Genomic DNA, 72,089 nt, shown 5'->3' with positions numbered 1-72,089 from the left:
TAAATAATTTAATTTTAATATATATCTAGTTATTAATATTAAATATATATTAACATATAAAAGAATATAGTATGTGAGTATATGATTTTGAGAGTCTTTTTATGAATTTTGGGATCTGCTGTTTTGAAGGAATTAATACTCCTAATAAGGAAGTTTTAGGTATGTACAATATATATACATATATATGAAAGAAAATATATGAAATTGTCATAATTTTATATTTATTAGGGGTATTGGTTGGTATCTTAAAAGACTGTAATTTATTTTTTGAGTTATATGGAATTGTATTACTTTTAAATTTTATTTTAACTTTAAAACATTTATATTTTAATTAATTTCTTGTTGATTATAGTATATATTTTCAAAATGGAAAATATTTGTACTTTTATAATGCAGAATCTTATTTAATAATTAAAATTTTAAAGTTATTCTATGTAAATACTTCAATGATGATGTTTTATAAAGTTTATATTTTAAATTTATGACTTTACCTGTAATTTATGTAATTTACCTGTAATAATGAAAGAAAAATCTTTACATATGTCATATCATGTAACTCTTGTTTTAAGTTATGAGATTTTAATTTATTTTTTCTTTTATAATGTCATTTCTAAAATATTTTATCCAAACTTTGTTCTATTGTAAATATTTTATAAAATTATATTTAATAACAATATCTTTTGAAATTTTTTGAAAAGAGAGCTATTTTTAAGACGAGAAAGAAAATACATATTAGTACATGATTCAGGATTTTAAATTTTGTCATATTAGACATTTTAATTGAATTATTTTATAAAAGTCATTTACAAGACAAGAATCAGGTTTTACACGCATGACTTAAACATATTTTGTCTAAAAAGAATTTTATTTTATTGAAGTGAAATTATAATTTCTTATCATCATGATAATTTATGTTAAATTTTATTAATACTGAATAAAAATAATAAAATAAGGTGATAAAATGATATTTTACTGTATTTTAAAATTACTATATTTTTTATTTTTAATTTATATAAATGAGATATTAAATAATTTTATATTAACATATTTTTAAATTTAATTTTATATTTTATATAAATGAAAATTTATTTTATATAAATTACATTTTAAAAGTTATGTTACATAGAAAAATATTATAATTTTAAATTTTAAACTATACATTATAAATTACAAATTACAAAGTGTAAACTGTAAAGTATAAATTATAAATTATAAATTATAAACTATTAATTATAAATTATGGCTATAAACTAAATTTTAAAATATATAAAAAGTAAGAATGGTCATTGAGGAATAAAGGGAAATAAAAATTACAAAAAATGATAACCTTACATGAGAAATGAAAATAGAAAAAAATTACATAAAATCATAATTTAGTTACACTTTCATAGTTATTGTGACATTACTTTTCACAATAAATATAAATTTGTTATGTTAATTATCTTAGTTTAATCAAATTGTGTACTTTAGTTATATGTGAGAGGTCAGTTTTTATAAATAATATTTCCTTTTAATTTTTCATTTTGTAAAGTGACAAGTTTTTCCTAATTTTTATTCAAAATTATTTAATATAATATTAAAAATTATAAAAAATAGTATTTAATTAATAATTTTTAAATCACAATGAATTATTTAATATTATTTTAACGTGAATTAGCTAATTATCTTTAAAAAATACAAAATTTGTTCAGTATATATTAAGAATAACAAAAATATGGTATGATAAAATATAATTGAAAATTTGATTGACACATGTATCATTACTCTTCATCGCGATATTCAGTATAATTGAAAATTTGTCTTCCTAGGGGTTTTGTTAGAGGATCTGTTAGATTCTGTTTTGACTTCACATAATCAATGGAAATAGTTCCACTCTTTAGGAGTTGGTTCACCAAATTGTGTCTTAATTGTATATGCAGATTCTTTCCATTGTAATTCTTATTTTTAGCTACAGCTATTGCCGATTGACAATCACAGTATATTGACAGCGATTGACACATGTATCATTACTCTTCATCGTGAAATTTGATTATTGGGCACTTATGAATATTGGGCACACGCATGGCCTAATTAGCGCAATACAAAGTTAACAATAAGGATTGTGAGGGTGTATTGTGATTGATAAACCTCTAACACACGTCAAGTGTCTTTGGTTCATATAGTTTGCTATATCAACTACATTGTGTTAAGTTTCTCAATCTAAGATCAGTTCATATAGCTTGCTATACCAACTCTGATGCATTACATCTTATGAGACCCAGGATAAAAAATGTCTTATCTTTCTTTAAATCTCTATTTAATCATTAGAACAAATATTTTCGTTATTGCTTTATAAACAATCATTTTTCAAGTTTTATATTTTCTTTCTTTTGTAATATGTGAGAGATTGTTGTAAAATAATATTTTATTGCAAAAGAAACATTTGTTTTTTAAATGTTAGCTAAAAGTTTTGTTCTCATTAACGTTCAACTTTTTTATTTATTATTCATTATTGGCAAAACATTTTTTGGTGCAACATTCAGTTTTTTATTTATTATTCAGTATTGTTGACAACGGTCTTTCACCAAGTTTCTTACCTAGGGGAGTTGTCACACACTCTATAAATAGAGCATTTCCTACATTCTTAAACACAACAAAAAAAAAGGTTTATCTTCCCTTCTCAAAAGGAAAAGTTTATTCCATAAGTTATCTTAGTTTTTCTTCCTTTCTTTTCTTATCCTCCTATTATATTGGACTTATTCTTTTACTCTCTTTAGATTTTATTGTTAATTCTGAAATCCTCAAAAAAATTTAGGAAGTTCCTGTTGTATCCTAAGGACTTGTGCAATACATCAGGAATAAATTCTTAAGGACAGTGAATCTACACGCCTCAAGAAATACAGTTTGTGATTTTGTCAGCAATTTTACAACATCATTTAGCTTAAAAACAACTATTTCAATCAAAGGCACTAAAAGCTTTTAAGTTGAAGAATGTTATTATAGTTAAAAAAGATGCCATAATTATTAGAACCTTTTAGTTACCTTAGGATACAAAAAGTGATGATCAGTAGTACAAGCAAAAACAAATTGGTTCAAATGGTTGATAGAGTAAGTTATATTAGGTCAAGTTTTGGTGAGATAAATGAGACGTTTGATGAGTCTTTTGTAAGAGGAGGAATCATTGATATTATTAAGTTTGGAACCATTGTCAGCAAAAAGATGAGAGGAATGGATCATAGGTGTAGGAACAATAGTGTAGGCAAGCACGTTAGTTTTTAAAAGAATATCTAGCATACACTTTCTTTGGCATAGGTGTATTATTGTGTGCAACTTTAAGGCCAAGGAAACAAATGAGATTATTGAGGTTCTTGATATAGAAACTCTAATTAAGAAGATTCATTATGTGTGATTTCCTCAATTACATGTGTGATTTCATCAGTGTCATTTCTAATGAGAATGATTTCATCCACATAAACTAGAAAAGAAATGGTTGAAGCTCCATAATGTTTTAAAAATAAAGACGGATCAATTGAACAATAATTATAACCATATGAAATAAGTAATTGAGATAGCTTGGTATATCATTTCTTACTTGTGTGTTTTAATATACAATGAAGTTTGCAAACTTGATTCCTATGTCACTTGTGATTGTTATATTATTCGCCATCTTGCTTATTTGTTTTCACATGTTAAGAAATGTAAGATTTTATGATTAGTATAAAATGATTTTTGTGGTGAATGTAAAATGGAAATTGACTTTTATTATTTTAATTGAAAACATGTTGAATAATAAAATCATCATGTTCCTTTATGACTTCCAAGTCACCACTTAGAACGACTAAGAAACTTATTTGCTCACCACTTACAACAACCAAGGGATTGTCACCATCATCATTGTGGATGTGGATGACAACGACAATCCATTGTTATCCAACATGTTTCTGATATAAGTAATAAAAATCATTTGTTGTTTTAAATTGTAATATCATTTTATATTAACCACAAAATCTTACTGTTTTTAACATGTGGAGACATTTAAATAAAATGACCAGCCAAAATAATAGTCATGTAACATGTTTAAAGAAAAATTAAACGATAATAATGAAAAGGGTGGCGAGTAAGAGGTTTAGTGTTTCAAGGAAGAGAGAAAGAGAGAAAGATAGAGGGATGACTTGATTGACACGTTGAAGATTTTGGCAGATAGGAGAGAGAGGAGTTTGGGTTAGTACTTAAACACAACCTAATGCATGAATGCAATTTTCTGATAGACGATTTGTCTTAAATGATGCAAGATATGACGTTGTATGACTATGTGTCCTAGACGATTGACTCTCTAACTGTATAAATACACTAATCATGTTGAATCAAGTTCATTTATCCTTTCTCATACCAATAAGGGTGTCGCAACCGGAATCGCGACGGGACGACGATCCAATAAAAAGAAGAAATTTTGAAAAGAGATTTTGGAGTCGCCACCATAGTTTATTCTGGAAAACTACGGAAAAACCATAAAATGATAAGGCATGGTCAAATTGAACCAGATCCTTGGTTCGGGAGTCGGTTACGTGTAGGGAAGGTATTAGCACCCTACAACGCCTGCCCTAAGGCAGTACCTTTAACTAAATGCGCGAATATGTATGTGGTTTTTCAAAGTATTTAACTTTCCCTTAAAATAAAACTCTAAAGAAACAAACAATATATTTTTTTAGCTTTTTGGGCCCGACAAGGATTGACCTTGCTCCTACGTATTCTCATGTGAGAAATCAGGGTTACGTAGTTCTTTTAGAAACTGCTTGGAAATTTGTTTGAGAATTGTTTGAGAATTTGTTTGGAAAATGATTTGGATTTTTGGGAGAGTGAGCCTGACAAGGACTGGCCTTGCTCCTACGTATCTCCACTTTTGATGGAGAATCAAGGATCACGTAGTTCTGCAAGGCGATATTGATTGTTGTTTTGAAAAGTAGATGTTTTTTAGTTTTTGAAGATTTTATATTTTTTTGGTATTTTATTGTAATATTTATATTTTTTTGCGTAATGAGTACTAGGCTGATGCATACGATCGCACGAGCACCCACACGGCTTTTTCCTTTATTGTTTTGCGTAATGAGTACTAGGCTGATGCGTACGATCGCACGAGCACTCACACGGCTTTTTACTCTTATTGTTTTGCGTAATGAGTACTAGGCTGATGCGTACGATCGCACGAGCACTCACACGGCTTTTATTTATTTTATATTTGGGCAATAAGTACTAGGCTGATGCGTACGATCGCACGAGTACTCATACCGATATTTATTACATTAAATGTTTTTTTTTTTTTTTAAAGTTTTATATATTTTTTATTATTTACAATTTTTTATAATTTTTTATGTAAAAACAACATAAACAAGTTACTATACATAAATAAAATAAAGGGGTGACGGTTACTGTACAAAGGGTTACATTTACAAACTAAACAATAAAAATAAAGAAACAAACACAAGAAAATAGAGGTCCAAGAGCAAAAGGATATATATGAAACGGGGTATCAAAAAGAACTTTCGTTTTTATCATTTTTATTATGGGTCCGAGCCCAAAGGAAAGGACAGGGGTGCGCGGGTGAAATATGGGGTGTGAATGGGGCTGTGCATGTGATAGGAAGAAAAAAGAAAAAGGGCCAGATAGCTGAAAGTTTCTGTCAGGGTTCCCTTACTTCTCTCATTTCTTCATATCATTCAACTAAGACAAGGATCTCTTTCTCTCTGAGTAAGGAAGAAAACACAAAGACGTCCACTTCCGACCCCGTCCCAACCGCCGTCCTAACAGCCACCGCGGGAGGACCCTTTACCCTGTCCGAAGCCTCGCCAGCGACGTGAAGTGCCACCAGGACCGCCGCTGATCAGATCTCCCTTCTTCGCGCGGGAGGCTGACGCACTCTTCTTCTGTTCGCGCCGCGCCGCCGCTACCACCGGTGACTGCGCCACCGCTCCTGCGAGCAAGCTTCCGCGCCACCACTTCTTCCTCCCTTCTTCTCTTCTCTGTTTCGAAAATGGCAACTCAGGGAGGGATAAATACTGGATTTTTTCTGTTCTTCCTTATCCTTACAACCGATTCTGGGGACACGGTGCCACGCCTTGTTGCCACGGAGCCGAAGGTTTGGCGGGATAGTATAGGTTCGAATGTATAAATGGTGCTTCGGTGGTAGGTTTGTCGAAGTGGTTCTTGATGGTTTCCAGTGAATACAGGTGAGTAGTGTGAGGGATGGAGAGTTGAATTCTAAGAACCGTATGAGAGTGGATGATAATGGTGTTGGAAGTGAGGGGAGTGTGGTTGAAAATGATGAGCCGAGGGGTGGAGGAGAATGGAATGGAGACCGTGAAGTGTTAACAATGGCCGTGGATGTCAAGGTGGTTGGATGCGAGGATGGTTCGGTAGTAATATACACGTAAAGATATTTACAACAACATCTATTCAAAAGCAAAACATGCTAACATAAAACATGCAAACATAGTAACCACACAACAGAGACATACCTAACACATGCAGACTTAATAACCACATAACATAGACATACGCAACAGAGACATCTCGAGGGCAAAAATAACCAATTCACTAAAACCTGGTGTAAGGCATCACTTACCTCTAGAGGATCCGTGCCTTGTGTGTCTGATCTCCTCTTTTCTTTGGCTTTCCTTTTCAACAAAGCATTCCTTCCCCAGTTTTTGAAATGATGCTCCTGGATTCAATTTCTTTCTTTTTTTTGTTGTTGTTGCAGGTGCATATTGGAGGTGAGGAAATGGAAGTGAAAAGAGAAGTGGTTTACTGCGGTTACGGGTATTGGGGGCTGATGAAGTGAGTATAGTTATGGCGACTGGTGCATACGTATGGAGGTGATCTGGGTGAGGATAGGTTGAAGATGAATCCTGGAGGTGGTATCAGGATGAGGATATTGATCTGATCGTGAGCTGTGGGGAAGAGATAGATGTTGGCCGTTTGTTTTAGGTGAAGATGGTGATATTCCAAATGGTATATGGATGAAGATTATCCAAAAAAAATTCCCCGTTGGAGGTGGTATCAGATGGTTTTTATTGTCAGAAAGAGACTAGTGTCGGTAAGTTTGATTGGTGAAATTGTTGGTGGGCAGTTTCAGTGGGATGGTGGAAGTGGATCGTAGGAAAAGGTTGTGGGAATCATTAAGGGTAGGTGGGTGGAGCACTTAAGAGTTTGGTGATGAGTGGAGCACTGAAGTTTATGGTCGGAGCACTCATGGTAATGGCTGAAGCACTGAAAGTTAAATGCAAATGACCCCACCACTCTTCATCCAAAGTCAAGATGCTTGACCGTGGACCGTGGGCTGCCCCAAAAAGGCCGTGACTTCTTTACTCAATGTGCTACTTCCTTCCATCTGAGACACCTTCCAAGCTGTTGGACCAAATTTCACCAAGCTTCTCTCGGACTAGGTTGCTTGTTTGATGTATAAGCATTTATTTTTCTTTGTGGGACATGAGCTTCCTTTAGCTGGACATGCAGCTGCTTCTCAGGTGTTACAATTTTAAAAAAACAAAACCTTGTTTACTGCATCCAAAAACCGTGGCCTTCCATGAATTAAAGTTTTCTTCCATCAAAGCTTAGTACCCTTTCACGTGTTACTTCTTATTCATGTCGGGCTCCGTACTACTGGACTAGCTGGATGCTTCATCTTACACACTTCAATCAAGGTGGCAGCTGCATCAACTTAGGCCGAGACACTTCCCGTGGATGTGCTGGACCATGGAGCACCTTCCTCTTTGCTGGTAGATGCATGAAGTGCAACCCTTTTGCTGGATACAAACCGTGAGATCTCTCCAACGTGCTTCTCCTCTTCCACTTCCACTTCTTCAAACTGAACCAGTTGTTGTGTTGGAAGATGGGAGTTGTTGCTTCTCATCTTAAGGTGTGGCTTCTGCTGGAGTTGGACATTGAAGACAGCTGCTGGTTGGAGTTGCTGTTCTGGACGTGAAAGAGTTGGAGCGTGAAGTGCTTCTTGAGGAGTGGTGGACGGTGGCAGCTGCTGTGTAGGCCGGACGTTTCACAGCTACTGAACGGAATGAGTGAGCTGCTGCTGTCCCGAGCTGGTGCAGGCCGTGACAGTCTTGCTTCACTTTGTGAAGAATAGAACTCTCCATTTCCTCATCACCGTGTGCACTCTTTGCTGGATTTTCCTGAATGTACATGCCTTGTGCATGCAGCTTTGGACGAGTGGTAGAAAAGGGGATAGTGGACGAGCGTCAGAAAAGCAGGACGAGCGTAGATGAGAGGGGGAACGAAATTCGGCGAGCGGTCGCGCAAAGGACGAGCGCTCAAAACCGAATGCAGGGAATACGAACGCTGGAGGAGACCGAACGTTCAAAAGAGAAACCGAGCGTCCGCTCATTAATCAATATAAACCGAACGCTCACTAACACAAGACACAACAAAACCGAACGCTCACTAACACAAAACACATCAAAACCGAACGTTCACTAAGAAAAACATGACCGAACGCTATTTGCTGAACGCCACAAATGACCGAACGTCCAAAGCCGAACGCTGAATAACGCACCGAAAAGCCGAACGGTTAAATAGAGCAAAGGACGAACGCTTTAAACAACAGTGGGGAAGGACGAACGGTTGAACAGTTTGGACGAGCGGTCACTGTTTGGCCGAACGGTCACTGTTTGGACGAACGTTCGTACAACAGTGGGGAAGGACGAACGGTTACTGTTTGGACGAACGGTCCATGTTTGGACGAACGTTTGAACAACAGTGGGGAAGGACGAACGCTCGCAAGCTTGAATACTGGCCGAACGGTCGAATAGTGAAAAAGGACGAACGGTCGCATAATAGAGAGGACGAACGTTCGCACGAACGCTCAAAACCGAACGCTCGCTGAACAGTGCATAGGACGAGCGTTCATCAAAACATTATGACCCAACGGCTGAACAGAGCATAGGACGAGCGTTCAAAACCGAACGCTTACATACAAAAACCGAACGGTAAAATGAGAGGCCGAACGGTTGAAGACGAGGACGAACGTCCAAAATGAACAAATGGCCGAACGGTCAAATAGTGAAAAAGGACGAACGGCCTCTGCAACGACGAACGTCTGATACCTCTCCTTTTTTTTTATTTTTTTTTTATTTTTTATTTATTTATTATTATTTTTTTTTTTTTTATACTTTTTTTATTATGAAAATAAAATTATTAATCAACCCGGACGAAATTGAGTGTTGACAGCTGCCCCTCTTTACTTAGATTTTACTAGATTATATGACAAACAAAGTTTTCATATTATCACAGTAGAAGATAAGTAAAGATAGAAATATTAATTTCGTTCGGATTTCAAAATACACAAGGAAAAACAGAGAGTTTTCAATGAAAAAGAAACAGGAACAAACAGGGAAATTTTTTATTCATTTTTTTTTATTAAAAATTTTTCTTTTTTTTTTTTTTTTTTTTTTTTTGAAAGAGATTAAGTGAATGAGAAATTCGAATTTGATTGGGTTCGACCATTGCCATGCAGAGGATCGTTTTGAAAATGTAAAATATGTACTGACCATTGCGGTCGTTTGAAAAAGTAAAAAAAAAACTGTACCTGACCATTGCCATGCAGAGGGTCGTTTGAAAAAAGTAAAAACTAGGCTCGACCATTGTCTTACAGAGGGCCGAGACACCAAAATTCAAAAGTTCTTTCGACCATTATCTAGCAGATGGCCGAGATAAAACAAAACTGAAAAAAGCTTTCGACCATTATCTTGCAGATGGCCGAGATAAAACAAATCAAAAGAGTGCTTTCGACCATTATCTTGCAGATGGCCGAGATAAAAAAAAAAAAAAAAAAAAAAAAAAAAAAAAAAAAAGAGAAAAGTGCTTTCGACCATTATCTTGCAGATGGCCGAGATAAAACAAATCAAAAGAGTGCTTTCGACCATTATCTTGCAGATGGCCGAGATAAAAAACAGAACCAAAAGGTGCTTTCGACCATTATCTAGCAGATGGCCTAGATAAAACAAAATTGAAAAGGTGCTTTCGACCATTATCTTGCAGATGGCCGAGATAAAACAAAATTGAAAAGTGCGCTCGACCATTATCTTGCAGATGGCCGAGATAAAACAAAATTAAAAAGTGCGCTCGACCATTATCTAGCAGATGGCCGAGATAAAATAAAAGAAAAGTGCTTTCGACCATTATCTAGCAGATGGCCGAGATAAAATGGAATTGAAAAAAGTGCGATCGACCATTATCTAGCAGATGGCCGAGGTAAAACAAAACTGAAGAGTGCGCTCGACCATTATCTTGCAGATGGCCGAGATAAAATAAAAGAAAAGTGCGTTCGACCATTATCTTGCAGATGGCCGAGATAAAATAAAAGAAAAGGTGCTCGACCATTATCTTGCAGATGGCCGACATAAAATGGCAGAGAGAAAAATGTTTGATTGCTTTGAATTTGAAAATTGGAATTGGTTGAAATTTTGAGAAGTTTTTTTTTATTTTGATTTTGATTTTGAAATTAAGAAACAAGGTGTTGCATTTTTGTACAAGTATATGGATTTTGAAACCTCAATGTGCAAGAGAAACATGGTTGATGTAAATTTTGAAATTTGGAGAAGAAAACTTTGATGAATGTTGATTTTTTTTGCTTTGAAGAAGAAAATTTGATGTAATGTACATGGAGGGGAAAATTTTGATGCATTTTTTTTGTCTTTTTGAAGGAAGAAAAATTTGATGAAATTTTTGAAATTAGAGAGGAAAACATTGATGCATGTTGATTTTTTTGTCTTTTTGAAAGAAGAAAAAATGATGAATATACATGGAGGCAAATTCAAGGTTGACGAAAATATGTACATGATGTATTGGAAGATTATGAACCTATGACATTTTTTTTTTGAGTCAATCTGTTTCCTTTGAAAACGTCCAATTTATGACGATCTAGACTTCCAATTTCTTTTCAATGGACGTCCAAATTCTAAAGTCAACTGTGCAAAATGAAGTTTGTATGTTACACATTTCTTGACGAGATACTAGTGTGTACATGCTTGATATCAAGGGTTGGGACAAAAACGTGGAGGATGATTGGAAGGATTTGGAGAGTACCAAGTTGGCTGCTTGAGCCTCTTACTCCTTAAAACGGCTACAAAGGCCAATGTGAGGTAGTAGATACCCAGAAGCTGCTCTGGAACATGGTAAAAGTATTGGTATGGACAAATGTATCTGTGAATTGTGAGGGAATAGGTCAGGAATCAAGGAGTGAGAATATCATGTGGGATTTGCAAAATGCCCCAATTTTGATGGTGATGGATTTCTTTGAAGTTCGGGGCGAACCAAGATCATGCAAGGCCCAACAAGGGATGCCCCAGTCTTTGTATGAACTTTGAATGTTCAGATGAAAAATAATTTGAGATTTAACAAAATTGCTCAACACTCTGAATGGGCTGAGGCATGCGAAAGTCACGCCTTGGTTTTGGGTATGAGTCAATTAAGCGAGGTTTAACAAAAGGTTGCCCCCCATTTTGGGTTTACGAATGATAAGATGGACTCAAAATCATACAAAGCCCCAAAGTGCCTGCCCCTGTTTTGAGGGTGGATTTATGAATTTCGTGCGGACAAAAATCTGAGAGGCCCAACAAGGGATGCCCCGGTCTTGGTACGAACTTTGAATATACAGATGAAACAAATGTGAGATTGACAAAGTCGACCAGTATTCTGAATGGGCCGGGCCGAAACATATGAAACTCACATGGTTGCCCCAGTTTGGAAGAACAGGCGTAAAGGTTATGAAGAGCTTACAAAGTTGCCCCAAGTTACGGACTCGGGGGAAGAGTTTGAATGGGATTTGAATGTGTTCAGGAATTTGTGATGGATATGGAAAGGATTGGCTTGAAAAGATTGCCCCAAACGGTTTGATTTTCCTTTGTATAATTTTGATCAATAGGGAGTTCCCTTCATCCGAGGACATTTATTTTTCATCATCTTTTTTATTTTCATTTTTTTTTACAACTGCATTGTTGGTCATTTTTGTCTTGTCTCAAAATTAAGCTTTACGAAAATTTAAGCAACCATTATTCAATCTGTGTGGACTTTTATTGGGCTTGTAATGTGGCTTGGGCTAAGGGGTATTGAAAGAAAGGATATAAAGGCCCAAATAAATTTTTGTGGGTATTTTTTTTTGAAAAAAAAACAATGGTTACCATCTATACTTTGTATCAGTTATTCGTCAAAACTGTTTTGACTACTTTGCCCTTTTCTCAAATTTCATTCTTTGCTTGCCATCACTTTGTGATTTTTTGTATCTTTACTTCAATTTTGAGGAATTCACTTCATTTGATCACTAAGTGTGTTCTTCCTGCAATTTGAGTTGATTTCTACCATGATGGTAACCTCTGTTTGGGTAAAATTTTGAAAAGAAATTTCTTATTGGCTCAAATTTGGGTATCAAAGGATATATTTTGTTTTGGATGAAGAAAGATGGCCACACGTCATTTCAAATTTTGGTTGTTTTATTTTCAAAAGATTAATTAGGAGACAAGACTAAATGATCTCAACAAGAGTCATTCATTTTTTATTTATTCATTTTTTCCTTGTTTTTGTTTTGTCCTAACGGATTCAGGAATCTCCCAAATGAACGCAATGGAGGTAACGGAAAATCTGCCCCAGTGTAAAACTTGGTGTTTATTATGGGCTCAAGAATATGATTGGGCCAATCTCTTGGTATAGTGAGGGCTAAAGAATGATGTTTTCAAGCGATGCACACACAAATATTTCTTAAGAATATGCGATTTGATCATTTGACTCCAGGAGATTATGACATCCATTATATTTTTTTTTTGAAATCTCATAAAATGGATGATTTGTATCGAAAACAAATGACTCAAACTTTTGCGTATTTTTTTGTTTTATGCACGAAGAAAAGTATATGAAATAAAAATGATGATGCTAGTTGAAAAACAGATTCTTTTTTTTTGGTTTGAAAATTGGGCTTTGCAGATCAGCCTGGAAACTGGACCTTGCGGGCCGATATGGCAAATAGGCTTTGTGAGCCATTGGGGAAATTGGGATTTCTTGGCCAATGGAAACTGGGCCTTGTGGGTCAGTATGGAAACTGAGCTTTGGAAGCCAGTATGGGAAATGGGCATTCTAGGCCAATGTGGAAATTGAAATTTTTCGGCCATTGTGGAATCTGGGCCTTGCGGGTCAGTATGGAACCTGAGCTTTGCAAGCCATTATGAAAAATGAACTTTTTGGGCCAATGTGGAAAATAGGCTTTCTGAGCCATTGGGGAAATGGGATTTTTTTTTTTGGCCAATGTGGAATCTGGGCCTTGCGGGTCAGCATGGAAACTGAGCTTTGCAGACCAGTATGGGAAATAGGATTTGAGAGCTAAAATGGAAACAAGGGCTTGGGAACCAGTGCAGAAACTAGGCTTGGCGAGCAATGCAAAGATTGATATGAGAAAATTTTGTTTAGGAAAATGTTTGAAAAAGTTTTTTTTTTTTTTGACACGGGAAAATCCAGATCGGATCGGACCCGAGGAGAAGTATCATAGAGGGAAGTTGGACTTACCAGGCACATTGATCCAATGGATCAGATGACCTGAGCCGTGTGAACTTGTCACAAGAAGATGACGAAGAAAACACATTTTTTTTTTTGCACAAATAATTGTTCACACAAATGAAAAGGGAAATTATGAATTGAAAACACAAAATCTACACAAACAAGGATTTTTATTTTTTCAGAAATTCAGATGCACTGGTTCAGGAGAAACCACATATGCCGAAAGGGCCTAATGGGCTCAAAAAACTGTTCATCTTTCATTCTCAGATTTTTTGTTACAAATGCAAAGAAAATTACACAAGCCAATTTGAATAAATGTACAAAACATCATTCAACAGCAAAAATGTGAAAACAAAGTATTTTTGACACATTTTCAAAAGAAGTAGACTCGAGAGAAAACCACGAAGGCCATTGGGCCAAATGGGCTCGAGCACTGTTTTTTTTTTTTAATATTTTTGATTAACTACAAATTCAAAGAAAATCACACAGGACAATTTGAACAAATGTACAAAAATCATTCAACAGCAAAAATGTGAAAACAAAATTTTTTGACATATTTTCAAAAGAAGTGGACTCGAGAGAAAACCACGAAGGCCATTGGGCCAAATGGGCTCGAGCACTGTTCCCTTCTTTTTTTCTCTTTTTTTTCTTTTTTAGATTTATTCAAAATGCAGAAGAAGAAGGAATAAAAATCAAACAAAATGGTGTGATGTGAAATTACAAACATGCCAAAATAATTCTTCACTCAAATTTATATTTCAGAAAGAATTGGGTTCAAAGAAGGCTAACATGGTAATGAGGCCCAATGAACCTGAAAAATGTCCTTTATCAAGCAAATGAAAAACAATTTTGAACACTTCAAATTTTACAACACTCCAATTATTATTTTTTTGGAAAAATTTCTATTTATCATATTTTTGATTTTTGTTTTATTATTCTTTGTGAAATCGGGTCATCCAAGAAGTATTGAATTGGGCCGGATCGACCCAACAAAACCCTACCCGTTTCAGATTTTCAAAAATTTTATTATTTTTTTTTAAAACTCAGAAAGATCAGACCGACACCAGACGGTTGCAGCGACCGGAACTGTAGCCACAATGGATTTGCTCAGCTATAAAACGGGTATCCCTTCGGGGTCGAGCGACATTTTCTGATTTCGCTCTCTCTCTATCCTTCTCTTTCTCCCTCTTCTCTCTTCCTTGAGCGTCTGAGTTCTGCGAGGCTCTTCTGCCCCCGCGTGCCGTCGAAGGCGTCTGAGTCCTCCGAGGAGCTTCTGTGTGCCAACACTTCCAGGTAAGTCCTCTAAACTCTTAATCCTCTTTCCTTTTCTTTTGTTCTTCCTTTCTTTCTTTTTTTTTTCTCTAACTTTCATTCCCTCTTCCCTTTCTCTGTTGTCTTTTTTTTCTTTTTACACTTTCTGTTCTTGCTTTTCTTTCTTGTTCCCTTTAGCTTTCTGTTTTTTTTTCTTTTCTTTTATGCTTTCCTTTATGCTTTTCTTTCCTGATTTCCTTTCCTGCAAGCTCTTTCCTCTTCCTTATACTTTGTCTGCTTTTATTTCCGTCTCACCCTTCTCTGGATTTCTTTCTGGGTCCCTTTTCTCTTTTCTCTTTTTTTAATTTTAAAAACTTAAAACACTTAAAAACACAACTGTCTTAACTTAAGGGGTATATAGGCTGGAAACCAGACGTTAATCTCCCTTCGATTGAAGGTATGGCAGAGACAATCGGGTAGAACAACGCCACGTACCCCATAAAATCAGAAAATTTAAAAAGATAAATGATTTGTATAAACCGGACATGGACCAAATGGACAAGGACAAAAGGACGAGGACAAAAGGACATAGATCCGTTTAGGACCCTCTTGCAAGGACCGTGAAACAAATCCGAGACCAGAACCTGAAATAACAAAGACTGACCGGACAAAATAAACTAAAAGGAAATAAAAACGAAAAAGAAAACATTTGAAAATACTTTTTTTTTTGTTGTTTTATGCTTTCGTTATGTTTTTGTTCTTTTTATTTTTATATTTTTTTTTTTGAAAACTTAGAGAGGAAAGATGAACGAGATGGAGATGGAGAGGTACACCAGTCAGCGGTGGAGACCTACTGAAGATCAGGTCAAAATGATGACCCATATCTACAATTACGGGGTCACACATCCCAGCAGAGCCCAAGTCGTCGAGATTGCATCTCGACTAAGGGTTTTCGCAGATGCCACTGAATACAATGTGCACTGCTGGTTTAACAACCACGGCAATCGGGTCAGGCGCTGGCAAGCGGAGGTAGACCCTACTGGCACTCAGTTCTCGCAACTGCCGCTATACATGTATGGTAAGCATCCTGATCACCTCCATCTTTTTTTTTATTTTTTAAAAATTTTTTTATTTATTTTTTTTGAAAATTTTCTCCTCATCTTATTATTGACAAAAAATTTTTGTTTTCGTTTTTTTTTTTTTTTGGAAAGAATACGACTGGGTGATCATGAGGGCGCCGAGGCTGCTGGACTTGTTCCCCGTTCCGATCATCATCGACGATGACAGGGACACACGACAAATCGCTCCACCCATGCTCTTCACATTCCGGACCAGAGCTCCCTCGACGGAGCTCTCCCTTAGACCACCGCAACCAGCCCGGGAGTATTTTCGCTGAATGTTTTCTTTTTTTTTTTAGTTTCATGGTCTGTAATATTAATGATCACCAGTGATCGAACCCTGAACAATCTTTTATTTGCTTTTGTTATCTGCTTTATTTGCCTTTTTTTTTGTTTTTATTGTTTTTATTTGAAATTGTGACTTTGCACTTTTTTTTTTGTTATTTTCTGCTTTTTTTTTTTATGCATTTTTATTTCATTTATCAAATGTTAAGATCGTATGAGTGTATTTAAAATGGTATCTTTGTTCAAAAACATCTCTCCGACCTTACTGTAAATCTTGCTTTTGATGATGAAATAAAATTAGATTTTTATGGTTTTTCTTATGTTTTTTTATTTATTTTTTCAACACAAATTTCTAATCTAAACGAAATAATAAAAAACGGGTTCAACAGAAAACAAATTATTTACAAAGAAAATATGAAAAAAAGACTCCGAAAGAAAAGAAAACCAAAGTGAACGCCATGAGTTTGAAAAACAAAATTTTGAAAACAATATGCATATGAGACAATGCAGAAATGGGAAGAGAGGAACAATGAACTCGTAAACAAATTTGCACAATTTGAATTTTCGACAAACCTTTGTTTTTTTTTATTTATTTATCATTATTTATTTTTTATTTGTTTTCTTCCACGACATCCTTGAGGTTCGAGTTTGTGCTCAATGAAATATACCCGTGATGCTTTAACTATTATTACCTTCCTTATTTTACTTAAAAAAAACTCAGTGTGATATGAATCGTGTCGAAAAGCAAAAGATGAAAGAGTCGGATAATGAATGAAATCGCAGGCATTTATTTAAAGAAGTAACACAGAATACAACAAAACTTTCACAAAACAATGTTAACATCCCTTAGTAGCATCCCCTATCTCGGAATCATCATGCGTAAAACTTTTTTACCGCATCCGAATTAACTGGCAAAGGTAACTCCTCTCCGTCCATCCTTGTGAGGATTAGTGCCCCCCCAGAGAATGCCTTCTTTACCACGAATGGCCCTTCATAATTTGGGGTCCATTTGCCTCTGAAATCCCTTTGTATGGGCAATATCTTCTTTAACACCAGTTCGCCTTCATGGAATTCCCTTGGATGTACTTTTTTGTCGAAAGCCTTTTTCATTCTTCTTTGATACAATTGCCCGTGGCACACCGCTGTCAGTCTCTTCTCTTCGATGAGATTGAGCTGGTCAAACCGAGCTTGAACCCACTCAGCTTCCTCCAATTGGGTTTCCAATAAAATTCGTAGAGATGGGATCTCCACCTCAAATGGAAGCACTGCTTCCATCCCATATACCAGCGAGAAAGGTGTTGCACCAGTGGACGTTCGTACTGAAGTACGATATCCATGTAAAGCAAAGGGAAGCATTTCATGCCAATCCTTGTAGGTGACCACCATCTTTTGCACGATCTTCTTGATATTCTTATTAGCAGCTTCTACTGCCCCATTCATTTTTGGACGGTAAGGAGAAGAATTAAGATGATGAATTTTGAACTCCTCGCATAATTCTGCCATCATCCGGTTGTTCAAGTTGGTAGCATTATCAGTGATGATCTTGTTAGGCAGCCCATATCTGCAGATCAATTCCCTTTTTATGAATCGGGTTACCACCTTTCTAGTCACGTTGGCATAAGAAACAGCTTCGACCCACTTGGTAAAGTAATCGATTGCGACCAGTATGAAGCGGTGTCCATTTGACGCTTTTGGCTCTATAGCTCCAATAACATCTATCCCCCACATTGAAAACGGCCATGGTGCAGACAACACATTCAAAGTTGTGGGCGATACATTGATATTGTCTGCATGCATCTGACATTTCTCGCACCTCCTTACATGTGTACAACAATCATTTTCCATGGTTAACCAGAAGTAACCAGCTCTCAGGATCTTTCTAGCCATTGAGTGCCCATTCATGTGGGTGCCGAATGTACCTTCGTGTACTTCTTTCAATATCAATTCGGCCTCTTTCGTATCTACACATCTGAGGAGAATCATGTCATGATTTCTCTTGTATAAAATGTCCCCACTTAAAATAAAACTACCAGCCAACCTTCGTAATGACCTTTTATCGTTTTCAGATGCTTTTTCAGGATATTCTTGGGTCTTAAGATAGTGCTTGATATCGAAGTACCAAGGTTTACCATCCACCTCCTCCTTGATGAACTGGCAATATGCTGGCTCCGCATGGCTCTTCATTTCAATAACTGGTAATTCTGTATTCGGGTCAACCTCAAACATGGATGACAAAGTAGCCAACGCGTCTGCTAACTGGTTATCTTCCCGTGGTATGTGGTTAAATGTGATGAAGTCGAAACACTCCATTAATCCTTTGATGTATGCCTGGTAGGGGATTAATTTTGCGTCTCTTGTTTCCCACTCTCCCTTCAACTGGTTGATGACTAAAGCTGAATCTCCATATACTTCCAGAATTTTCACTTTGAACTCTATTGCCGCCCGAATACCCATAGCGCAGGCCTCATATTCTGCAATGTTATTTGTGCAATCAAAACACAGCCTTGATGTCATGGGCATATACTGCTGCTCTGGAGAGATTAGTACTGCCCCTATGCCATGCCCCATCATATTCGACGCTCCATCAAATAGTAATATCCATGATGTTTCTTCGTCTCGGTATTTACTGCCTTCTTTGAATAGAGTCATGATATCTTCATCAGGAAACTCGGGTTGCATTGGCTGATAATCACTGATGGGATGATGCGCCAGGTATTCCGCTAATGCACTACCTTTGACGGATTTCTGAGTGACGTATACGATGTCATACTCTGACAATAGCACCTGCCACCGAGCTATCCTTCCAGTGAGAGCGGGCTTTTCAAAAATGAACTTGATAGGATCCATCTTGGATATCAACAATGTAGAGTGACTCAACATGTATTGCCTTAGGCGATGTGCGGCCCATGCCAATGCACAACAAGTTCGCTCTAACGATGAATATCGTTGTTCGCAGTCGGTGAATTTCTTGCTCAAGTAATATATCGCATGCTCCCTTTTTCCAGCTTCATCATATTGACCCAATACACAACCCATTGACCTTTCCAATACAGTTAAGTACAAAATGAGTGGTCTTCCCGGCTCGGGTGGACGCAATACAGGTGGGTCTTGCAGGTATTGTTTGATTTTTTTAAAAGCGGCTTGACAATCCTCGTTCCAAACCATAACCTGATTCTTTCGTAGCAACTTGAATATTGGTTCGCAGGTAGCGGTTAATTGGGAGATGAATCTAGCAATGTAGTTCAATCTACCCAGAAAACCGCGAACCTCCTTCTCTGTGCTAGGCGCAGGCATTTCTGATATCGCTCGCACTTTGTCAGGATCCACTTCTATCCCCTTTTGGCTAACCATGAAGCCCAACAACTTCCCGGATTTCACTCCAAATGTGCATTTGGCAGGGTTTAACCTGAGTTTATACTTTCTCAATCTCTCAAATAATTTCTTCAAGTTGAGGACATGTTCTTCTTCTGATTCAGACTTTGCAATCATATCATCCACATAAACCTCGATCTCCTTGTGCATCATATCATGAAAAAGTGTCACCATCGCCCTTTGATATGTTGCCCCGGCATTCTTGAGCCCAAAAGACATTACCTTATAACAAAAGGTCCCCCACAACGTGATGAAGGTCGTCTTTTCCATGTCCTCAGGCGCCATCTTAATCTGATTATACCCCGAGAAACCATCCATGAACGAAAATAGTGAGTACTTGGCTGTATTGTCAACTAAAGTGTCGATGTGTGGTAACGGGAAGTTATCCTTTGGACTTGCACGATTCAAATCACGATAGTCGACACACATTCGAACCTTCCCATCTTTCTTAGGCACTGGTACAATATTTGCCACCCATTGTGGGTACTTAGCCACAGCCAGAAATCCTGCGTCGAATTGCTTCTGTACCTCTTCCTTAATTTTCAATGACATTTCTGGTTTCATTCTTCTTAGTCTTTGCTTGACTGGAATGCATTCCTGCTTAAGTGGGAGCTTGTGTTGCACAATATCGGTATCCAAACCTGGCATGTCTTTGTAAGACCAAGCGAAAACATCCTTAAACTCCTTCAGTAGGGCTCGCAGCCCTTCCCTTACTTCCTTTTTCATGCTAGTACCGATTTTTACTTCCTTTATCTCTCCTTCCTCTCCCAAGTTGAGTACTTCAACATCCTCCTGATGGGGTTTTATCTCTTTAGACTCTTGTTCCACTAATCTCAAGAGCTCTGGAGAGGGTTCCGGGTCATCTTCATAATCATCATCCGTATTATCGATAGGGTGCTCAAAATTAGGAATATCGACATTGTTATTTTCAAAACATTTATTGTCATATCTGCATTATTTAAGTTGGCAAAAAGAATAAATACACAAGAAAAACGATGAAAAATGATAAATGATGATAGAAATGAGAACAAACACGATTCAAATATCACATTGAAAGCAAAATAAAGCATCAACCCGTAAGCCATGAATCCCAAAGCTCGGGTGAAGCGATAAGGTTAATTAAAATATTACATTTCAATTGATTTAAACATCACGGGTAAATCCAGAGTCTTCCAATTGTTGAGCTGAGCACCTTGGGAGCAAACCCACACGAAGTTTGAGCTTTCAGATCTTGCTTCCTCTTCCAACACCGCTATATGACTAGTGTTCACCCATCCAGCACTGCGAAAACTCTCTTTGATACCACAAATGTGGATTTTCTTTGCCCTTGGTTCCCGTTTCCCCATTCGAGCCAGACTGCGTTCCTTCCTTTCCTCAATCGCCTTCTTGTTATCTTCCTTACTGGGTCTATACCCCAGGCCATATTTGTTTTTGTTCCCAATTACATCCAATGGGAATGTACGTCCTTGTCCATACTTGCCTAATCCATTCCCGAACTTATAACCTTCTTTCAGCATGACCTTGGCCATCATGATAGAGGTGCATGATAAATGTGGGTTCTTAGGAAACAGCTCAATATAGGTGTTTCCCACGATTTCTAATGATTGAAAAGCTATTTCCAGAGCTTCCTCGGCTGCCTCTATGTAACGGGTGGAGGATGGGCCACTCACAAGGAGATCCTCCTCTCCAGAAACTATGATCAACTTATCTCCCATGTTATATTTCAGTTTTTGGTGCAATGTGGAGGGGACAACTCCCGCTGAATGAATCCAGGGGCGGCCTAACAGACAGCTATAAGCTGGGAGGATGTCCATAACTTGAAAGGTCACTTGAAAGACACAAGGACCGACTTGAACGGGCAATTCAATCTCTCCCATCACTACCCTTTTGCTGCCGTCAAATGCCCTCACAATCATAGAGCTTGGCTTCATATGCATTCCCTCACAGGGTAGCTTCTCCAATGTCGATTTTGGCATGACATTCAGAGAGGAACCATTGTCCACCAAGACACGTGCTATAACGTGATCTAAACATTTCACGGAGACATGAAAAGCCTTGTTATGACCTCTCCCCTCAGTGGGTATCTCCTCGTCTGTAAAGGTGAGGTAATTATTAGCGATGATGTTGCCAACAATACCCTCAAACTTGTTCAACGAAATACCATGCTCGACGTGAGCCTCACTGAGTACCTTCATCAACAACTTTCTATGAGAGGTAGAATGCATAAGCAATTCTAACAAGGAAATCCGAGCAGGCATGCGTTTCAACTGCTCCACCACCTTATATTCACTCTGTTGAATGAATTTTAAAAATTCGCAAGCCTCTCCCTCAGAGATTTCTTTTTTGTCTGCTTTGTCAGAGGTCTCCTCTACTTGCACTCCTTTCCCCTTTAAATGCTCCTTAGTATTTGCATCCATTGGTGTTTCATTATTACTAGCTTCTCTTCCCGTCAAATTTGATGGCGTGAAGATTCGACCACTCCTCGTCATTCCGCCGATGCCTGATATATTTTCAACAACTGGATCCTGGCTAGAGAAATGGCTTTCAACGCACTGTCCTTCATCGACTACATGTGTCCCATACCTCCAAGGGACAGCTTTATTGCTTTTGTAAGGAAAAGGAACTGGTGTATGGATGACAACGGGTGATCTTCCTTGAATTACTGGTGCAGGGGTGGTTCGAGTGAAGCGGATTATCAACGGCTCTGGCAAAGCTACATCTGGCTCCATACCAGTTTGTGCAAACACCTCCTCATGCTTGTCTTCATAGCACACTTGCATCAAATTCCTATCAAGCAGATCTTGTAGGAACTTTTCGAATTCAACGCATTCCTCGATAGAGTGTTCCGTGCATGGATGGAGTCCACATGCTCTTTCCAAATCATAAGCCCCGTTTAAAAATCCCAACTTTAATAATTCCTTGAAAATAAACCTTCTGGAACTTCGGATCTTACTTGCATCCCTTATCAGTTCGTGCTTCTTAACTTCAATGGCATTTGTCGAGGCATTACCATGTCCGGATAACGGATTAGTATCAATGCTAGGTTTATCTTCTTGAAATTTTAGCCACCCCGCATCAATTAGGGCCTGCACTTTACGCTTGAAAGCCATACACCTCTCAGTTGAATGACCCACGCCTTCCCCATGATAACTACATTTGGCATCTGCATCATAACCCCTAGGGTATGGAGGCTGCAGGGGTATCATTGGACATATAGCAACCAGACCCCTTTTGATGAGGTGAGGTAATAATTCAGTGTAAGTCATGGGGATGGGGGTGAAGTGGACAAAGTTTCTTTCCTGGGTTCTTCCCGGATAACCGCCTTGACCTGCATTCGGATTTGGATTTGCACTTGGCCCAGTCTTCCAAGCGTTGCTTGTGATGGGTTGTGATTGGTAGAATCCTTGTTGTTGTTGAGGCCTGATTGGATGAGCAAAAGCCGCATTGGCTGAATATGAAGGTTGGCCTTGGTATGGTCTATAATTTTGAGAAGGAGCCTGACCTCTCCATACAGGCATTGCCAATGTTGCATGCACGTCTCCCTCTTTTTTCTTTCCTGGATTGAAAGAAGGCTTCTTTTTAGAATTCTCCATCGTAGATGGACCACTTGCAATCTTCCCGCTCTTCATCCCAATCTCTATCCTCTCGCCAATTATGACGACATCAGCGAAATTGGCGGACACATTCCCCACCATATATTCATAAAATGGTGGCTGAAGCGTATTTACGAACATTGCCACCATTTCTTTTTCGAACAAAGGCGGCTCCACTTGTGTGGCCAATTCTCTCCAACGTTGGGCATATTCCTTGAAGGTCTCATTGTCTTTCTTTCCCATATTTTGTAATTGCAGACGGTCTGGTGCTACATGCGTGTTGTATATATACCGTTTTACAAAGGCGTCGGCTAGATCTGCCCAACAATGGATTCGAGAGGGCTCCAAGTGGGTATACCAGTTTAATGCTACCCCAACCAAACTGTCTTGGAAAACATGGATGAGTAATTGGTCGTCATATGCGTACGCAGCCATTTTTCTGCAATACATGGCCAGATGGTTCTTAGGGCATGTATCACCCTTGTACTTCTCGAATTCGGGCGCCTTGAACTTATACGGTATTTTTACTCCAGGAACCAAACTTAATCTTGCAACATTTCCGAACCCATAGTTTTTCATCCCTTCCATAGCCCTTATTTTTTCCTCCAGAATCTCCAGTCTGTTTTTAGCACCGTTACTGATGTCGATTCCTGCACGCGCCGCGGTTTGTGATGCGGCTCTTGCTGAAGAATCGTGGTTAACAATTATGTGCGGTATCGTAGTCACTCGTGTTCCTTCAACTGTGATTGGTTCATTCGTTTGAGTACTTACCAAGGGAGCTGACACAGAGGTAGGTCCATGAGTGGTGACTGACGGGATATCAATAGTTGTAGGAATGGGAAACGACACGTGCCCCCCTTCGATATATTCTCCTACGGAAGGAGTATATCCCGGGGGTAACCCATACAACGGGAAAGGAATCGATTGGCTAGTAGCATTGAAAGACGGGGGATAAAAATGGGCATTCCCGCCAAACAGTGTAGAAGAAGACTCTCCAGTAGCCTTCAGGGCTTCAAGGGCAACCAAGATTTGTCCAACCTGGTCCTTCAACTGACTCATTTCAGCTTTGATGGATTCTTGTGACTCTTCCCAGCTTTCCATGATCCTTGAATTGGCTCGAGTCCTGTAGGGATGTCGTGGAAAGTTGGCCGTTTTTTTTTACTGTTTTATTATTAACTTAAGTTAGATGAAATGCTTCAAACAAAAAGGAGAGAAAAAGGGAGAGAGAAAGAACAAGGAAAAATGTGATGCATGCTAATGATAGGTGGAAATCATAAGATCACGACAATGTTAATGATGGAAATCGATACAAGTTGATACCATACAAAATATCTTAAGTCTCTCATATAGAGAAAATCTAACAAGACATGAGTCACTTCCTAACCCGAGCAATGAAAGCCTTCATTTCGCCTACTAGCCATTTACAATGGTTAATAAAAAGCATTATCTCGGGAGGCGGGTTACAAAAGTGGGTCGTGGCTTCGGCGTCCAACACCATCTTAGGAATGTCTTCAATTGCTCCGTTCGCCAACATAGCCAATTGGGAAAAACTTCCCTTCCAATGCTTCACAGTCTCTTCTTGCATCGCGATGTGGTCTTTCATTTGTTTTACCAAGGCATGATGCCTCTCTCCAAGCTCCATTGACCTCCACCGTTCCTCTTGCTCTTCAATGTACTCCTCCATTTGTTTTATCATGGAGCGATGCTCTTCTTCGGCCTCTGCTAGTTTCCAACGCTCTTGGTTCATATCTGTCTCAAAAGATAAGGCCATTTCTTTCATCTCATGTCCTGCCTTTTCTACTTGAACCTGCGCTTCTCTTAGTCTCTTCAGAGCCTCTCGCTTATCTCTTTTAGCCTCTTCATACAGGAGCCTCCATTGTTTTCCCTCTTCTAATGTTGTGTTCTTCTCCTTTACTCTCATGACCAGCTCTTTGCTCGCGGTTAAGAGGTCTTGTTTCAATCGGAATGTATAAACTCTTTCAGCCTTCTGACTTTTGACAATTTCTTCATAGGCCTGTGCTTTTTCTTCTTTATCATTCCTCATATCAACCAAATCGTTGCGCGCAGTCTGCAATTCTTTTCCCAACCTATCATTTTGCTCCCTCAATTTTTTCATCTCTATCTTCAATTGCTTCACCTCATCGCTTTCTAGTTCTTGGGATGGCCCTTCGTTAGATAGCTGATGAACGATTGGTTTGAAAGGCAATTTGACTTCCTTTACTCTTTCCCAAATCCAGGTGTGATAATTAATTTTGTCGTCCATCACCCCCAATCGTAAATCCTTTTCTGCTCGCATAACATTTTCCCAAGCACTTCTGACTTTCCTCAATATTTCAGTGAAGTGCCCATCCTCATAATAGATGAATAACGTTGTAAGGTATTTCGGCGAGGGTGCCCCTTTCATGGGATGTCCGAATTGCCTTTGAACCAAGATAGGGTTATAATTTATGCAATATCGAGTACCTATGAGGGGTACATTGGAAAATGGGCCACAATAATGGATGGAGGGCTTAGTCTCAAGCCAAGGGAGACGCCATCTTACTTTTCCTCCATTCAAACTGGCAAAGAATTGGGCCCACTCATTCCCTCCTTTGTCTTTGAGCCCCTGGTGCGAAGGATCTTCCGACGGACACCTGATATCACCCGACCCCTTACATAGACGCGCAGTCATCCACACATACAACGCCGATAGACAACAAAGTATTTTCTTCCCTTTTCTCTCGTGGCAAAAACTCATGGTCCCATAAACATCCGCAAGGACCGCTGTTACGGGATTCTCAGATCTCGTCTTTTTTGCCACGAAAACATCAATTGCGGTATAATCCACAAAGCCCTCTACTTTGGGAAACAACACGATGCCATACACGGTAAGAGCTAACACATCCATGAAAGTCTCCCAATCCTCCCCTTCTCCTAGATAATGCAAGTGCTGCTCCAAAAATCCTTGTGTCAGTCCACGTACTTGATTCCTTGTTACCAATCTGTCTTCAAGTTCTTTGGGATGTAGTTTCATTATGGCAGCAATAGTCGCGATAGAGGCATGATGTTCCAAATGCTGATATGGCGTGGTACCCTCAAGTGGCATTCCCAGAATGTGCTCAAACTCCTCTATAGTTGGTGCTAGCTGAAAATCTTGAAAGGTGAAGCATCGTAGCGGGGAATCATAATACTGTGCGAAGGCTGTGATAGTAGGCGACGACACGTCTACATCCATTAGACTCAAAAGGTTACCATATTTCTTCGTAAAGGTTTGTCTCTTTATGGTTTTTAGCCTTCTGCCCAACTTTATCAGACTTGTCAAGTTTCCACCGTGAGTCTTCAGGTGAGATTTATTTCTTAACATGAGGGACTCAGTATGTTGTGTAACACCAGATCTTATATCGACTTCCATCTTCGCGATATCAAGTGAATACTGGATGATTTCCCCTAAAATTAGCATGTTACCGAATGATACATGGTAAAGTGAGGTAAAATAAAATGATTAACAAAAATGCATGCACAACATGAGAATGCAAAGACATTATGATTTATTTTTTTTTTAATGAACAGTATGAGGGTTAGAGGAATACACATTTCTCCCTTTTGTGCCTTATCAAAGGTTGGATGACTGCAGTTCTAAGGCCAAATATATGCACTCACAAGGATAGCTTCCTAATGCTTAAATCAGGCCACCAGAGCTATGGCTCTTTTCACTGTCTCTCCACAACAGTCAGAGTAATCAACTAGGTGTGGAGACACAAATGAAAAGAACAGACTCTGGCTGGGGTTCTCACGATAGCCAAACAGGAAGTACATCCCAGAGTGACACCGCTACACAACCCCTCTATTTCTAAGTTGCGCTCAGACCCGGGTATAGGGCCTCACTCATGATATGCATATTGTGTGTGTGTGAAGGGAGAATGCAATTATACACCCCAAACCCTCGCCTGCAAAACAACCAGAAAATTCCCAGGCAGATATAACATGTTTTCTACCCTAGGGTTCAATATAATCAAAACAAACACACATACAATTATGACAAATATCCAACAAAGATAAAGAAAAAGAAAGGGAAGAAAAACACAAAGAAAAACCACATTGAATTCGCACATCTAATTAAATGGCTTGACTCTCTGGCTAGTCCCCAGTGGAGTCGCCATCTGTCGCAACCGGAATCGCGACGGGACGACGATCCAATAAAAAGAAGAAATTTTGAAAAGAGATTTTGGAGTCGCCACCATAGTTTATTCTGGAAAACTACGGAAAAACCATAAAATGATAAGGCATGGTCAAATTGAACCAGATCCTTGGTTCGGGAGTCGGTTACGTGTAGGGAAGGTATTAGCACCCTACAACGCCTGCCCTAAGGCAGTACCTTTAACTAAATGCGCGAATATGTATGTGGTTTTTCAAAGTATTTAACTTTCCCTTAAAATAAAACTCTAAAGAAACAAACAATATATTTTTTTAGCTTTTTGGGCCCGACAAGGATTGACCTTGCTCCTACGTATTCTCATGTGAGAAATCAGGGTTACGTAGTTCTTTTAGAAACTGCTTGGAAATTTGTTTGAGAATTGTTTGAGAATTTGTTTGGAAAATGATTTGGATTTTTGGGAGAGTGAGCCTGACAAGGACTGGCCTTGCTCCTACGTATCTCCACTTTTGATGGAGAATCAAGGATCACGTAGTTCTGCAAGGCGATATTGATTGTTGTTTTGAAAAGTAGATGTTTTTTAGTTTTTGAAGATTTTATATTTTTTTGGTATTTTATTGTAATATTTATATTTTTTTGCGTAATGAGTACTAGGCTGATGCATACGATCGCACGAGCACCCACACGGCTTTTTCCTTTATTGTTTTGCGTAATGAGTACTAGGCTGATGCGTACGATCGCACGAGCACTCACACGGCTTTTTACTCTTATTGTTTTGCGTAATGAGTACTAGGCTGATGCGTACGATCGCACGAGCACTCACACGGCTTTTATTTATTTTATATTTGGGCAATAAGTACTAGGCTGATGCGTACGATCGCACGAGTACTCATACCGATATTTATTACATTAAATGTTTTTTTTTTTTTTAAAGTTTTATATATTTTTTATTATTTACAATTTTTTATAATTTTTTATATAAAAACAACATAAACAAGTTACTATACATAAATAAAATAAAGGGGTGACGGTTACTGTACAAAGGGTTACATTTACAAACTAAACAATAAAAATAAAGAAACAAACACAAGAAAATAGAGGTCCAAGAGCAAAAGGATATATATGAAACGGGGTATCAAAAAGAACTTTCGTTTTTATCATTTTTATTATGGGTCCGAGCCCAAAGGAAAGGACAGGGGTGCGCGGGTGAAATATGGGGTGTGAATGGGGCTGTGCATGTGATAGGAAGAAAAAAGAAAAAGGGCCAGATAGCTGAAAGTTTCTGTCAGGGTTCCCTTACTTCTCTCATTTCTTCATATCATTCAACTAAGACAAGGATCTCTTTCTCTCTGAGTAAGGAAGAAAACACAAAGACGTCCACTTCCGACCCCGTCCCAACCGCCGCCCTAACAGCCACCGCGGGAGGACCCTTTACCCTGTCCGAAGCCTCGCCAGCGACGTGAAGTGCCACCAGGACCGCCGCTGATCAGATCTCCCTTCTTCGCGCGGGAGGCTGACGCACTCTTCTTCTGTTCGCGCCGCGCCGCCGCTACCACCGGTGACTGCGCCACCGCTCCTGCGAGCAAGCTTCCGCGCCACCACTTCTTCCTCCCTTCTTCTCTTCTCTGTTTCGAAAATGGCAACTCAGGGAGGGATAAATACTGGATTTTTTCTGTTCTTCCTTATCCTTACAACCGATTCTGGGGACACGGTGCCACGCCTTGTTGCCACGGAGCCGAAGGTTTGGCGGGATAGTATAGGTTCGAATGTATAAATGGTGCTTCGGTGGTAGGTTTGTCGAAGTGGTTCTTGATGGTTTCCAGTGAATACAGGTGAGTAGTGTGAGGGATGGAGAGTTGAATTCTAAGAACCGTATGAGAGTGGATGATAATGGTGTTGGAAGTGAGGGGAGTGTGGTTGAAAATGATGAGCCGAGGGGTGGAGGAGAATGGAATGGAGACCGTGAAGTGTTAACAATGGCCGTGGATGTCAAGGTGGTTGGATGCGAGGATGGTTCGGTAGTAATATACACGTAAAGATATTTACAACAACATCTATTCAAAAGCAAAACATGCTAACATAAAACATGCAAACATAGTAACCACACAACAGAGACATACCTAACACATGCAGACTTAATAACCACATAACATAGACATACGCAACAGAGACATCTCGAGGGCAAAAATAACCAATTCACTAAAACCTGGTGTAAGGCATCACTTACCTCTAGAGGATCCGTGCCTTGTGTGTCTGATCTCCTCTTTTCTTTGGCTTTCCTTTTCAACAAAGCATTCCTTCCCCAGTTTTTGAAATGATGCTCCTGGATTCAATTTCTTTCTTTTTTTTGTTGTTGTTGCAGGTGCATATTGGAGGTGAGGAAATGGAAGTGAAAAGAGAAGTGGTTTACTGCGGTTACGGGTATTGGGGGCTGATGAAGTGAGTATAGTTATGGCGACTGGTGCATACGTATGGAGGTGATCTGGGTGAGGATAGGTTGAAGATGAATCCTGGAGGTGGTATCAGGATGAGGATATTGATCTGATCGTGAGCTGTGGGGAAGAGATAGATGTTGGCCGTTTGTTTTAGGTGAAGATGGTGATATTCCAAATGGTATATGGATGAAGATTATCCAAAAAAAATTCCCCGTTGGAGGTGGTATCAGATGGTTTTTATTGTCAGAAAGAGACTAGTGTCGGTAAGTTTGATTGGTGAAATTGTTGGTGGGCAGTTTCAGTGGGATGGTGGAAGTGGATCGTAGGAAAAGGTTGTGGGAATCATTAAGGGTAGGTGGGTGGAGCACTTAAGAGTTTGGTGATGAGTGGAGCACTGAAGTTTATGGTCGGAGCACTCATGGTAATGGCTGAAGCACTGAAAGTTAAATGCAAATGACCCCACCACTCTTCATCCAAAGTCAAGATGCTTGACCGTGGACCGTGGGCTGCCCCAAAAAGGCCGTGACTTCTTTACTCAATGTGCTACTTCCTTCCATCTGAGACACCTTCCAAGCTGTTGGACCAAATTTCACCAAGCTTCTCTCGGACTAGGTTGCTTGTTTGATGTATAAGCATTTATTTTTCTTTGTGGGACATGAGCTTCCTTTAGCTGGACATGCAGCTGCTTCTCAGGTGTTACAATTTTAAAAAAACAAAACCTTGTTTACTGCATCCAAAAACCGTGGCCTTCCATGAATTAAAGTTTTCTTCCATCAAAGCTTAGTACCCTTTCACGTGTTACTTCTTATTCATGTCGGGCTCCGTACTACTGGACTAGCTGGATGCTTCATCTTACACACTTCAATCAAGGTGGCAGCTGCATCAACTTAGGCCGAGACACTTCCCGTGGATGTGCTGGACCATGGAGCACCTTCCTCTTTGCTGGTAGATGCATGAAGTGCAACCCTTTTGCTGGATACAAACCGTGAGATCTCTCCAACGTGCTTCTCCTCTTCCACTTCCACTTCTTCAAACTGAACCAGTTGTTGTGTTGGAAGATGGGAGTTGTTGCTTCTCATCTTAAGGTGTGGCTTCTGCTGGAGTTGGACATTGAAGACAGCTGCTGGTTGGAGTTGCTGTTCTGGACGTGAAAGAGTTGGAGCGTGAAGTGCTTCTTGAGGAGTGGTGGACGGTGGCAGCTGCTGTGTAGGCCGGACGTTTCACAGCTACTGAACGGAATGAGTGAGCTGCTGCTGTCCCGAGCTGGTGCAGGCCGTGACAGTCTTGCTTCACTTTGTGAAGAATAGAACTCTCCATTTCCTCATCACCGTGTGCACTCTTTGCTGGATTTTCCTGAATGTACATGCCTTGTGCATGCAGCTTTGGACGAGTGGTAGAAAAGGGGATAGTGGACGAGCGTCAGAAAAGCAGGACGAGCGTAGATGAGAGGGGGAACGAAATTCGGCGAGCGGTCGCGCAAAGGACGAGCGCTCAAAACCGAATGCAGGGAATACGAACGCTGGAGGAGACCGAACGTTCAAAAGAGAAACTGAGCGTCCGCTCATTAATCAATATAAACCGAACGCTCACTAACACAAGACACAACAAAACCGAACGCTCACTAACACAAAACACATCAAAACCGAACGTTCACTAAGAAAAACATGACCGAACGCTATTTGCTGAACGCCACAAATGACCGAACGTCCAAAGCCGAACGCTGAATAACGCACCGAAAAGCCGAACGGTTAAATAGAGCAAAGGACGAACGCTTTAAACAACAGTGGGGAAGGACGAACGGTTGAACAGTTTGGACGAGCGGTCACTGTTTGGCCGAACGGTCACTGTTTGGACGAACGTTCGTACAACAGTGGGGAAGGACGAACGGTTACTGTTTGGACGAACGGTCCATGTTTGGACGAACGTTTGAACAACAGTGGGGAAGGACGAACGCTCGCAAGCTTGAATACTGGCCGAACGGTCGAATAGTGAAAAAGGACGAACGGTCGCATAATAGAGAGGACGAACGTTCGCACGAACGCTCAAAACCGAACGCTCGCTGAACAGTGCATAGGACGAGCGTTCATCAAAACATTATGACCCAACGGCTGAACAGAGCATAGGACGAGCGTTCAAAACCGAACGCTTACATACAAAAACCGAACGGTAAAATGAGAGGCCGAACGGTTGAAGACGAGGACGAACGTCCAAAATGAACAAATGGCCGAACGGTCAAATAGTGAAAAAGGACGAACGGCCTCTGCAACGACGAACGTCTGATACCTCTCCTTTTTTTTTTTTTTTTTTTTTTATTTATTTATTATTTTTTTTTTTTTTTTTTATACTTTTTTTATTATGAAAATAAAATTATTAATCAACCCGGACGAAATTGAGTGTTGACAAAGGGTAATTAGATGATTAAGTTTATCTTCAACTAATGGTTTAATAAAGATGTCAACAAGTTGATCCTTTGTGCTTACATATTGTAAGTCCACAATACCTTTGTTAACATGATTACGTATGAAGTGATTTTTGACCTCAATATACTTAGCGCGTGAATGCAATGTAGGATTCTTAGACAAACTAATTGCAGCATTATTATCATAGTAGAAAGCCACTTTATATACCAGTTGTAACATGAACCGATATAAAAATGGTGTTTTCTATATCGGTTGAGGACTTAACCAATATAAAAGGTGAAGCTTATATTATATCGATAAGAGCGTTAATTGATATAGAATGTCAAACTTTTTATACTCATTAACACTCCAACCGATATAAAAAGTCACTAATGCATGTAAAGGCTTTTGTACTGGTTATTTTGGAGATTATGCTTCGTTTCTTTAACCAAAGTATATTGTGTCAAAGTGGTGCAATGCAATGTTTAGCGTGAACAATAAACCAATAGGGGAATAAATTGGTTTCCTCTCGCAAACATGTGCCTTTTATAATTTTATCTTAATTTTAACTTCCTTTCATAAATTGCTAACATCATTTCAGATGCGCCGATGATTGTACAATGGGATTCTACTATATTTGGAAGAAAAGCTCAGATCTTATTGTACTTGCATCAGCAAGATGTTAGGGAGCTTGCGTCGGGAAGAGAAGTTAATATTACACTCATTCAGTTGTGGATGATGTAAGTTTACGGAAAAAAAATTTATGTAATTCTTTTTTATCAAGTTACTTATATCAGATTATTTCCTCATTTCAGATATATGTTTGATGTCAGTAACAAGAAGGGTTTCAATGATGTATATGAGTTCATTGACCCCTCTATGACTCATGAAAGAAAAAAATTTGATGATATCCAAACATACATCACCACCTGCTTTGCAATGAGGAAGGAAATATATTTTCTCCCTTATATACTTGGGTAAGTGAAGTTTGTTAACTTTAAAGTTTCATTTATTAATTTTGGTATATGACAATTAAGTTATTACCAATTTCAGGCGTCATTGGTAGCTACTTGTGATCTCCATACCGGAGAACACTACTGTCTGGTTTTGTTTATTGAACAAGTCTCCTCCCAACCCTCTTAAACATGTAGTAGATTGGTAAGAATCTCAATGTTTCAACTTTCTTTGTTATATAAATGTATGCTAAAATAATTTTTTTAATAGTTCCCTTGCAACACATATGATGTTATATGGGAGATCTACTGCTACAGCTAAAAAGCTTGCATGGGTTCCCCTTAAGGTTTGGTATTTTAGTCCATACTTTGTCACATTTTGTTCCATTCCAATGATATTACTTAACATTTTATAATTATGATGATATATTGTAGTCTAATAGACAAACGAGGTCATATGAATGTGGTTACTACGTCATGTTTTGGATGATGACCATTATTCGTGCACATTACACCAGTGGATGACAAATGGTAATATTTAGGTTTGAATTTTATTTTCTCTATAGTTTAGATTTCATATACATTAATTGAAATCATTGTGTTTTATGCAGAGATTTAATATGACTGCTCCAATTCCAAAGAAGTCACTTAAACTCGTGAGAAAAACACTGGCTAAATATGCAATTCAATTATATAATAGTATGTAGTAGATATTAGGATATAGTAAGTTCTAAGTTTATGCTTCTAAGTTGTTTTATGCTTTTGTACATTATTATTATTTTAACTTTGTACATTGCATTGATTTATGCTTCAAAATTGATTTATGATAACACTGGATTGATTTATGCTTCTAAGAAGTTGATTTATGATTACATTGAATGTATTTATGTTTTAATATAATTTTCATTCAAAATATATGCTTTTGGATTATTCTGGACTGTTCTGACTGTAAAATTATATGCAGGTCTGTTTCTGCAGTTGGAAATGTTGCAAGAACAGACTTGTTTAAAAAAAAACAGGTGAATATGCCTTAGTTGAGACCATAACCGAAACAGAAAACACCCATATGGCATCGATTTATTCCTCAACCGAAGCAGAAAGGCTAGCGGAAGAAGCAAAAAAAAAGAAAAAGGATCCTATTGCCTCGGTTCAGGTGTCAACCGAAGCAGTAGAGGGGGACATACTGCCTCGGTTCAGAGAGAACCGAGGCATAAAGTCCTACGAAAAAAAATAAAAAACCTTACTACTTCGGTTAACTTTAAACTAAGGCAAAATCCTACCCTTTTATGTCTCGGTTCTAAACCGAGGCAAAAAGTCTACCACTTTTTACCTCGTCTGGATATGCCTCGGTTCAGGAACCGCTGCCTATGAGCGAAAATAACCGTTGTCGTTTCCCTGACTGCACTAGTGTAAAACAATAATAAAGAGTAAGGAAAGAGAGAAAATTGCGGAGATAATTTTATATTGGTTCATATCACAAGGATCCTACGTCTATTTGTTAATCCTAGACAGAGATTAACTATCCACTATCACAAAACCAATAAACTATAACAACCACACAGAAATATAAGTTTAACGGTTTAGAAACACCTCTCTTGTTACCACAAGAGATGAAACTCACTTCCTCTTAAGGCCACAAGGGATGAACACCTCCTCTGAATGTTTCACGAAGGATGAATACTTCCTTTGCATCTTCACAAAGGATGACAGGCTTAACTCAGAAAAAGCAGCAACACTCAATCACACTCCTAGTGAAAGTTCTCGCTTTTGCCAACACCAAGTTCTCAAAACCAACACATAAGAGTTACACAAACCCCATATCACATTTTTTCACAGTTTTTTCTCTTTAGAATGAGAGTCTAAAACCTCTTTATAAAGACCTCACTCAATGACACCTCCAAAAATTTGTTGTCATCTTTTTCTCGTGTGATAATCGATTATCCACTTATGGTAATCGATTATGCATTTAATGAATGTACAACGACCAAAAACATGCTAAAAAACATCAATGTCTAGCTATGATAATCGATTATGGTAAGTTATAATCGATTATCATACTCTGGTAATCGATTATTCTAGAGCCAAAATTGATTTTTGAGCAACCTTTAAAAATCTATCTGTGATAATCGATTATCTTAAGTAGTTAATCGATTATGGCAAAGCTTTTTTACTCCAAAATGATTTTTAAAGCATAATCTTGAAGGTTTTATTGCAAAGTGAACACTTGAGACTTGATTTGGGCATCATAAAAACTTTTATACTTCGTGATATTGCTAACATATTCAGATGAGGTAAATAATATATAACTTTAGGCTTCGGTAACCAAAGCCTATTCTTTACTTTATCCTTCGGTTCTTTTTTAAATAAAAACTAAAGCCTATTCCTATATTTAAAAAAAATCAATTTCTTCCCATCCTTACATATTTTTCACCATAGAACCATTGTGCTCCTCATCAACAAACAGAGTCACCACTAGCTTTTCACACCTCTAGATTGAACAAGAAAGATTAAGAAAATATTTGCATTAGGAAAAACGAATTATGAAACAAAAAGGAAAATTCAATATGAAAGAATGAACCTTTAACCTCTTTCGAAATGGAAAGGAAATAGATGCTCATACTAACAATGCAGTGACACACTTTGCGTTGGCTATGAGAAAAGGAAAGAAAGAGAGTGGAAGAGTGACGACGAAAGTGACGACGAAAGTGACTACGTGGTTTGGATTGTCACATAAAAAAGTGTAGTGAAAATATATGAACAATAAATAAATGATATTTTTTTTATCACTAATAATAAATATATTAAATTACAAAAATTAGATTGTCTCAACATACAAATTAATATATACAATAGACAAATAAATGACAACAATATAACACCCCCTGTAACTAAACTTTACATTACAAAAAAGCCATATAATAGACCAATACTATTAACCTATCATGTGCCTAACCCTTTCACATAAAAAACTGTAAGAGTGTATTTGGTGGAGATTTTCTATTTGCTAAAACAAAGATATAAAGAGTTATTATTGGTAACACTTAGATGAAATCTTAGCCCTTAAAATTCTACAGTACAACATTTATGGAAAACATAATTGAACACATACATACACAAAAGTACTTAGCTAATTGGTTCTCTATGAACAAAAGTTACTTCAAGTTTAAGCTAGATTAACCAATTGGCATCCTACAAAATGCATTGATTATGCTTACCAACATATCTATTTGAAAAATAGAGTTTAACATGTTGGGTTTAGAGTCACGTCAATTTTAAACACGTGATTGAAAAATACGTTTTGAATACTTATTTATTTATCATCTAGACCAAGTTTTAATTTACGTCAAAATAAACATTTCTTTAAGATATATTTTTTCATTTTTAACCATAAATCACTTTGTATGTCAAAATAAACATTTGTTTAAGTAAAGTCCTACTAAAAAATCACATTTTTTTCATATACATGTCACTATCTTACAACTAAAAAAATAAATGTGTGACAATTTTATCACTAATTTACTTCTCATCTCTGACCTCTTTATTAATTATAATTTTCCATGTAAAGGATTGAGTTATTGATAATACTTTCATTTTCCAAGATAGTTCATACAATAACGTCCTATTGGTTCGTTCCATTTCTTTTATTTAGTTTCAAAAAAATAGTAAGAGTTTGAATCGTGATTAGAAAACTCAAATAAAACTCAGGATTATGCTCATGTTTTCCTATAAAAATTTACCTGTGTTAAACTAGTGTGACACTTTTTGTTTTTATGAAATATGAGTAATAAAATTTTAGAACCAAGGGTAAGAAATTAACATAATTTTTCAAAAGAAGTGTAAATTGATGCTTTCGTTATCTCCATGTTCCATTCCCATTAATGAGTAATTTTTCGAACTTTGCAACTCAACCTCTGACATTAAAATCGTCGTTGACAAAGTCCTTTAGGTTCAATTCATGTGGTCCTCTTCTTTCCTAGTCACGTGATACATTTAATTGTATTTCGTAGAAGCATTTAATTGTATCTCATGGAAGCAATTAATTAATGTAATACTTTTTTATTACTATTATCTTGATACAAAATTCGATATCCACAAAGTCAAAAAAATAATATTCAATATGGTTTAAGATTCTAATTGTTAAATAATTTCTTATACTTTTACGTTTAATATAATTTATTTAAAGTTGAACTTCAGTTTGCACAAAACGATTCAATGTGATGATTAGTATTTAAAGTTTGGTAGATGAACCGAAAAAGTAAATTTATTGATAATAAAATAATTTTAACATTAGGCTTAATTCTAATTTTAATTTTTCATATTTTAAAAAGGCATATGATCAAGTTTGAAGTTTATAGTAAATTTAGATATTTTTAATTGAATTTCTATTAAACTTTTTGACCTGTTAAAGTACTAAAGTTTTTATATTTTTTAATTGGATCATTATATTTTAATTTGTTCATTAATTGAGTAACTTATATTATTGTATCATCTTCCTTATATGTCTTTATTAAGAAATGTGATATTTTATAAATAGTATTAAATGATATTGTAATGTAAAAACTATGAGTAACTTTTATTATTTTCACAAAAAAAAAAGGGTTGGATAAATGGTTTATCAATGGTGAAGTAAACATTACTATGACAAAAGCTATATTAAACAACAGTTGAATATGTCATAAAAATTAGATGAAATGAATAGAACTTTATATGATATATAGTATCATGTTTTATTTGATTTCATCTAATCTCTCCAAAAGCAGTACTCAAAATAATGCATAAACTCAACCCAATCAAACAAACCTCAATGATTAACATGGAATAATAAAACAAAAAACAGGTAGAACTACTTTCTCAGGTGATTTCCTCCACGTTTATTCTTCTACAGTGATTTTCCCAAACGTTTCCACTTGTTTGCCAAATTTGCTATAGTCCTTGTAGAGGACCCATCTCCCATCATTGCGCAGTTAGCAAGCTTCTTCAGTTCCTTCACTTTCCTACGGATTTCTTCACCCTCCAAACCCTCCATCACACCCTTTATGAGCTTAACAATCTCCTCCTTCACCACCACACCATTGATCCCACTAGGGTTCTTCATCTTTGGCCTCAAAGCAACTTTCAATCCATCACTCACCAAAGCTGCATTGCTTCTTTGTTCAGCAAACAAAGGCCATGCTATCATTGGCACTCCATGCACAACACTCTCCAAAACTGAGTTCCAACCACAATGACTCAAAAATGCACCGATTGACCTGTGTCCAAGCACTTCCACTTGTGGGGCCCACCCACACATGACCAAACCCTGCTCCTTGGTTCTCTCTAGGAACCCCTTTGGCAAAAAATGCAAAGGATCATCATCCACTAAACCCCCCTCACTGAAATAAGTAGCACTTGCCCTATCATTTGGTGCTCTCAGATTGACCCACAGAAACTTCTGCTTACTCAGCTCCAACCCTAATGCTAGTTCATCGATCTGCTCTTGGGAAAGTGTGCCACCACTCCCAAAAGACACGTAAAGAACTGAATTAGGTTCTTGTTTATCCAACCACAATAAACACTCACACCTACTTTTTGAACCACTTGGACCACTTTGTGTGATGGGGCCAACTGAATACACAGGAGGGTAATCACCACCATTACCATGTTGTGATATTGCTTTTGTTGCTTCTTCTTCAAATTCCATGAAGCTGTTCACCAATATACCATCATGACCATTAAGGTATCTTTGGCATCGTTGAAGGAAAAGCTTGTATGCCAAACTTCCTCTATCTTGCATGCTGTCAGGAAGATCTCTGCCAGAGATAGGGATGCAACCAGGAAGGTGTATCAAACCTGGGTGATCCTTGTACTCACACGAAACCTCTTCGTCGAGGTTTTGAGAATGAAAGCAAACGGACAGCACCATGGTGGAGCAAGGGAAGTATATGTAGGACAAGATGTGGAGTTCCTTACCAAACTCCAGAGCCTCCGGGGCCATGGCATCGGCAACGAGAGCAGAAATATCGGTGGTTTTGGAGAGTGAAACTAGGGTTTCTCTGACGGAGGACATGGCTCGAGAGGCGGAGAGCTGAGTCTGGACTTCGACGGAGACGCCATTGTTGTTTAGGTCATGGAAGTTGACGGAGGGGAGGAAGATGCAGTGAATGTTGTGAGGGAGGGAATCGAAGAAGATGGAGTGCTTTGAAGGTGAAGAAGAGAGTGTGGGAATGATGCATGTAACGTGGAAGGTGTCGGCGTGGAGATGGAGGAGTCGTTTTGCGAACTCGAGGATTGAAACTTGGTGGCTGAAAGCAGGGACTGAGACAAGGGCTATGTGGGTTGTTGTTCTTGGTGATGACTCCATGGGAAGAGCTTGGGGAGAAGGTGGAAAAAACAGAGAAAGAGGTTTTGAGGAACAGAGACAGAGACAGAAGAAGATGACAATGGAGGCAACAACAGAAATTAACGTATGACTTTGTAGATTGTTTGATTTCATGAGGGGTGGTTGGTTGCTTTTATAATTCATTATTATGCTATTATTTAAACACGTGTAGATACTGTATCAGAAATCTCTCTGAAATCAGTGTGTTGACAATTCTCACTGAAAGCGGCAGGTCGATAAAGAAAGAAAAAGTAAAAAAAAAAAAAGTAAGGAAAAGTAATGAAAAATAAATCTAAAAAAATTGCCGTGTGAAAGTATTATTTTTCATATTTATATATTTTTTATTAAAAAATTTAATGGTTATGTTTTATTTTCTGTAAAAAGATTAGTTTTTTCATATTTTAAATGTACCTAACTAAACTTCTCTTTTACTTTTATATAAAAGATAAATTCAATTTAGTTTACGCATATTATTTTTAGTTAAAATTTTTATAAAAAATAACTTTTTGTATTTTTTTAAGAAAAGAAAGAAAGTGAAAAGAAATTAAAAGATAGTGTGAAAATCAATGTAAAAATTTTGTGTGTATTAAAAATATTATTATTATGTGTATGAAATTGTGATGCAGTTAATATTCTGAGTCGTAACCGACAAGCACGTGTTGAATTAATATGGTGGCAAGAATTGAGAGTGTTAACTTACCAAATAAAGAGTTAAAGTCCAGAAGACATAAAAGGAAGGAAATAGAAAGAGGAAGTGAGCCAAGGCATGTGGCGCGTGTTGGTGTGTGAGTTTGATGGGAAAAGCAGTAAAAAGGAAAAACTAATTAAAATTTAATTTAATTTTAAAATTTAACATGGGGGAAGTATATATGTAAAGAGTGGAGATGTTTAAGGATAAAATTTATCCTCGTTGAATAAAAGTGACTAAATACGTTATTTTCTAAATTAGAGGAAACAAACAAAACTAAAATTTTAAACATAATTATTGTAGATAAGAAAAAAAATCTTAGGCATACCATGAATCTAGACCTGGTCATCCAGATATATGTATGAATTGAGTTATGACGGATCATGCACTTGTGATGATCTTTATTGCTTTGTAGAACTATTGTGTTTTACCCTACCACATACAAGATTAGTTTGTTCGCGTCTTAGGCCAAGATGGAGCACCTAGACTAGGATCTCTGCTACTCTCACCACATGCATCACCCATCTCTAATTGAGAATGTATTATCATTAGAATGTCATGATAACTCCCAAGATTGAGCTTCTTACATTCATACATACAATACTTGAAGCAACCTTCTAGAAATTCACCTTACAAACTCTTCTTTAACCAAACCTTGATACATACATAACATCATACACAAACTTTCATAACATTCCATATAATATACCAAACACACCTTAAAGCATTAATATAGTTACCATTCACAAGAACATAAAAGAAAAGAACACAAAACTCACAAAATGAACAAGGCCCCTAACACTAGAACCTTGGCGCTCAGCGCCAGACTTATAGTAGGCTAGTGGCGCTTACAAACTATCCGCTCAGTGTCCTAAGTCAGACAACTCTCTAACTTTGTGGCGCTCAACACCCCAAAGTGTCACTTAGCGTTAAGGAGCCCAATGACTCTCCCAATTAACTCAAAATAAGACCCTAAACCTTCATTTTCATCACATACTTTATACTTTAGATTTTGACTAGTTAAAACCTCTAAAAATGGATAAAAAATTGTACAAAACTTAACCTATCAACTATTAATCAATTCTACATTAGATTTTTCTTAACTCAAGACCTAAACAAGTTTTAAATGACTATAAAACATACCCAAAAACTGTTTCTACCAAATGACCATTTCCTACACTTTTCACCTATCAAAATCCCCTTTTTAACTAAGACCAACCTAGAATTCAACTTATTTTCCATTTCTTAATGCCATAATAGTTTTCTACCTAATCATACTCCAAAATAACTCTTTCAAACACCTTAACTAATTTCAAATCACAAGCATAAATGCAATACCCATCAGATTTCAGTAAACAAGCATGTTACAATATATCAATACAAAAATACAATAATTCATCGTACCAACTTCACATTTCAGAACATTTCAAACACACAAAGCTAATCAGATTATCTACAACATCTAAAGTACTAATTAGCTTCTCTTACCTCGTTGGAAAGCTTATACAACTCTAAAAGAACAATTTTCCCTACCTCAGCTCAGACGACTATATCTGTATTTATAGACCATAGAATTATGATCAGGATATGTCTTTAAGACCATTGATCAACAAAGAATTAGGAAAAAAGACTTAACGACACATGCATGAAATTCTCTTTGCATGTGTCTTAAACTGAAAACTAAAGGAAAAGAAGCAAAATTTGACTTACTTTATATAGAAGACTTATCGGTTGAAAGTGAAATTCACTATCATGATCTTCTAGGAATCTCCTGATAGTCAAACAAATAACTCAAGATTTAAAATTCTTAGAACTCAAAGAATAAGTTTTAGAGAGATTATGAGTGTTTTACAAAATAAGACCTATTTATGAAATTCTTTATATTATTGAATTATTTTAACATTAAAATATTTGGTCTCATTATTTTAAAACAACTATAATACTTTATTTTATAAGTTCTTATCATAATTTATCTTAATTATATTTATCACTTCATAATAAATTATAATATTTTAGAGAGTAGACTATCTAAACAACCCGGTGGAGGCCAAAATGTTTCGGTGTTGAAAGGGGCAGAGGGTCGGTCGTCCTTCCTTGCTCTGCTCTATACCTCGATTGTCTCATCCACTTCAAGAACGTAATCCACACGATCAGTGGTTGACCTGCAAAAGACACTCTGATGTTCAAGTCATATATGTTTCTCAAAGAGGTCTCAATTTGATTTAGAATAAAAAATGTCTTTACCTCGACATTAATCATATATTTGTAAAAGCTTGTTAATCTAGTACTGTCAACAACCAATTCTGTAACTTTATTGTAAATAAAATAAAATAAATTGATTTTGGATGATTATCAAACCCTTCTTCAAACGACATCCCACCCACTTTCGTCGTGGAAGCCAGTGTGCAATTTCATTAACAATTATCATCATTTAAACACTTTAGATCACGGACTATTGTCTTATATGGAAAAGACATCGTAGTGGAACTTTTGGGGGGACGGATGAAGAATAATAAAAGAAGGAGAGGTTTACAGTAAAGGAAAAAACTTCAGTGGGAAGGAAGAGAGATAGAGAAGAGGGAAGTTGAGTAGCTGAGAAAGGAGGTTACTCAAAAGAGCAAGACGCTTCCAGAAGGGGCTGCGGATAAAGGAAGAAATTAAGGAAGCTTCAAAAGGTAGGTAACTATGATGTGATTATGGGGTGAAATGCATGCTGATGCTCTGGATCATATTTTGGCTTTGTTATTGTGTGCATGTTATCACTTTATTGATTTCTTCTATCCCTGTTAATCCACATTCTACTGTAACCATTACTCAACATTTCCTTTCACCACTCCAGTTCACTCATTTTCTATTCCATTCAACAAAATCATAACTTCATCACATGATAATCAAGAAAAGAGTTCATTTTATATCACAGAGAGTTACCAATTCATGGCATGAAACATAAATCTAACATCTTTCAAAAAAATCAATATCTTCTTCCTCCACCCTCAACGCCGGTCTCCACCACCATCAACTCTGAATCCAAATCACCATACACACGGCTGTTATCGTCCATCGTGTACCAGCCTTGGAACCCGACGCCATCAACGATCTCTATTCCGCGCCTCTTCTTCAAGCCGTCGCGAACGGCGCGAGTTCCCATGACGCGGACGCCGGCAGCAACGGCTGGGCTAGCTAGCGGCGACGAGGATGCGTCATGGTGGAACTTGAGTGTTTCCCTCTCGCGCGCAGAAGGAGAAGAGAGGAGCGAACCTGGCACTGTGGCCGGTGATGGCTTCGACGTTGCCACTGCTATCTTCGCCAGCGATGCTCTTGGCCGGCCATGGGACGCGCGACGGTTGGTCTCCTCGGAGGAAGATGGTTGCCGCAGAGATGATGAAGGGAAGACCCCTTGATTATGCTGAGAAGATTCTGCCGAAAGTGAAAGGGTAATTGGGCTTTAAACCCTATTAACTTGGTTGAGGCAGATTGCCTCTTGTTATCTGCACCCTAAAATTCATACGCTACAATGATTGAAATAAAGGTTGGGCCTTAGCCCATTTCGTATTATAACACCAATTTTCCATTTTTTCCAAGTGTACATTCTTTTAGGCCATTTCATGAGCCTGTTATTAAAATAAAAATAATAATAATAAATAATATAAAAGATATAAAATATTCTGAAAGTTCCAAATATATCAAATTTTAATTAAAGAATCTAGGGTAGAACTACGTAAGCCTTGATTCTCCACCGTAAATGGAGATACGTAGGAGCAAGGCAATGCCTTGTCAGGTTCTTTCCTCCCAAAAATCTAAGTGTTTCCTCAACATACAAATCTTAATCTCTGTAGTACACGTAATGCACTAGTATTCGTATAAAGTTTATAGTATTCAATAAATTGCAAGTATGGATGTTGTTGGTTTGATCATTATGTATTCGATTGATGTTTTATTCATGTTATTATACTATTTGAATGAATTATTCTATGTTGCTTTAAGGATGTATGTATGCATTATCATGTGGGTAATAAAGTGGAAGCGTATGTGATTCAAAATAATGGAAAGTATGGTTTTACAAGTATGGTTATTAGACGTAATTCCATGAATCTCTAGTGAGGTCATGGTGGTGTATGTTATTGGACGTAATTCCATGGTCTTCAAGGAGAAGATACATGGTGGTGCCCTTATTGTGTATGGAATGATTGCATGGTAGCTCAGTCTTGGGGGTTATCCTGAAGCTCCAATGGCTTTGCAAAGCAGTAGAGGCCACCACGAGTGCATTACCCGCCATAGCTCGGCAATCATTCCAGTCCGGACGAGTCAAGTATCAAGTGTATTAAGTTAAGGGAAAAGAGTAACAAGTTATGTGTATAGTGTGATTCAACAGTATGTATTTGCATGTGGTGTGCTTGGGATAACATGATCTTGTATATCTAGTATACTCTGATAATATGTGTATGTGTTTTAACTAGAAATGCGTTTTATTTTGCGATGATCATCCACTTGGATGTGAGCAGATGACGAGGAGGTTCTTTTGGAGACAGCATTGGAGGGAGTTAACGTTGCCGCTTAGTTGAAATGGGAATTATATTTATTATTGGTAAGTTAAAATAATCTATTACGTTTAAGTTTAAAATTTCAAGCTAAAATTGAGGATGACTGTAATCTGTAATATTCTTAACTGCTTTCACATATTATGCATAGTGACGTCCTATATTATATATATGACGTATATAATTTGGGGCGTTACAATATTCATAGGGCTTATAAGAATCAAACTTATTAATTAACCATTAATATTGTATATTCATAGTTGATATGACAATCAAACCATTATCATATATTCATATTTGATATGACAATAAAACCATTAATTAACTATTAATATCTGCTAAATATACCTGCTAGTTGCCCATAAATGACCGTGACACTATTAATTAGTCTTTAATTATCTAAAGCGGCTGCCTCAACCGATAGACTACCCTTATCGGTAAGTTGATTTCATTGTACTGTCGACCGATATATTTCATATAGTACACATAACAAATAATAGTAAACAAAATATTACTGTGTAAGAAAAATTGTTTGAAACAAGTAGCGTCTAGTAAAGAAGCATCCTATAACGTCTGAAGCAAAAAGCTAAAGTAATGCTTTCTAGAACAAACTGATTAAATGAATTAGAAAATCATATACATTGTCTAAGAATAAGTGTCACTCATTGAAATCTCTTAAAAGATTATATGAGCAAAATAAGTTAGCTTCTTATGGAAACAAAAGTCTGTCTCTTATATAACACTAAGATTAAAAGAAATATTTTCATTTAAAAACAATGTTATATAAAGCAAAACCTTCTATAAAAAATATCATATGATAAGTGACCACTAAACGATTTAGCATTAAAAAAGCCTCTTATGTTTACACCATCTGTTGAATGAGTGTGATCTCAATGATGGTATGGTATACTGATGACCTTATGTTTGGATGATTTGTATGTCTTTGATGTGCATTGCGATTGTACTTACAACCATTATATTTCTTAAAAGTTGCAACCTATGAAGATTAAAAGTATAAAAAACTTTAAGTAAAACTTGGTTGGTATGTAAAATCTATTTTGATTGATGAAAGATGTTGTTTCAAGAATATTATTGTAAATGATGATTAATGGTTAGAGCGAGATGAGAATTATCTAAAGTTAGATAAGACCCTTAATTTGCACTAAAATAAGTTTTTGTTACATCACCGTTGGGCATTAAGTAAGAACCACCGGGCACCACTTTTAAAATTTGCAAACAAATGTGTTCCAAGGGTTTCACTGCTGGGTGGTGCCTAGTTGCCACCGGACGACGCTTGAGTTCTGCCAGGTGTTGGCAAGATAGTGAACCCCTGACTTTGTGGCACTGGGGACACAGTTACCTAACACTAAATGATAACTCTATGAGACTTTTTCATAGTATAAGTGATTTATAATTTTATAAACTGTTTTCTTAGCTGCCACAAATTATATTTATAATTCTATTGAGTTATGTTTGATAATATAGGATTATTTATGAAAAATTTAGTGTGCTTTGGTTGTCAAATTAGTTATTTCCAAGAGAAATGCTAATCTAGGGTGAGTCCAAGTGTATTGAAGGAACTTTGAGGATGTGAGACTATCTTGAATCAACTGGTATCTCACTCAAATAAAGTCAAATATTTAGGTAGTCTGAGTCAAAGATGCTCCACATGGTAGACAAATATGATATGAGTATCATACTTATGGAGTTAATGGGATTAACCCTGTCATGCTTTGGTTGGAAAAATTGATTTTGAGTGTTGGAACATCACTAGAGGATTTTGAAGTAAGAATGACAGGTGCAATTTACTACACTAGTATTTAAGAAGTAACATATAAATGTATTCCTTTATTTGAACCGTGTTATAAAAATGTGATTAAAGTTTTAAATTAGAGTCATATGGATAAATGTTACACAGTTAATGTTAATGAATGTCAACCATTTAAGTTTTAGTTTGATTTTTATAGGAAATGCTTGTTGAATAAGTGATTGAGTGATGAGAGAAAAGGGAAAGTCTATATTAAGAATTGATTGTATAACAAAAATTTATTTCGATAATCTTTATGATATGTAATTATTGCTCCTAAATTATATTAGTTTTTATTTTTTTTTTGTGTTTGTTTGAGTTTTTCTCTCCAAGGAATAGATGGTAATGTTAGTATAAGAAGTGTGAATGGTCAACGAAGGCTTGAAGTAGTGGTAGAGTAAATAATGAAGTTTGTTTTTATCTTTAAAGTAGTTTTTGGTTCTTTTGGATTTAAATACAATGTAATGATATATATATATATATATATATATATATATATATATATATATATATATATATATATATATATTATATGTGTGTGTATTTTTTAAGATTTGGATGATTTTAAGCAATAATTTGTAGAAATTTTGGAATGTTACAGTGAATTGTGTTAAAAAAAATCTAATATTAAATTGATTCCACATTTTTATTCTTAAGTAAGGTATTTTTTTAATTGTAAATTGATTTTACATATTGTAATTATTAATTAGTGAATAATAACTGTATTGTTTAAAGACAATTTAGTTTAAAAGATGAATATAAGTTTGATTTTACTTTTTATCGATCAACTTTGGTATATTTGTAAATTTGGTTTCTCAACCTTTTTTTTGGGCTTATTGTATTTAAGTTAAACTAATGTTCCCAATCTATCAATTGATAAGCAATTAAATTAACACGGCCAATAAAATGTGGGAAAAATTAAATAATATCAATAGATAACTTATTTTTTTCCACTATTTATTGATGATATAGATAATTAATTGCTTTTGAATTCAAGGATTAATCAAACTTTTAACTTAAAAATGATATGATGAATAAAAAAAAATCATAAAAAAGGTGCTTAAGTCTGAAATATTAATATTGTATTAGCAATATAAATATTATTAATATTGAATTGAATAATTCTGGTTGGCAAAATTAGGTGAAATAGCTTATAGTTTATATTTTTTTTGAAAAATCAAAACAAAACTGATGGAAAAGATAAATTTTATTTTAAATTATAAGAAAATTCGATAAATAAATTTATGAGTTTTTTTAGTTCACTAAATATTTAATTAAATTTTTTGATCTATAAAATCTTCTAAATAAAAAATCAATTTAATTTACCTTTCAACAATCTTTTCCAATGAATATTCAGTTCATTAAAAAAACATTTTTCTATAAATTTATAATAAATTACGAGAGACTTATATTAATTTAGCATGTGCAATTAACACAATAAAACTTATAAAATATAAATTATATAATAAATTCATATTACTGTAAAATAATACTATTTTAAACCTGAATTGCAAAACTACAAGTGTATATTGAAAAAAAGAAAAAAGAAAAAAAATTCTGTGGAGCGCTTTTATATAATTTTGTTCTCAGCTCCTTCTAGACTTAAAGCTCCGGCCACCGAGAGGAGTTACCCCACCGACAAAGACAGCTCGTGGGAAAACGGAACCTCCGTGACCACCGCCGCCGCTGCCGGAACATTTTCGACGGTTATCGGCGCCGCTAGGTGAAGAATTTTCGATGCCGGATTCAGAAACAGTGTTTTCATATTCACATTTAGTTAGTTATGTGAATATTTATTTATTTATTTAAAATTTGGGTGATTTTCACTTTTAGTTACTTCCGCTGTAACTGAAGACGAAACTCTCAAAGGCTGAGACATTAGAGAATGTCGAAGGTTGAAAGCAGCATGGCTCGGGTGGTTTTGGAGCCACACGCGCAGTTCGACCTCACCGCCCACTCACGCGCCAGTTCTATTCGATCGCTCGCACTTGCTACACTGCCGGATGCGAGACGGGACCGTTCTACTGTCCTCTACGTCGGAACTAACTCTGGAACCCTCTTCTCCCTATCGGCGGACACCGACGACGGTGACGGCGCCCCGAACGATGCCGTTCTGCGGAAGCTATCGTTTCTGCGGAGCGTTTCGGTGAGCGACGCCGCAGTCGAGTGCATTTCGGTGATCGAGGAGTTCGGGAAGGTTCTGTTGCTCTCCAATGGGGCTTTGTTCTTGGTGGACTCGGAGCTCTCGAATCGCGCTTCGAAATTGAATTTCTCGAAGGGAGTATCTTTGGTCACGAGGAGGAGGTTTAGGAACGGCGAATCCGAGAGTTTGGGTTTGGGTTTGGGTTCGGGTTCAGGTTCGGGGCTAGGTTCGGGGTTAGGGTTGTTTCAGAAATTGAGAATGAACTCAGTGAAGGAGGGTGAAATGCACAGTGAGGGTGGTTGTGTTTTTGCGGTTGTTGTTGGGAAGAGGTTGATTCTTGCGGAGCTTGTCTTGGGGAATAGGAATGGGAAAAATGAGAGGGATGGTGGTGGTGGTGGCTCTCTTGTGGTTTTGAAGGAGATTCAGTGTGTTGATGGGGTTGTTAGTGCCATGGTGTGGCTTAATGATTCTATTGTTGTTGGTACTGTAAATGGGTATAGTTTGATTTCCTGTGTAACTGGGCAGAGCAGTGTGATCTTCTCGCTGCCGGATGTGTCGCGGCCGCCAAGGTTGAAGCTTTTGCACAAGGAGTGGAGGGTGCTGTTGTTGGTGGACAATGTGGGGGTTATTGTTGACGCACATGGGCAGCCGGTGGGAGGGAGTCTGGTGTTCCGGCATGGGTTGGATTCAGTTGGAGAGATTGGTTCTTATGTGGTTGTGGTGAATGATGGGAAGATTGAGTTGTATCATAAAAGGAAGGGTGGGTGTGTTCAGGTTTTGCCGTTTGGTGGGGAAGGAGTTGGGCGATGCGTTGTTGCTAGCGAGGAAGATAGGGATGGGAGGATTGTTGTTGTTGCCACTGCTACCAAGGTATGTTGTAGTTTGAATCTAGTGCCATTGAGATCATAATTTAGTTGATTGATAATGTACTTGTGATATTAGCTTGGACGGTCGGTTTACTTTTTTGATTTTTTGGTGCATGTGGAATAATTGATTGTTGGGGTAATCTGAATATGGAGTAGCTCATAATAACGACTGCAATTTTACGTGCCTCCTTCTGTCTCATAGTTTACTGTATTGGTTTTTCACACCTTAAGACTTGGATACTTCATAGATACATATAGGTGAATTATGAGAATATTTGTGTTGGATGCATAAACCAAACGCAAGTATAGGTGCTCAATAGCCTGGAATTGATTTTAGTCCTAGGTTATATTAATGAATTTAGCCTCATTAAGCTTCACACTACATTGCTTAAATAAAAAGGTCAACATATAAATACATAATTTTTATATAGTGTAAAATTAATGTCACCCAGCACAAAAGGAGGTGTGTGGCTGATGAACAAAACAAAACATGAACATAGACACCAATACAAGATCAGAACAAAGGCAAACATGAAGGCTTGAGCAGAGATCAGATCAAAGAATGCTCAAACACAGGACAGAGCAAAACATTAAAACAGGGTTCAGAAGTTCTGAACAGAGAACATAGTCTGCGATGGGAAACTTAGCTTTGAGAGTTGGGAGAGGAATTGAAATTGGTTGTAAGTGTCTTCCATGAGCAGATAGTCGGGAGACAACAAATTATGTGAAAAGGGCATCCACCAAGGAAATATAATAAGAAAAATCATTAGAAGAGGGAACAGGGAAGGTCCTCACAAGTCACTATACACTATTTGAAAAGGTGATTCACTGTTAATAAGGAAGCGTGAGAAGAAAGTTTATGTGCTTTGCCCGTATAACATGCTGAACAAAAAGGCATAGAACTTTCACTATAAAATGGTATATTCTAATCTAAGGTGCCAAGTATGTAGTACATTGCGATTAAGATCTCCTGATCTAAGGTGCCAAGTGTAGGCACTGCCTGTAGAACAATTATTGGAAATAGTGGTATTAATACCAGGATTACCAGAACAAACAATACTCAGGCATAAACTGAAGACTTGAAAACTAAAGAGGCCATCGGGTCCAACATGTTCATGAAGAAGAACTTCCTAGGATTTTTGAAATTTAACAAAGCAATGGTTGGGAATAAAACACAAAATAGACATTGTTATCTGGAAGAAACTTTCTCACACTAATTAAATTCTTGTGTATTGAAGGAGCCTATAAAAGTTTATCGAGAGTTAAGTGGATTTTCAGATTAAAGAGTGAAAAGAAGGTAGTGGAGCCAGAAGAGTGTATGTGAAGACCTTGCCCATTGCCTACAAAAGTCTGATTAGATCCTTCGAAAGGAGCATTCTATTGGATGTTTTATGCGAAATTTGTTACATGATAGGAAGCCCCTGAATCTGTAAATCAGGTCTAACATGTAGATGGTTTAGTGTTTGTGACCTTAGCCTGTGGTTGGTTGGGATGAATATATTGATATGGAATGTTAGATGTGTTGGAGGTCTCACATTGATTAGAGATTAGGTCAATTCACAATATATAAGTGGGTGCAAACCTCACCTTACAAGCTGATTTTGTGAGATTGAGTTTGGTTTAAAGTATACATCTTAACATAGTGTCAAAGTCATGGTTAGAGCCTATCTTAGCGAAATTTGTAGTTTGTTGGGTCTATTGTTTCATTCGCTATCGGGTTACCATTAGATCACCCATTAATATCTAGTCTCACGCATGAGATGTATATGTCTTAGCGTAAGAGATGTGTTAGAGGTTCCATTTCGACTAGACATAAAGCCAATTTATAATATATAAGTGTGCAAACCTTACCTTATGAACCGGTTTTGTGCGATTGGGTTAGTCTTAAAGTATCCTAACAAGATGTTTGAGGCCAATGTGAAGTTGAAAAATAACCAGGAGCAGCTATTGAGGAATTCACCCAAGCCACATTAAATGTACAGGTCATAGATGATGATTGATATTGTAAATTTAACTTGTGATAACATAAAAGGGAAGTATGACCATATTTCAAGCAAACTTGGCACTACATAGAACTACAACCTCCATAGCCTCTTCCTCAACTACGAAAGCAACCTCCTTAATGACAAAAGCAACCTCCTCTTCCTCGCCTAGAACCAGTCAAATCTGTCTGGTAAAACTGAGTATTCTGGCCAATGTTGCTGTGTTGATTTTTGTTGATCATGAATGTGAGGAATGAGCCAATGAATGTTAAGCAATATTAAGAGAAAGGGTAGAATATGATCCTTTCATATACTTCTGTAATTTGCAGTTCTTTTGCAAGAAAACCTTCAACTTCTTCAATAGTAACAATATCAATTTTTCTTTCAATAACTACAATAACAAAATCATATTCTAGAGGAAATCCTTCGAGAATGGAATCCATATGTTCTTTTGAGGAAGCAGGATCTCCATCTGAACAAAGAGAGTCAATAAGAGACTTAAGATGAAGAAGAAATTCTCAGTAACAGTAATTATCCAAAAAAGAGTTTCTGAACTTAGAACACAATTGACATGCTTTTTTCCTAGTTTAATGATGAAAATATGCATGTATCTTGTCGTGGATTACATATGACTGAATACATCCAAGCACCCGCCACAAGACAGTGCTGGAAAGAGACAACTGAAGCCATACAATAAACATTTAATCTTGTGGTTCTCATGAAAGATACTTTGTATTTGTTAGAATAATTACTGTTACATATCATCATTAAGGCTAGTATGCTAGACCAGTAATGAGTAGTACCTAGTTCTGTACCTAGAGGTCTAGTGCAGACTCTTGGTGTTCCATGTACTCTTGCTTTTTCAATATATATAGAAGATAATGAGAGGGATCTGTTAAGTCCTCAAGAATATATTTTTATCAGTTTTTAATCTCAAGTTGGTATCAGAGCAGGTTCATCCTGCTCTGGTTTCTGTCCTGGGTTGTCTACCAGCATTGTCATCGCCGTTCACATCTGTCCGCCGCCGTCCGCCGTCACTGTTCCGTCCGGCGACCACTGGATCTGGTTCGTCTCTTCACGCGACGACCACCCCCACTGGTGCCGGAGTCCGATTCTCCTCCACGCTCCGCCACGCGCCGCTTCTTTGTACGTTGCGAACAGGCGCGTACTGTTCACGCGCCGCCCTTTGCCCGTCGGAAGGTCACCGCGACACCTCCAATAGCTGTCGCCTGAGCCTCCTCTCTCTGCCGCGTTTTTTCTTTCTCCTATTTTTATCAAGAATGGCGTCTGGAAGTGTTCTTTCTTTCTCTGGAAGTCCCTCCATTACTTCCGAAAAGCTAAACGGAAAGAATTATCTATCTTGGTTTGCTGTCGTGGAAATGTGGTTCCTCGGTCAAGGACATTATGACCACCTTGAGCAGGATGGAAGTCAAGTACCTTCTGAAAAGGCTAAACAATGGAAACAAGCAGATTTCCAAATGTGTGCCCTATTGTGGCAATATGTGGAACCCCGACTTTTGATATCTCTTAGAGCCTTCAAAACATGTCACTCTTTTTGGAAGAAAGCTCAAAGCATTTATGCTAATGATATTCAACGTCTTTATGATACAACAAACAAACTTGCATGTCTCAAAATGACAGACCATGATATGGTCTCCTTCATGACTGAAGCCCAAGCAGTTGTGGAAGAGTTGAGAATGTTCTTGGAAGTGGAATCTTCGGAAGACATCAAGAAGAAGCTTGACAAGTATTATATGGTGATGATCCTCCGTGCTTTACATCCATATTTGAATCATATCAGAGATCAACTTCTGACAAGTCATGAGGTCCCTTCCTTGGAAGCCGTGACCACACGTCTTCTTCGTGTTCCAGTGCCTCAATCTCAGGAAGCTCATGAAACAATGGAACCATCTGTCATGGTTGCCATGCGAGGAAGAGGAGGACGTGGCACTAGAGGAGGAGGACGTGGAGGTCGGGGACGTCCACAGTGCACTTACTGTAAGAGGGTGGGTCACACTCAAGAAAATTGCTACTCCTTGCATGGTTTTCCTTCAAAAACCGCCTATATCTCTAAGGTTGAAACTCCCACTTCCGACTCCAAGTTCACTGAAGAAGAGTATCAAGAGTATCTGCGATTAAAGTCTAACAGCTTGGCACAATCATCTCAATCCCCAAGTACATCCATAGCTTGCATTTCTCAATCCATGGAAGGTCAAAATTCATGGGTAATTGACTCGGGTGCTTCTGATCACATCTCTGGTAATACCTCATTGTTCTCAACCCTTTCCCTCCAAGAAAAACCCCATTTCATTACCCTTGCAAATGGCTCTAAAACTTGTTTAAAGGGAGTCGGTCAAGTCTCCCTCTCTCACTCTGAAATCTGTTCTTTTTGTCCCTAACTGTCCATTCAATTTACTTCCTTAAGTCATTTAACCAAAATGTTACATTGTTCAATAACTTTTGATTCAAAATCTTTTGTTATACCGGAGCGTGGCTCGGGGAGACAGTTTGGAGAAGGATATGAAGCTGGAGGTTTATACCATTTTGGATCTCGTCCACGTGTATCCTGTGTTGCAGCTCTTCCCCCTAAAGTGTTACATGACCGATTTGGCCATCCTCACTTGTCAAAGTTAAAAAAGATGTGTCCTGAACTTAGTGGTCTTCAGACTTTAGAATGTGAGTCTTGTCAACTAGGAAAACATGTTAGATCTATCTTTCCTAAAAGGTCTCAATCAATGTGTAATTCTAGTTTTTCTATTATTCATTCTGATGTCTGGGGACCTAGTCGCATCTCTTCTTTTGGTTTTAGGTATTTTGTTACATTTATTGATGAGTATTCTAGATGTACTTGGGTTTATCTAATGAAAGATCGCTCTGAATTGTTACCCATCTTCACATCCTTTTTGAATGAAATCAAGAACCAATTTGGTCAAGTAATTAAAATCTTAAGAAGTGATAATGCTAAAGAGTATTTCTTCTCCACTTTTTCTGCAATCCTTAGCTCCCATGGTATTTTGCATCAGTCCACTTGTCCTCATACACCCCAGCAAAATGGTATAGCCGAAAGAAAAAATAGACACTTATTTGAAACTGCTTGTACCCTTTTGCTTGGTGCCCATATTCCTGTTCATCACTGGGGGATGCCATCTTAACTGCATGTTTTCTTATTAATATAGGATGCCCTCCTCCTCTCTCAATAATAAAGTCCCTTTCTCCATTCTCTTTCCCAATGATCCTCTCTTTCACACCCCTCCTCGAGTTTTTGGTTGTGTCTGTTTTGTTCACGACATGTCTCCGGGGCTAGACAAGCTCTCCGCTCGTGCGATCAAATGTGTCTTTTTAGGCTATTCTCGGCTTTAAAAAGGGTACCGGTGTTACTCCCCTGAAACCAAGAAGTACTACATGTCTGCCAATGTTACATTCTTTGAACAAACACCTTCTCTCCATCTGTTCAAGATGTTCATATCCTCCAACAGGTGCTTCCTCTTCCAGTGGTTGAGTCCAATATCTCCAATGTCTCAGTCAATCCAAGTCATGCTCAAGGTCCTCCTGAACCTTCCTCTCCACATATTGATATCTTCCGCCACAGTACCCCGATGGGTAGTCCTCTTCCAGAAAATGGTGGATCTCCTCCTTCAGATTCTTCTCCCTCACCGCCTCCTGCCACGCCTCCTGGTGAAAATGATTCTGGTTGGCCTATTACTATCAGAAAAGGTACTCATTCCACTCGAAACCCTCATCTCATTTATAATTTTCTTAGCTATCACAGACTATCACCCTCCTTTTATTCCCTTTTATCCTCAGTGTCTTCTGTGGTTGGCCTTCAGGTATCAGGATATTGTGATGCCGATTGGGCAGGTTCTCCTAGTGATAGACGATCTACTACTGGATAGTGTTTTCCTTGGAGGAAACATTATCTCATGGAAAAGTAAGAAACGGAATGTAGTGGCTCGATCAACAGCTGAAGCTAAATATAGGACAATGGCGTCACTAACATGTGAACTTATATGGGTGAAGCAGTTCCTTCAAGAGCTTAGCTTCTGTGACATCCAGAGTATGAATATGTATTGTGATAACCAAGCTGCTCTTCACATTGCATCAAATCCAGTGTTTCACGAGAGAACTAAACATATAGAAATTGATTGTCATTTTGTTCGAGAAAAGTTATTGTCAAAAGAAATATGTACCGAGTTTGTTGGATCAAATGACCAACTTGCAGATGTGTTGACCAAGTCATTAAGGGGACCTCGGATTGAGTTTATTTGTTCTAAGCTTGGTACATACAATCTGTATGCTCTAACTTGAGGGGGAATATTAGAATAATTACTGTTACATATCATCATTAAGGCTAGTCTGCTAGACCAGTAATGAGTAGTACCTAGTTCTGTACCTAGAGGTCTAGTGCAGACTCTTGGTGTTCCATGTACTCTTGCTTTTTCAATATATATAGAAGATAATGAGAGGGATCTGTTAAGCCCTCAAGAATATATTTTTATCAGTTTTTAATCTCAAGTGTATTAATTCTATTAAGAACACGATCTTGTTCTGTAAGGAATCTTGATGAAATTTGACGAGCATCATGAAATGATGCAAAGAATGTGCCTTCCTCACATGTTCAACCTGTACAAAACAGTTGTTTTTATCAATTTTCTCTGTAATTTGATGTAAAAATGCTACTGGAGCATGCACCAAAAATAGATGATTGAGAATCTCCTAGTGGAGTAGGGGTTGGAGGAGGATATGAGGAGTTAGGATTGATGGAAGCCATGAATGAGGATCAACTACCTTCGGATAACATATTGAATTAACAAGAGTGATTATTACTTGGAGTGAAAGACACAAAACTCAGTAAACCTTTGTTGCAAAACACATGTTTATAAGGACAAAGGAAACACTAATTAATTGACAACTGTTTATTTGTAATGACCTACAATTGACAACGGTTCAATTGTAACTAACTACAACTAACAACTATTCAGTTGTAGCCAAGTGTTGTAATTTGGGGTGTTCTGTGCTCCAACGTGTCTGCACCAGGAACGATTTGTGAATGCCAGGCAAAATAGGGACCTTGTGATGCAAAGTGATATTGTTTGGTTTTTTGTTATTCTATTGCTTGTAGTTTTGTTAATGTCATTTAAATTTTTAACTGTTGATCATGCCTCAATTAATTATTAGATCCTATGTTGTGTTAATTTATTCTGTTGTCGAATTAAAAATAATTTTGACTGTGGTATTCCTAGCTCAATGAAGTATTTAATTTTTTTACATGTCTTTCTAGGTAGTGTGCTATCAGAAATTACCTTCTGTAGAACAAATAAAAGACCTTCTGAGGAAGAAGAACTATAAGGGAGCCATATCCTTGGTGGAGGAGCTTGAGTCAGAAGGGGAAATGTCAAAAGATTTGCTTTCGTTTGTTCATGCTCAAGTGGGATTCCTCTTGCTTTTTGACTTGCATTTTAAAGAAGCAGTGGACCACTTCTTGCTTTCTGACACGATGCAACCTTCTGAAGTATTCCCATTTATAATGCGTGATCCAAATCGATGGTCCTTACTGGTACATTGTGTTTGTCTCTATTTATATCACTGCCTTAAGCTTTGTTTCAAAATTGTGTTTTTTTTTTCCACTTTGCAATGTTTTGTTTTCGTTGAGACAAGATAGTGTTTTTGACCTATATTTTTAACTATTATTTGGATTGTCAGTTTTAACTGTTGTCCAGAGCCTTACTTTTAACTTTTAGATCCTTATTCATATATCAATTTCTAATCCCTTCTAATAAAAAATTGGAAGAAAAAAATCAATATTCAATATTAATTTTCTACTCAAATTTAAATAGAGATATTTTAAGCACAATATTTTAGAACAATAATAATATTAAAAATATTTCGATTTTAAAATCTGTAAAGTTATTTGCACAATAATAATATTTAAGTAATATATAATAATAATAATAATAATAATAATAATAATAATTTTGATGGTTGGTTATTTAGTATAATATTAAAACAGTAGCCATCTAGCTATATGCCATCCTGTCTTGGGAAAAACCCAAGTTCTACATTGACTAGAAATAGTGTCAAGATATTTGGGGCAACCCTCATTTAGTGAACCAGCTTTTGTGGTTGGATTACGTCTATCTAAATTAAAATTTTAATATACTGCTATAGTGTTTTTGGGAGTGGCTGCTTTGTGTTGCTGACTTATGTTTGTGGTATGTAATATTTTTGGCAAAATATCAATGTGCAAGTGCGTATAAGAAAGTATTGTTGAATTTGAGTAGCAGCAATAGTGGTTCTATAGTGCTATTACATGGCGGATCCATGCTCTGCTATCCTAACTTTCATTTGATATGCTGACTGTTGAAGTGACTATCATGGCTGCTATGGTTCTTGCGCTTGTGGCATGGTTAGAGGTTTTGCAAAAAGTAGTTGTGCTTTTGAGAGGATAGAACTTCAGAAAAATGCTGCAAAATACTACAAGCTACTCAAATAAGTTCTTTTATCAAATAGGTTTAATATTAAAATAAGCTAGTCAAATGAGCCAAAAGCTAGCTTAAAAAGCTTTGCTTAACACACTCATAATGGTAGAAGTTCACTCTTGTGATACCTTGGGCAATTTGATGTGCTTAATTAATTTCAATCAAATGTACTGTATTAACTACTAATTTTTCTATTAGGTCATGTGGGCTATATTGTGAAATGTGGTACTTGTCCTGAATACATATACATTATTCAACTATTTAAAATTTATGCTGTATGAATGTGGTACAGATGTTCAAACTGGCTTTTGTAGGTTCCTAGGAATAGGTATTGGGGTTTGCATCCTCCACCAGCCCCCCTTGAAGATGTTATAGATGATGGCTTGATGACAATCCAAAGAGCTTCTTTTCTGAGGAAAGCAGGTGTAGAAACAATAGTAGATAATGATCTATTTCTCAATCCAGTGAATAGAGCTGATTTATTGAAGTCAGCAATCGAGAACATTAGTAGGTTTGACTTCAATTTTGTTATTATTCACTTATTTGTTTCAGTTTTGGATGTTGATTATATTCATGTAGTCTATGGTAATTTAATACAATACAGATTCCTACAAAAAGCTCCTATATCCTGTACCAGGACTTTTGGCAGATTATAAAGGAAAGTTTACATAGAAGAAGATCGGAATATACTGAATTTGGGTTTCAGTCTCATTTCAAAATTGCACCGTATATTAATAATTTTTGTGGAATCTGTTGTTATGGTCTTTGACTTGTTTTTGTAACCATCTTTGTTGATCAATATTGTGTTTAGGTATTTGGAGGCCTGTCGAGAAAAAGACCTAACAGAATCAGTCAGGGAGGGAGTTGACACTCTACTAATGTATCTCTATAGAGCTCTAAATTGTGTTGAGGACATGGAGAGGCTGGCATCTTCGACAAACTGGTGTGTTGTGGTACGTGCAAATTAATGTTATTGTTTTTAAATAAGCTCTGAGTTCTGGATGTTATAATTGTTGAATTTACAGGAGAGAAATAGAGGGAGGTGCATGGAGTTGTTTAAGTGAAAAATTGACTGACTTATTGAATGATACTTAGATTATGCAGAACATCTGTATCTATAATATTGATTCCTAAATACTCAAGAATGGGTGCTACTTCCAAAATACTTATTCTTTTTAATTTAAGCATTTAAGATATAATACATGAACTGAACATTATTCTAACATGTATTAATTATTTGATTGAAATGATTTTGATACTTTTCCTTATTAGCAATGTAAAAAATAGTAAATGGAGTTGCAGATATTATTTCTATGTAGATTTGAGGAATTACTTTTTCTTGTTCCTGATATGATTATTTCTGAAGCTCTATGGAAAGAAAATAGCATCAATAGCAAAATGAACACGAGAAACCACAAACCTAACCTACTTTGAATGTCAACTGCAAGCATGAACAGGAAATGAGAAGATTCCCTTTTCTAAATCTATGCTGCCTTTTAATGGAAACATAGGTTGCTTGAAATAATGGGAGTTACCTGGAGTTGCTTGAAAAATGACCTTATGGAATGCATTTCTCTTTCAGGAGGAATTGGAGCAGATGTTAGAAGAGTCTGGGCACCTACGGACACTTGCCTTCTTGTGTGCAAGTAAAGGAATGAGCTCAAAAGCTGTGCATATTTGGCGAATCCTAGCAAGAAATTATTCATCTGGCCTGTGGAAAGACCCTGCTTTGGAGAATAGCACGCAGGACAGTGGGGAAATCCTCATTTCTGGGAGGTCAATTGCTGCAGCTGAAGCATCAAAAATTCTTGAGGAATCTTCTGATCAAGAGTTGATTCTACAGCATCTAGGATGGGTACGAGTGTTTAGGTGTTTGTTGTTCCAACTTGATAATCTGATTAAGTGATCATTATTCATGTTTTGAATATTTTCATTTCAGATTGCAGATATTAGCCAGGTTCTTGCAGTCAAAGTTTTAACTTCAGAGAAACGAGAGATCCATCTTTCTCCTGGTTGGCCTTGATTCCATGAGAATTTTGTGCTCGTTATTTGGATTATTGTTATGCTTTGATACTTTTTATTGAGAAATGTAAATTATGACTAGTTTGGACTAGTTGCTTTAATGAATATTATCATCCAATGCCTAATATACTCTGCCAAAAGGTTCTCGAATATGATAGTCGTTGTTATGTTTTTATTTTTGTTAAGTTTGTTTTATTTCTGAAACCATCAGTGATGTGTTATTCCTTTCACACTACAGATGAAGTTGTTACAACCATTGATCCACAGAAGGTAGAAATTCTACAGAGGTACGCCATTGTGTTTTCTGTCTGCAGTATGCTAGCAAAACTAAGATGTTTAAGAATTTTATGAGGATGCTTATGGTTGTTGATTTGAAGGATTTGATAGAGTTATTAATTCTTCTTTTATTTCATTTTCATTCCTTTTATGTTTTGCTGACTATATAATAAATATAACCACTGATTAGAGTTAGAAAATGTTACATTAGTTAGGCTACATTTATATTTCCTGAACTATTACTATAGAGTGTCAATATTAAGTTACTATTGCTCATCACATCTCATCGTTGCATCATCATTGTAAATTCGTTCAGCACCTGTTTTGATGCCTTCTCTCTTTCTAGTTTTAAAAATGTTTCTCATTCAAAATCTATTTAATATTTTAAATTTGTTTACAAAACTGATCCCATAGAATCTAAAAATCAGATTAACAATGTTTTTGTGATTCTCTTCTGTTTTCATGATGGTTGAAAATGTAAATGTCTCCTGGACGACTGATGTGCCATGCTTTTTGAATGTAATTCATGCTCTGATTTATCTGGTATAGCAGTGAATCCAAATGTGGTATGCTCTTTTAATCTAGTATAGTAATAAGTCCTGTTTGATTTAATGCATGCTCATTGGAAAATTCATACCCACCTGAAATCCTCTGAGTCACTCCCAAATAAGGTAAACTGACTCTGTATGCCTCCAAGATATTAAAACTCAATATATATAGAGAAGAGCTTCTGTGACCTGCATTCATAGAGCTTTTAAATTTTTATATTAATAAAACTCTATATTTAGAAGGAGAATCCCTTGTCTTGTTTCTCTTTATTCTGTTCCCATAATTTCTTTCAATTTGGAAGCTCTATAGTACCATCATCCATGACACGAATCATCTTGTCACTAATGCAGCCAGAGTTCCAAAGTTTTCTAAACCTCCATTTTATTAGCATTTTAAAAAATAAGAAAAGAAGTCTAGTGATGAATGCAATAATAAAAAATGTTTTTAGAATTCTAGAAGGAAGGAAAAAGTACAAACTTAGGTATCTTGTATGTACATCAAGAATGAACTCTTGTTTGTAAAATATAGACAATTTAATATAAGCTTTGAACCTGAAGGAGCCTTCACTTTCCTCTGTAAGTAGGAAATAGACTGAGATAATTTTTTTTCTTCAATTTATTAAAATTCTAATACTTTGGTTTATGCTCGGTTCTTGTATTTAGGTATCTCCAGTGGTTGATTGAAGATCAGGACTGTAATGATACACAGTTGCATACGTTGTATGCCCTCTCACTTGCCAAATCAGCAATTGAAGTCTTTGAATCTGAAAATATCTCTAAGACTCTGGATAGTGAAAATACGGAGACAAGAAGTTTGGCTGTGTCCAAGAACTCAATCTTTGACACACCTGTCAGGGAAAGATTGCAGATTTTTTTGCAATCCTCAGACTTGTATGATCCAGAAGAAGTTCTTTATTTGATTGAAGGATCAGAATTGTGGTTAGAGAAGGTAATTTTGAAACTTTTGATGTTTTCTTGGGTAATAACAATAGTTCTGATACCATATAGAATAGTTCTGATACCATATAGAATTGTATTTGTTCTGAATGAATTGTGTGTCTAATGCAGGCCACACATCATGTATTTATAACATAATATAGAGTCAATTATAATAAATACACCTAATAATTAAGAATTAATCATCCTAGTTTTTCAGATTATGTAACGCCTAATTCCCTAGAAATCTGTAACCGGTGATTTTATTCTAACAGGATGATTAACATTCTTTACTTATTTTTTCTTTACTTGACAGGCTATTCTATATAGAAGACTGGGGCAGGAGACTTTGGTCCTCCAAATTTTGGCTTTGTAAGTGTCGAATTAGCTTCAAAATTTGCACTAGCTTTCATATAAATTCAGTCAAAGCTATGAAAGTACATGTTAAACCCTTACGTAAATGAGCAAATTACAAGGTCATAATGCTAAAACTCTAAAGGTTAAACAAGTACAAAACGTCAGAATTCAAGCTTAAATATTTCAAAACAAACTAGCTTACTCATAATCTACTGGGATGACATGCAAACAGACTCAGAGAAGAGAATAAGTAAATGCTTGATCTAAATTGCACTGCCAATAACCGTCTCCCCAGTTTTAGACTGACAATGGTATATACATTCTGTTCATCATATAATAACATGTGCATGCCCTGAATAATTTATCAAGTAAGGTGTATCTTTTTAAACTTTGCCTAAATGTGATATTATGCTATCCACATTAACAAGCCACTGGTGAACTGGAATCTTGTGTGTTACCACCTCCGTCCCTATTTTTAAGACTCATTTAATAAAACTTGTTAACCCTTTTTGTAAGACTCCTTTGTAGTTGAATGATGCATTAATTATTTTTTTCCTAAAATACCCTTAAGTAATTGACATTTTCTTACTTAAAAAAATTCATAAATATTTGAAATAAATGAAATAAGGTTTCTCTTTTCTACTCTGATTTGAGAATGTAAGTACTCATTTATATTAAAGTCTCACTCAACTACTTTAGCTTTAAATATACCAAAGTTAATTTTGAAACAACAATACAAATTATTGATCAATTTATTGTTTTTAACTAATTTTCTTGAAGAGTGTGAATTTGTTGAAAGGATCTTATAAATAGGAATGAAAGGAGTAATAGCAAATATAGAAAAAACCAACACCCAATAGACCCAAGCAAGACAACTCTAGTAAATAGTGCTGCGTTTGTGTGCATTTTTTAGGATAGAAAATAGTAAACAATGAGAATAGATGAAGAACAGACCCAAAGGCAGAAACAGGGTAATTTGTTGCAATAGAAGTGTGTGATAAATAGACCAATAAAGGCAAGAAAAAATTTGGGATTTTCTCGTGATCAATAGTCCATGGACATTCAAAGAGTAATATTTTATATTTTTTGAACTTTGATTCCATATTTGCACTGCACTACCTTTTTGGAGCAGGAGTTTTGATCTTATTAGAAAGTGAGTTTATGCCTAACTCATCCCCACAAAACCGGCTTGTAAGGTGAGGTTTGCACCTCACTTATATATTATAATTTGGCCTTATCTCTAGTCGATGTAGGACTTCCAACAGATCTCAAATGCTGTGATTTTGGAATCTTGATTTTATTATGTATACTAGCGAGAAATGTGATTAAAATTGACCTTCCAATGATTTGATTCATTTAAAAATTTGTTTTTGATTGGGATGAAAGAGGATGTTTTATCCGTATATTTGACTGTCCTCTTTAAGTGGGATAAGGCTTGGTTGTTGTAGACAAAATAGAAAACATGAATATGTATTACGCTTTTAGAAAATATTTATCCTTTTATGGTGTCAAAGCTTGCAGTTTCTAATAATTTGTAAAGAAAAAACCTTTAAAAGCATTGGGAGGTATAAATTTACCATATTCTGTGCAGACTAATGTCATTGTCTAACGCTGGGAGTTCTGCAATCAGCATGGTTCCATTGGATATGTATTTTAGCAAACAGTTGAATTTCTCATAGATTTAGGAATGTGAGGTTTAATGTGAACAAGGTTAAACACGCAGAAAAACCAATTGGCATACAATGTCTTAAAATCAATAACAAGGACTTTTTTTTTCTTTATTATTATTATTATTATTATATGGTGGCTCCCAGGAAACTTGAAGACAGTGAAGCTGCTGAGCAGTATTGTGCTGAGATAGGAAGGGCTGATGCATACATGCAGTTTGTCTCGACTTACCCTTTTAATGTTTTATTTTATTTATGCTGAGATTGTTTAACAAGTTTGTTTTAATGCTCTTTTTTTAATGTCCTCAGGTTGCTTGAAATGTATTTGGACCCACAAGATGGTAAGGATCCCATGTTTACTGCTGCTGTTCGCCTACTCCATAATCATGGAGAATCATTAGATCCGTTGCAAGTTTTAGAGGTACTAAACTCACTATATTAAGTTTTTAATCAAATCGTTCGCAACATCTAGATTCTGCTGTGTGCATATTTTGCACCCTACTCCACTGTAAATGGATAAAGGATCTGTTGACATGAAAATATGTGTACCTGTTAGGAATATCCTTACAGATAATGCCATGATTTGTATTTAATTAGCAAAGAAGGGAAAATATAAAGATGAATGTGAGCAATGCTCTTCCCCAAGACAAGATATATTTGGACTCCAATCAATTCCCAATTCCACAATGTCTCCTTCAGTTCTGATTCTCTCCCCTATAACAATTCTCTCTCCTTGAACTCACTCCCTTCTCCCTAAAATAGCTAATTCTGAATAGACACAAGTTTCCTTTTGGGCCTATGGGTATAGATAGACCTTGAAAGGCATCTCTTGATTGGGTTGATTCCTTGCATTGGAAGAGTTCCTTTAGATTATTAATATAAAAAAATGATTATCCCATATAAAGCCATCAGGTTTTAAACTTGTTCAGCCCTTTGGTAAGGATTGAAGGGTTGTATTACCTCCTCTCTTCTAATGTTGTTCTCAATAACCTCTTAGGTGAAGGTATATAGATGGTGTATTAAAAGTTCCTCCACATGCAAGATCATCTTGGGTTTGATGTTGGGACATCGAACAATGCAATTGTATGACTCAGATCATGTTGAAATTCAACACTTGTGTAGAAAAATAGCGGTTGCAACATATGAACTCTTGAGTTTGTCATGGGGTCTTTAATACCAATATCAGTGGTGTACTATCCCAAACCTCAAACTATTAGGTGATGTCTCATGAATAGTTTTATTATTTTTTATGAAACAGTTATATTATAAATTAATCAATGGAGCTGCATGCGCAAGCCACTCCGTAGGCATATTGAAAATGCTAAGTTTTATAATTGTCAGTGATGGATGTATCTTTCTGCAATTAAAGGACTCTATCTATTAAAATGCAGTTTGTCATTTTTTAACTATATTTAATTCATTTCAGAGTTGTTCTTAATTTTAAAGTGTTGGTTTTATAATGCAGAAACTATCTCCAGATATGCCACTTCAACTTGCTTCTGATACTTTACTAAGAATGTTCAGGGCCAGAGTTCATCATCATCGTCAAGGACAGGTACTTACATGGTTTTTTTCCAGATGGATAGATTGTCCTAATCTCAGGTCTTTTTCCTACGTGATAGAGAAAGAAAAATTAAACTCCACTCAGGGTGTAGTGGCTTCTGTCAAAAATAATCAGTAATCCCACGTTATGAAACTTCTCTGGAAGTTCGGTTTTTGGCAAATATAACTGTTTTTTAAATGCTCATAGAACAAGTATGAGTTATTTTTGTTAGATACTTTTGGTATAGTCTTTACAGCAAGCACCAGTTTGTATGGATGTAATGTAACCACCAAATTCAGTAATTTCTGAAATGAAACTAATTTTTACCAATAACTCCTATATGCCATCTTCCCCAGATTAATTTTTCTTTGTGCTCTGTAGTCTGACATTTCAAGGTTGATTTCTTCTTTCTGTTGTCAATCACGTATTATGGGCTTGTGATCTTAGTTAGAAATTCTTTCAGATTGTGCATAATTTATCTCGTGCTGTGGACATTGATGCAAGATTATCAAGATTGGAGGAGAGGTCAAGGCATGTTCAAATTGATGATGAGAGTCTCTGTGATTCCTGTGATGCACGGCTTGGTACGAAGCTATTTGCAATGTATCCCGATGACACTGTTGTATGTTACAAGGTTAGTTACTCGAGCTCTTCTCTCAATTCATGCCTCAAATAGAACTTTTGTCCCAAACTTCCATGTCTCACCACAATCTTGCTACGCTGTTGCCAAATGTTTGATTTTAGGACACTTGATCTTTATTCCTCTGCAACAGAGTAAATTTATCAGCTAAACTTGTTTCTCCATTTCTTTATAGACCTTTCTTGAGCTCATCCATTTCATTCTCGAAGTAATGCTCCATCGTTTTTGTTAACTAATCTGTTTAGTATAAAACTTCAGCTACAATTTTTTTTCTCTTAAATTCATTGTTTACTGTTCATGCATTGAAAGAAGAAAATTTTCCTTAATAACATTGGTAAATATATCAGGTTGACTTATATTTTGTTTATTTGTGCCTCATTTTTCTAGCACTATAAGAATTTAAATTTCTCACTTATGCTTTTCAATCCTTTGTAGTGTTACCGTCGTCAAGGTGAGTCAGTGTCTGTATCAGGCCGCAATTTTAAGGAAGACACCCTATTTAAACCGGGTTGGCTCGTGAGTAGATGATCTTTAAACTATGTCGTAACTAGATGCAACTATTGCTTGGTTGAATCCCAGAAGCAGCTTCCACTTCTTATACCAATCCAAATTCATTCAAAATTTGGAAAAGGAAATTGGTTGATGTAAAAAGCTTGGAGGATCAGGTTCTAACATTCTAAGCTAAAAGAGTAGAAGTTCATATAGTTATTATCCCATGATGTTACTGTAAATATCTGTTGAGTTCTCCATTGTACTCTCCATACCTTCATCCCCCTTCGGCAAATTTCTTTGTAAATTTGATGATGTAAAATGTAATTTTTTGCCCATAATAATCAGCTGTTTTCCGTTTTAGTTCACACGTCAACATACTTATGTTTGCATCTCTCTAATACAGACAATGAGTTGTCTGCAAATATCTCATCTTGCACTCTTTACATTATAAAACGTTTCCTTTAAAATGAAGGAAAAGAAGTTGAGGATAAAGAAAAATAATCACGTTAATTAGAAGACGGACGATTGTAATTGTAATTCATTTTAAATTTTATCATGTGCATGATTCTGTTACAATTTAATCAGCTGATTTCCTAATACACTTGATTATAAGGGTATTTTATCCTCTAAAGTGTCTCTTGTTAGGGCCGGGGTGACAAAACAAACGTGTTTTTGCAGATATCTGCAGGTAAGATTATTAATAATATTATTAGAAATTAATTGAATCAATTTTTATGAAATAAATATTATACTCCTTGGTCAACAATCATAAGGATAGATAGAATTTTTTTTCCCTTTCATTGTTATTTTCACTATTTTATTTCAATTCTTAAACTCTGCACATTATTTATATATTTAAAAAATATGATATCATTCTAATTTTAAGAGAACATTACAATACACGTTTGCAACCCGCCCCTTTTTTGTTTTTTTATAAATGACATTGTTCAATATATCTCAAATAAAAATTGGATTAAACAATTCTGTAGAAATATATTTTACTTTAATATATTTGGTAAAATCCTCTTTTCTTATTTTATACTTTGACACTCTCCAATAAAAAACACCCTATACAACCATTATATTCATATTTTAATCATACTTTCTTTTATTTTTTTAATTCCAAATACTAATGTATATATATATATATATATATATATATATATATGTATATATATATATATATATATAATAATTAAAGGGAGTTAAATGTTAACAATTATTTTTTAAAATTAATTCAATTTATAATTAATAGTTAAAAAGTATAATTAAAATGTAATATAATGATAATTAAGTTGGTTTTTTTTCATGGATAAACATGAAGAATCGTCTTGATTTTTATAATAATGAGATTTTTAGTTCAATCAGAACTAAAGCAATAATCCACAAAACACTTCATTTTTTTTCTACACCTACTTGACATTAACAAAATTATATTTTTATTTTTAAATATAAAATAATTTAAGAAGAATTAAATAGAAAAGTAAATATATAAATATGTTTAGATAATAAATAGATATAAAAAATTAAAAGATATACATATACTATTTTGAAAAATTATACTTTTTAACACATTTTTTTATGTTCATTTAATACTATTTTAAAATATATATATATATATATATATATATATATATATATATATATATATATATATATATATATATATATATATATATATATATAAATCCATTCTTTTATTAATTTTTATTCTTTTAATATCTATGATATAATGTGTAAAATGATTGTATGAATATAGACATGTATCACCTTACCATTAATCTACCATTTTTATTTAACTGCAAAGATAGTTTTAATCACATCCCAAACTCAAACTTTTCCACTTTAGTGCCAACTGAGTTAGGGTTACTGTTGAAGATCCTTCATCCTTGATAGCATCAACAGCAGCATCTTTCAAAATTTTCATTCTATGAATAATTTCCTTGCCTTCTTCTCCCACCATCAGCTTCCTTATGATCCTACTTATCTCTTCCCTTTCCACAATCCCATTCTCACTAACCCTAACCCTAAGAGCCACTTTCAAATCATCACTCAGCAGAACTGCATTCATCTTTTGCTCAGCAAAGAGTGGCCATGCAATCAGTGGAATCCCATGCACAACACCTTCAAGTGTTGAATTCCAACCACAATGGCATAGGAATCCCCCAATTGCACCATGACCAAGGATTTGAACCTGTGATGCCCAATAAGGCACCACCAACCCATGCCCTTCTGTTCTCTTCAAAAACCCATCTGGTAGAAACTCAAAAGGGTCCTCATTTCTGGCACCAATGTCTGCAATAATGCCAAACTTGTTAGGTGGTCTTAACACCCACAAGAACTTTTGGCCACTCAGTTCCAATCCCCAAGCAAGCTCTTTTATCTGTTCATGAGACAGTGTGCCACCACTTCCAAATGAAACATATAACACAGAATTGCATTGTTGTTTGTCCAACCATCTCAGATATTTTATGTCATTGCTGCTTCCCTCTCTGCATGGATCCTCTTGCACAAAGGGTCCCACTGCATAAACACAAGGGATTGTTCCTTTCTCCTGTTCTTCTTGCAAGGCTCTTATGATCCCTTCTTCCATCTCCAAAAAGTTGTTAACCAATATACCATCAGCTAAGTAGAATCTTTCATTGCCTTCAAAAATATGTTGTCAACATATATATATTCATAATTAGTTTCATCACTCAAAAGATTCAAAACTTCCTTTTTTTATCAGCAACATAGAACTAAATAAATGTGACAAAATTTGAGGTATCCTAAACCCTATACAAAATTATAGTATTTTGACATCCAAAATTCTCTTACATCCATTTCATTTCAGTATCCTTTATTACTTTTCACTTTTACTTTTTCTTTACAAAAAGTGTATTTTTTTTCTGTGACTATTTTACTCTTAAATGAGTTGTTGTCAAATGGTGGTGACAAATATCCTTCTTCCTATTATTATGTTATATTCAATAGCAGATTACTTAAAGGATATTACAGATGTTTGGTTAGAATTCAGTGAAACAATTCACATCTAAAACATTCAAAGCCTTAAATACAGATGTTTAAATAACCACTTTTACAACTTCAGTTTAACAATACAGATGAGTAGTCATGAATAAAATACTATTATAGTTACTGCACAAGTAATTGCTAATTCAAAATTGTCAAGTCAATACATCAATGTTCATTATAAAAGAGAGAAAACAAAAGTAGATTGAAGCTTTCATTACCTTCGAGAAATTGTTCATATGCTGCACCTGATCGATTCTGAAGAGGGTCGGGAAGATCAGTTCCATGAATCGGTATGCAACCAGGAATCTCTATAGGTTCTAGCAGGTCTCTGTACTCACAAGATATTGCCTTGTCAAGCATAGAAGAATACAAACAAAGTGACAGTAACATTGATGTGGATGGAAAATATGAGTAGGACAACACATTGAGTTCTTTGCCAAAGGGTAGCACTTGGGTTATCAAACCATCTGAAATGATTGCAACAAGCCTTGAAGTAGCATGCAGTGCCTTCAATGCATCATAGATCAGAGGTAGAGAACGAGAGATTGTGACCTGAACTTGGATTGCAGGGTGAGTGTCATGTGGAAGATCCTCCAAGTTAACTGGTGGAAGGAACATCTGGTTTAGGGTTAAGGGAAGAGAATCAAAAAGGGCTTTGGTGTTGTTGCAGGGTGAACCAAATGTAGGGTTAATGCATGTGACATGAATATCATGGTGGAGATGAATCAGTCTCTTAGAGAACTCAAGAATTGAACGTAGATGACTGTATACTGGAACTGAAACTATTGCTATGTGAGTTTTGACCTCCATTGATTAACTATAATGCAGTTTTTCTCACCAAATATATTTCATGGTTTATGACAAAGCTGGTGAATTTATAGAGATGCAAGAGTTCTTCAGTTTGCTCATTCTCTCTCTCTATCTTTGAGTTTGAAACATCTTCTAATGTGTAAGTTTTGAGATATTGTATTGTAAAACCACCATTTTTTTCTTAAAGTTTGTGGAATTTAATGAAACTGATCCTACATATATTTTATGTTACAATACATTTCTATTTGAACTCTTTGAAAATGTGGAGTTATAGAAGAAATATTTCAATAAATAAATGTGATTAACTTCAACAAAAAAAAAATGAACTGACAGTATTTTATGAATGTGTGCAATTAGTTCACCCTAGTAAGAATGATGCTTGATATTTCATAACATCAATTACTTAATAAATAAAAAGTTATTCTCACATATATTGAGATAATCTCTATAACATTGTTGATGGCCTTAATGGTTTCCTTAAAGTTTAAACTGATGGGTATGCACGATAAAATATAGAATTTTAAATTTCTTAGTGATATTTAAAAAATATTATTTATTATTTTTAACAATTTTTTGTATATATTAAATTCGTGAAAAATATTTTGATGAATGAACTAAATTATGTTTTCCATTTTGGATTTCTCACCTATCATTTTTTGGATAGTTTAATTTTTAGGTTTTTTATGACCACGTTTTCCTGGCTTGTATTTTAATGTGGTAGAAAACTTTGAAATGATCAAGTTTGATGCAATAGTATTAATTAGCTTAATCTATTATTAAACTCAGGACATCTGCAAACTTGAGATATTAGACAATTTTTATGCCACTTTGTTAAAACTAGTGTTAGAGGTTCAATCTAAAATTATAATTAGCTGCGCATGACTTATATTATAAATAAAATTAGACAAAATGTAACTCATAAATAAAATTAGACAAAATTAGCACATAAATTATACTTAAAGTTAGCCCAATTGCAGCCTAGCATCATATAATACTATAAACCTGTAAAACATAGGATTGGATGTATTTTAATCCTTAAAATATGGATATGGATACTTTTTTTTGGGTGCATATATATATATATATATATATATATATATATATATATATATATATATATATATATATATATATATATATATATATATATATATATATATATATATATTCCTTTTTTTCTAAAATTATTTTGCTTTTTTCCTGCTAAAATAAGTGTAATAAAATTGTCAAGTCATCAATGAACTGGATTGTCATATTAGCACTTAAGTTATTTGATATGAAATTAACTAAATCTACAAATTGATATTTAGTGTAAATAGTATTCTTATTTGATAACGTATTAAGTTGGATAAATAAATTACCATATTATAAAGAATTACTAGTTAATTTTATTAACTAAAATATAAAGTTGTAAACTCGAATCACTATGAACCAGGAACAACCCGAGAGGGCTCAAGCGAAAAAAGATCCAATCAAATACGACAACGTTTTAGACATCTCATCTGTAATGTTAGACGTCTATATAGACGTTTGACCTGTATGGATCGAACGTCTATGACCTATTGGGTCTGACGTCTCATTAACATCATCCATATAGACGTCGGTCAAAGATCAGACTTTAAAAATCCAAATAACATACTAAAGCCCTTTTTCCACTTGTGTAAATTAAATTTTTGTTTGATTGTAAATAATTACGTAAGAGAATGATATATATTGGAAGCTAATTACATCATATATACTTTGAAATTGAAAATAACTTATTTTTTTTATTCATAATTTATCAAATATTTATGTAACAATATCTTAATACAACAAATCGATATAAAAAGTATAATTTTATTCTAAAAGTTTATAATTTTGAAA

The 72,089-nt window shown here is 36.2% G+C and overlaps 4 protein-coding genes across 6 annotated transcripts; 1 reads left to right on the top strand and 3 right to left on the bottom strand.

Annotated features, from left to right (window-relative positions):
- Positions 1 to 17,054: 17,054 nt before the first annotated feature.
- Positions 17,055 to 24,247, bottom strand: LOC108346813 (uncharacterized). Its single transcript, XM_052868176.1, has 2 exons — positions 20,685 to 24,247; positions 17,055 to 20,502 (listed from the first exon to the last, which is right to left on the bottom strand). Exons 1-2 carry the CDS (start codon positions 24,245 to 24,247, stop codon positions 17,055 to 17,057), a joined length of 7,011 nt encoding a protein of 2,336 aa, XP_052724136.1.
- Positions 24,248 to 37,752: 13,505 nt separating this feature from the next.
- Positions 37,753 to 39,523, bottom strand: LOC108346257 (hydroquinone glucosyltransferase). The gene has a single exon (XM_017585285.1). The coding sequence runs from the start codon at positions 39,403 to 39,405 to the stop codon at positions 37,945 to 37,947; it is 1,461 nt and encodes a 486-aa protein (XP_017440774.1). The 5' UTR covers positions 39,406 to 39,523; the 3' UTR covers positions 37,753 to 37,944.
- An 8,491-nt stretch (positions 39,524 to 48,014) lies between these two features.
- On the top strand, positions 48,015 to 66,764 carry LOC108347447 (vacuolar sorting protein 3). 3 transcript variants are annotated; one of them, XR_008245258.1, is made up of 15 exons: positions 48,015 to 48,179; positions 48,290 to 49,469; positions 56,726 to 57,001; positions 58,238 to 58,434; positions 58,735 to 58,876; positions 59,506 to 59,778; positions 59,863 to 59,935; positions 60,184 to 60,232; positions 61,433 to 61,718; positions 62,022 to 62,077; positions 63,877 to 63,945; positions 64,039 to 64,150; positions 65,195 to 65,284; positions 65,777 to 65,906; positions 66,348 to 66,764. XR_008245258.1 is itself a non-coding variant. In XM_017586688.2 (15 exons), the coding sequence occupies exons 2-15, from the start codon at positions 48,342 to 48,344 to the stop codon at positions 66,438 to 66,440; spliced, it is 3,015 nt and encodes a 1,004-aa protein (XP_017442177.2). In that variant the 5' UTR covers positions 48,016 to 48,179; positions 48,290 to 48,341; the 3' UTR covers positions 66,441 to 66,764. The 3 variants fall into 3 exon arrangements, 2 of the variants coding, with proteins under 2 accessions (XP_017442177.2, XP_017442178.2); XM_017586688.2 differs by having other exon boundaries at positions 48,016 to 48,179; positions 65,736 to 65,906; XM_017586689.2 differs by having other exon boundaries at positions 48,016 to 49,469; positions 65,736 to 65,906.
- Positions 66,765 to 68,174: 1,410 nt separating this feature from the next.
- LOC108346811 (hydroquinone glucosyltransferase) lies at positions 68,175 to 70,226 on the bottom strand. The gene is made up of 2 exons (XM_017585857.2): positions 69,635 to 70,226; positions 68,175 to 69,050 (listed from the first exon to the last, which is right to left on the bottom strand). The coding sequence occupies exons 1-2, from the start codon at positions 70,224 to 70,226 to the stop codon at positions 68,218 to 68,220; spliced, it is 1,425 nt and encodes a 474-aa protein (XP_017441346.1). The 3' UTR covers positions 68,175 to 68,217.
- Positions 70,227 to 72,089: the final 1,863 nt, after the last annotated feature.

Source organism: Vigna angularis, chromosome 9 (assembly GCF_016808095.1).
Source record: "Vigna angularis cultivar LongXiaoDou No.4 chromosome 9, ASM1680809v1, whole genome shotgun sequence".
Taxonomy (NCBI): Eukaryota; Viridiplantae; Streptophyta; class Magnoliopsida; order Fabales; family Fabaceae; genus Vigna; species Vigna angularis.
This window is presented reverse-complemented; position numbering and strand designations above follow the sequence as displayed.

Bases quoted from the DNA above. Each gene is read 5' to 3' on its own strand.
- LOC108346813 (XM_052868176.1), bottom strand. From the start codon at position 24,247: ATGGAAAGCTGGGAAGAGTCACAAGAATCCATCAAAGCTGAAATGAGT. The intron at 20,503-20,684 runs GTAATATTTTAA...TAAATAATGCAG, and splicing joins ATGTTTAAATCAATTGAAAT to ATATGACAATAAATGTTTTG.
- LOC108346257 (XM_017585285.1), bottom strand. From the start codon at position 39,405: ATGGAGTCATCACCAAGAACAACAACCCACATAGCCCTTGTCTCAGTC.
- LOC108347447 (XM_017586688.2), top strand. From the start codon at position 48,342: ATGTCGAAGGTTGAAAGCAGCATGGCTCGGGTGGTTTTGGAGCCACAC. The intron at 57,002-58,237 runs GTACATTGTGTT...TGGCTTTTGTAG, and splicing joins CAAATCGATGGTCCTTACTG to GTTCCTAGGAATAGGTATTG. The intron at 63,946-64,038 runs GTTTGTCTCGAC...TAATGTCCTCAG, and splicing joins AGGGCTGATGCATACATGCA to GTTGCTTGAAATGTATTTGG.
- LOC108346811 (XM_017585857.2), bottom strand. From the start codon at position 70,226: ATGGAGGTCAAAACTCACATAGCAATAGTTTCAGTTCCAGTATACAGT. The intron at 69,051-69,634 runs GTAATGAAAGCT...ATATTTTTGAAG, and splicing joins ATATGAACAATTTCTCGAAG to GCAATGAAAGATTCTACTTA.